At 37.5% G+C, this 72,089-nt stretch overlaps 1 protein-coding gene across 1 annotated transcript; it reads left to right on the top strand.

Annotated features, from left to right (window-relative positions):
- Window positions 1–473: 473 nt before the first annotated feature.
- Window positions 474–44,477, top strand: Adamts5 (ADAM metallopeptidase with thrombospondin type 1 motif 5). The gene is made up of 8 exons (XM_027929276.2): window positions 474–2,354; window positions 13,219–13,351; window positions 23,474–23,641; window positions 31,647–31,930; window positions 33,346–33,529; window positions 33,902–34,077; window positions 36,091–36,266; window positions 41,011–44,477. Exons 1-8 carry the CDS (start codon window positions 1,251–1,253, stop codon window positions 41,576–41,578), a joined length of 2,793 nt encoding a protein of 930 aa, XP_027785077.2. The 5' UTR covers window positions 474–1,250; the 3' UTR covers window positions 41,579–44,477.
- The last annotated feature ends 27,612 nt before the right edge of the window (window positions 44,478–72,089 follow it).

Genomic DNA, 72,089 nt, shown 5'->3' on the forward strand with positions numbered 1-72,089 from the left:
TGGATGGTGTGGTACCGTCTGCAAAGCCGGAGCGCACCGGCCTGCAAAGGGGGAAAACTTGCGGCAGAAACTTCCTACCCAAAGCAAGAAAGGCAAGCGAGAAAGAGGCAGGGAGAGACTTGAAATGTCTCAATAACTTTAAAAACACCCCAAAACATCCCTCCAGAAGATGAGGTAAGCCGAGGCTAACCAACCCCTCTTGGTTGTGAAATACCAGACCGACCCGGAGTCGCTGTGACTTTAAATGAGACCAAGTAAATTTTATGTTTTTCTTCCCAAATACCCCCACCCCCCACCCCGCCCGCCCTTGCTCCCTCCTTTGTCCCTCCTTCCTCTCCTTCAGGTCCCGGTCCCTTCCTCCTTCTTGTCTCCCTTTCCTCGATCACCCTCCCCCGCCCTAGCTCTCTCCCTCCCCCATCTGATTAGGCGCAGACGGGGAAGGGTGGGAGTGGTGGGGGAAGCTCTCCCTTTAAGAGGCAGCGTGCAGTGACGAATTGTTGAAATTGCCATTGCAGGATGGCATGCCGCTATAAATTCATTGTTCCACCTCCTCGCATCTTCACAGCGCTCGCGCTGCTCTCCGCGCTCTCTACGGCCGACTGGGGATGACGGCGGGCAGGAAGACACCGCAGCCAAAGGGACTCGGACGCGCTGCTTCACCGGCTCTCCTCAGTCTGCCCCCCACATTTTTGTTTTGATTTTTATGGCTTTTTTCCGTCTCTTTCTTCCCTTCCTCCCGGTTTCAGCAGAGCCGAGGAAACCCTCAAAATAAGAAAGGAAGTGGCCCCGAAGCTTGGAAACTCCGCAGCCAGCCGGTCCGGAGCAGCCAGGGGGCGGGAGGGGGTGCGCACCAGTTGCCCGCCTGATGCGCGATACCTTTTTTTACTTTTCTTGGTGCAACGACCTTGGCTACATTTGGGTTTTCCTCCCTTCCCCGTATTGGCTGAATCTCCACTACCTAGCTTTTTAATTTTATTTCATTTTTTTTTTCCCTTTCTTTTTCTTTACTCCCCTCTTTCCGGAGCACAAATCCAAACATTTTCCAAACCAACAAAGAAAAGTTAGCACGCTGGCACCGCGGCTCGGACAGGCTGGCGCTGCTTCTGGTCCCCCTGCCTCCGACACTTGACTCAACCTTGCAAGCAAGTGTGTGTGTGTGTCCCCATCCCCCCGCCCCGGTAACTTCCCTGGCGAATAACAAATACCCATAAAGTCCCTGTCGCGCAGCCCCTCCCCGCGGGCAGCGCACTATGCGGCTCGGGTGGGCGTCCCTGCTGCTGTGCGCGTTCCGCCTGTCCCTGGCTGCGGCCAGCCGGGCTGAGGCACCTGCCCAGGATAAAGCCCAGCAGTCTCCGGTTGCTGCAGCGGCAGCCCAGCCCCGCGAGCGGCAGGGGGAGGAGGCGCAGGAGCGGTTCGAGCCTCTGGGCCATCCATACCCCCTGGCGCTGCAGCGCAGGAGCAGCGGGCTTGTGCAGAACATCGACCAACTCTACTCCGGCGGCGGAAAGGTGGGCTACCTCGTTTACGCGGGCGGCCGAAGATTTCTCCTGGACTTGGAGAGGGATGGTTCGGTGGGCACTTCTGGCTTCGTGCCCGCAGGAGGCGGGCTAAGCGCACCTCGGCGCCACCCGAGCCACTGCTTTTACAGGGGCACCGTGGACGGCAGTCCTCGCTCCCTGGCTGTTTTTGACCTGTGTGGGGGTCTTGACGGCTTCTTCGCGGTCAAGCACGCGCGCTACACCTTAAAGCCTCTACTGCGGGGACCATGGCCTGAGGGAGAAACCGGGCGCGTGTACGGGGATGGGTCAGCACGGGTCCTTCACGTCTACACCCGTGAAGGTTTCAGCTTCGAAGCCCTGCCGCCACGCGCCAGCTGTGAGACCCCAGCGTCCCGGCCGGGCGTCCACCAGCGCCTCCAGCTTCATAGTAGTCCAGACCGACATACTGCGCTGGCCTCGAAGCTCAGGGACCAGTCCGCTCTCTTGCCTGTGGGGGACCCAGGACCTCAGACCTGGTGGCGGCGTAGGCGCCGCTCCATCTCCCGGGCCCGCCAGGTGGAGCTGCTCCTGGTGGCGGATGCGTCTATGGCGCGGATGTATGGCCGGGGCCTGCAGCATTACCTGCTGACCCTGGCCTCAATTGCCAACAGACTGTACAGCCATGCCAGCATCGAGAACCACATCCGCCTGGTGGTGGTGAAGGTGGTGGTGCTGGGAGAAAATGACAAGAGCTTGGAAGTGAGCAAGAACGCAGCCACCACACTCAAGAACTTTTGCAAATGGCAGCACCAGCACAACCAGCTGGAAGATGACCACGAGGAGCACTATGATGCGGCCATCCTGTTCACCAGGGAGGTAGGTCCAGCTGGGGTGGGTGCACCTGGCGCTGAGATAAGGAGGTAGGTGGAAGGGACAGTCTTGCTGATGGCTTTGTTTCTCCTACAAACCATCTGACACCATGGACTTGTTTAACCGCATCTTGCAGAAAACCCAGGCTGCGAGCTATGCTCCTGTGTTCAGATTAGCTTCCGCAGCAATTCTTGCCTTAGTGACTAGACCTGCTTAGGCAATCAATAATGCTCTGTGTCATCCAGTCTGAGATATATTAATACAGGGCCACAAACACGGTAAAGAGAACTAGAATGCTTCAGAAACTGTACATAGTTAAATGGGAAAGGGGGAAAAGCAAGATTTCTTTTGGAATCATCAATCTTTTGCTTTCCAGTGAAAGCAAACAAATAACTTTGACTAACCTAATGGAAAGGGCTTGTTAGTTCATCCAGATAGTTCATCTGATACTATTCCTTTGCAAATGTCCCTTACTAGTTGAGCTCCTTGTGCAACACAAGTGAAGGAAAGATTTTCCTAAGGACCCCCTTTCCAATCTGGCTTCCTAATGGAATCCTTACTGTCTTAGTTCCTGGGAAGGAAAAAATGTGGGAGGGCCAAAAGGACACAGAAGCCCAATCAGCTGACAGGACAAACTTGTGAGGTTGCTTAACAAGTTCTTTGCTTAGTAGACCAGTAAATCACAAGCACAGTCCTTGCCAACTCAGCGGCCAAGGAAGGGTCACATCCAATTTGCAGGTTGGGGTTTTGGAAGAATGTTTCTGAAGCTCCAGTGCAAACGATCTAGGCAAAGAGTCAAGGCCTGGGGAAAGAGTATTTTCCCAGGATTTCCCCCATTTTAAGGATGACTTTACAGGAAACAAATGGATCTTTATAAGCCCAGAGGCTCTAGGAGGAACACAATATCTGTTTACATGGTTATTAGACCACCACCTTGGTATGACATTAACAGAAAGTCTGGATTAGATTGGGGTCTGGGCTGCTCATAGTTTTGAGCCTCAGTTTTCACAGTTCTGTTTTGACTGGCAGCTTTCTGGATTCTCAAATAACTGGTAAGAATTGACCTTTAAAGTTCATTCTTGAAGTGTTTGAGACTCACCCAGAATAAATGAAGAATTACAAACTTTGAAGTATTATCTAAAATCACGAAATGGAATAAACAAAGGATAAGAAATTAAATGATGCAGGAGGCTTCAGAATCATGCCTTCACTACCCAATTCTTCTATTTTCACTAAGGCACCCATGGTATGAAGGAAAAGTGTTGATAAATTTGGAGTGGTACATGTGGTTCATGGGTGGACATAATGTAAACCACATGTAAACAAAGACATTGAAGGGCAGCACTTTAGAGAGAAACAGGCAGAGCACCCGTGTGGTGCACAATGGAAAATCTTTCTCCTCATTAAGTGATATTCTGGAATCCATCCTTTAATTCCTGTGCACAACATAGGTCTTTGAAACGGTAGAACATTCATTTTGTAGCCGCCCCTATGAAGTTCTCCTGTAAAACTATCCCTTTCTTATTTAGTTTCCAAGTCCCCCCTCCCAACCTTTTTTTTTTTTTTTCATAAGTAACTTTCCATGTCTGGGTTTCCTTGCTTTGCTACATCACAAGAGACTGCCAAGCAGGAAGCTTGGCTAGTTTATGGAAGGAGGCTCCCTAAAGAAATAGGAAAAAAAAATCTTTTGTAGGCATACTGCTCTGAAGAGTAGGTCATTTTAATAATTCATCTTTACTACTAATGTATATTCTAGAATTCTAATATAAGTCAAAATTGATAGAAGGCCCATCACTCCTTGCCCTCTGACCCATAATTTTCTTAATGTTTCCCAGGGGAAAAAAAACCAAACTAGGCAGTGATTGTATATGATGTCTATCTTGCTTTTTCTGGATTTGTTTTTTTTTTTTTTTTTTTTTTTGCTTGGATAGTTAATTCTGTGAAACGCATCCAAACCTTTTAAATGGATGAAAGCAAGGAAGAAATAAATTGACTAGCTATCTTAATTTTAATAAGTACTGTAATAACATACTGTTTTCAAACTGCTTCACACATGAGAAGTATTTGACATGGGTCCTCCCTGGCCTCTTTGCCAAGCAGAAGCATACTTTAAGGAAAGAAAATCTCACTGAGTTTCCAGTTGGCCTTCTAGTCTACCCATTGGAATTCACAAAAACCAGTAGTTTGAAAAGTCAAGTTACAACTAGGTATTATGAATATATGCAGCTAATTTTAAAAGAGTGTTATTAGGTGGCTGAGACAAGTATTTCAAGACCTCTATGCAGTATTCACTTGCGAATATTCCAAATATAGAGTTGATTTTTGCCTCATTCTTCAGAGAGTAAAAAACAGAAAAGGCTGGAAGAGAGATGATCTTGGTTAATCTATCTCATGGAAATCAGATATCTTAAGGCCTTAAGAAAATCTTTCTCCCCTATATCTATTTCAATGAGAAATACACAGAGTTGGCTGCAGGCTTCTACTTTTACAACTCTGTTTTGAATGTAAGAAGTGTGTTGCTTAGCAGCCAGACGCCAAGCCATCAAATCCGTGTTTTGATGGGCTCTGAGTCCAGCTCAAATTTTGTCTCCAGATGTCTTCTTCTAAATTACTTGTTTTTCAGGCATGAAGCAAATGTGTGAGGATATGTTTTCCACTGTATTTACTAGCTGAGGCCACCTTGAACGTTGTATCTGGAAGTCAGCAGAATAGTGTCCATAATTTATCTATCAAACTAATACATTTGCTATCATATCTATACTCCAGCATTTCAATACTGCTATAATTAGAGAAACTTAGCACCCGCCAATTTTCTGGCACAGAAGCCATTTTCATTGTGGAATGGCACTTATGCTGGATTTCACATTACTTCTGCAGTGGAACAGTTGAAATCCAACCTCCCCAGTCTTTATTTTTGCAAGAATCTTTTCTTGTTCCTAACTTCCTCTTTTATTTTAAAGTAATTTATTTAAATATTTAAAGACAAAGTCTTAAACCCATTTTGTAGACAATCCACTCTTTTCTAGAAACAAAAGTCTCTCCAATTGATGACAAAATTGGCGGTTTTTTAAAATCCCACTGACAATTGTGTACCACCAGTGAAAGCTATACCCTGCCATGATTGAAAATATGGAATTGAAACTAAACCAGCTAAGAGACGTGCCATATAAAAAGTTCATTCACTGTCATTAATTATCAGTGTGCACTTTAATACGCTATTGTCCCTGGCTCAAAACTCTCTTCTCCTATTCTGCTTTAGCTTAGGATGCTGGAACTGGAATTTAGACATGTTTCTCCTTTACCACTTCTCAGGTTCTGACAATAGGGGGTGCTAAAGAGAGACCAGAATCTTGAAAGAGTGAGAGGGATGTTTTTTCTCTTTTCGTCCTGCTGACTAGACCATCTGACTCAGTGTCTTATTTGAATTCAAGTCCATTTAAAGAAAATAAAGGAGTCCTTATCAATAAATCATAGCTTATAGTCAATCTTAACTAATAAAAGGCTAAATAACCCTGAAATGGGCAGACTAGTAGCAGATTAAGCAGCTTTAATTAGTATTATTAATATATGACAAATATTGTGAAAAGTCTAAAGTCTATTAGAGACAAGATCTCACAACACACAGGAGATATTGCCTTTCTGTGTTTCTTACTTTGGCATGTGCCTGTGTGTACCTTCCACGTGTAACACACTCACTAGGCAGTGTGGTAGATGCAGGATAGAAAACACCTGGTCCCTGCCTCCTGGGCTTATAACTAGCTGAGAGGATGCAGGCATGTGCATAAATCAGTTCCGTGTTAGGAAAACTGATAAATGCAGTACTAAGCTAAATGCGAAGTCTATGAGAGAAAAAGTGAGAGCACTGTGAATTCTGCCTGTGGATTTTTATGCAGGTCTTATTGTACATGTAGAATTGAATTGGTTTTCAAAAGATGGATAAACTTGACTTAGATTCAACCACCTGTAATCAAGCCCTTTATAGGTACTACCCAGGGGTATAAGCCACATGATCATTAATCTTTCAGCAATCTACAACCACTGTGTCATTCTTTTGGTTTGACAGATAAGGACACTCATGTACAGAGAAACAGATAATCTTAGAGCAACAGCTGACAAATGACACAGAAAGAAGATAGTGCTCTCTAAACTAAAAATATTATCACTAATTTATTCAAACATTCAATATGTTCTTTCTAGGCAGGGATTCTGAGATTTAAAAAGTGGCCACTTTCTTTAGAATCTATTTCAGGAAACAGTGAAGTGGATAATTTTGGTGGAGCATGATGACTTTTATGGTAGATATGGTTGTAGGACATCGGGAAGTGTTGCCGACCACATTTCAGTTCAGGTTTGAAGAAAAGGTAGGCATTAGCCAGGCTCATAAGGAGGAGTTAGGCATTGAGAACACAGTGGACCTTCATGTTCCATGGCTTAGAAGAATTGTGATAATTCTGCAAAATTCAGGGAGTTATCTGTGATGGGATACGGGATGTGAGGGTGGAAAGGACAACTTAGAGAAGACAGTAAGAACCAGATTACAGATACAGAAGAAATTGTATACTGTGTAATTTCAGTTTGCTTGGGCTACCATAACAAGATACCATAGGATGGGTGGCTTGAACAACAGAAATATATTTTCTCTCAGTTTCAGAAACTAGAAAGTTTAAGACCAAAGTTCTAGCCAGTTTGGTTTTGGGTGAGGCCTCTTTTCCTGGCATGTGCTCAGAAGATGTTTCCTCTTTGAGTGCTCTGGGTGCACAGGAGAGTTTGAGAAAGACTGAGCTCTGGTGTCACTTAATGACACCAATCCTATCTGATCAGAGACCTACCCTTATGACCTCATTTAACCCAATTTACCTTTTTATGGGTCCCATCTCCTGATACAGTGGTGTTAGGGTTTAGGAATTCAATTTAGGAATTTAGGGAGGACACAATTCAGTCCATAGCACCATGGCAAGCAGTATATATTATAAACTAAATGCAATGAGAACCAATGAAAAGAATACTAGTGGGAAAACAGCAATGATCTGAGATGTGTTCTAGAATGAGCCCTCTAGCCTAAGTAGCAGGACTGAATGCACTGGAAGCTAGGCTGTCTCAGTCATCTAAACTGAAGGAGCTCATGATGGTCTAAATTAAAATAATGACATTAGGAATTGAGGGGCACAGATTCAGTTAAGAAATGTTAAGGAGTTAGATGTGGATAAATGACTCTTTTCTAGCAGCAAGAATATTTTGGTCTAAGGTTTGTGGATCAAAATATTCATGAGATATGCAGGAAATAGTGGACAGGACTGAGCATGAAGGGTCACTGGAGACAAACAGGAGGGTTGGGTTTCATTGTGCAGGGGTTTGAATGCCAAGCCAAGGTCAGTGTCCAAGAGTGGAGGACTCTCATTAGATTTGTGCTCTAAGAAGGAAACCCGTCACAGTGCAGAATTGGGAAAGTTACTGAGACTCAGGGCCAGTTAAAAGTCTCAGGTGATAGTCCGAGCAGGAAGGAATAATGGGAAGAATAAGAAATAGAGGGCAGCTGCAGTGACTGCCAGTAGATGTGGCAGGAGAGAGAGACAGAGGTAAGTTAATGACACTATCAGGTTTCTCATCCATCACGTCTGTTTTCTGAAATATCCTTTGCAATGAAATTTGAATATTAAGTTGCCCTCCAAAATGACTGAGCTTTACCAGACATACCATAGAGATGAAGACCCTGCTGTTTTTATTTATTAAATTCTATTTATTTATTTATTTAAATTAAAAAATTAAAAATTGCCAATGTAAATGTAAAAGATAAGTTTAACATCAAGAATAACATGCACTGATATGGCAATGCCTTGGTAAGCTAAGACCAGGAAATAAAATGTTTGGTTACAGGTGTGAATTTGACCTTCCCAGTGATCCAACAAGACTTTGGCCACTTGCTGCTTCTGATCTATAATTTCTTCCTCTATAAGTTGGAACGTGTAGTTGGATCAAGCCCTAGAGAACACCTTATCCAGTCTCCTTATATTAATGATAAAGGGACTTTGTCTCAAAGTCTGTAGACTATTTACACAATACTTCTTTTTTCTTATTTGTTGTTTTAAAATACACATTAAAGTGGGGTGTATTTTGATCCCATTCTTGTGGTTGAACATGATACGGAATTATACTGGTCATGTATTCATATATAAACATAGGGAAGTTATGTTTGATTCATTCTATTGTCTTTCCTATTCCCATTTCCCCTCCCTCCCCTTCACTCTCCCCATACTTCTTACTGATAGAGTTAGAATGAAAAAAGTATCAGCTTTCCATGCACCATCTCTAACAGCTTTGCTTCCATTCTTCAGAATGACTCTTCCAGCATCTCAGCCCTTCAATCTCCAATGTGCTTCTTTCTTTTCCCTTTATTTCTCCATATTTATCAGAGAACATGTCCTGTCTAGGAACTCTGGATCCAGACAGCCTTTCTAGATTACCCTGCTAGTCCACCCCCAAAATACTGAAATCCAGTCATAGCAAACTTTTCATCCTTCCCCAAACAGAGCCTGCCTTTTACCACCCATGATGTTTCCACAGATCCTTCCTTATTACAGTACCTTTCTTCCCAGACTGCAAAACCAGCAAAAGTGTCTCTAGTCCTTTGGAACCTTTACTGATTCTCTCTAGGAGAATTCATCAATTCTTCTCCTGTACTCCTGCAACAGTCTACTCATCTTAGCACAGCCTGCTCCCCGCTTGACATATCTGTTGTGCTCACTGGACTATGAGGTTTCTTAAGGGTCAGGATTAGATCTTATTTTATTTGTTCATTGTAGTATCAGCACTTAATACAGTAGGTGGAGGATTATAGGCATGCAGTAGTTGTTTTATGAATAAATGTACCTGGATTCCTTAACTTCTTATCCAGCTGAGCTCTGAATATTGGATATCACCCAGTTGTATCCAGAGGTATGAGTAGAGATAATATAACATGAGTCATGGTAATGATGGGTCTAAAAGTCCCAATTAATATAGTCTGTGTGGAAGGACAAAATAAAACCCTTGTGATTAGGGATTGCTATACAAGTAGCCAAAAAAGTAAATGACACCTCAAGAATAAGATCCATGTTGAGGGCACAGAAATAAAGAGAAGTTGGATTTGATCTGTGCGTACCATATACACGTGTGGAAATATCACACTGAACCCATTCACATTTACAAGTAGCACATGTTAATCAAAGGTAAATTTTTTTAAAAAAAAATCAGAACAAATACACACTGGTGTGCATGTGTATGTGTAATACTTATGATTAAAATATGTACCATCCTATTAATTCTTGTATCACTATTCACGCCTCAGTAAGAGCTGTGTGGAGAGAGGTATAAACAACTCAAGTGTAGATCAACCCTGTTTCCTGCTCTTCCCTTGAGCACCACCCCTGCCCTTACCAGGAGGTAATATTTACAGAAGCAAGTTGCTTTTAATTCCTGTATAAGGTGTTCTTCCTTAACTTGGACTGCTGCCCCTGCAATTGTGGTGGTGTCTATCCTTATCAGAATTTTTATTTCTTTAGCTTCTTATTGCAGCAGTTGCATGGAGCATGGGAGACCCATCTCTCAATCAAGGCATGAAATACTTCAACTCCTGTGATTTGTTCCACTTTGGATATTCACACTTGTTTGGTTCATTTTTCCCACCTGGCACTGAGCACTGGGATTTTCCAAGCCATACTATTCTTTGGGAATTGGTCTCCTCAAGGCAGCATTATTTGTTCCCTGCCTCCCTCCCATCCCCACAAACTGGTCTTGGGCTTTATTAGTACTTCTAAATTCCATAATAAATCACAAGATTTGCCACATGCCAAATCTTCTAAAAGGCATACCTGGTGAATAGTCATAATGTCTGTGATCTCCCTGTCAAATATCTATTGGTCTTTCAGACCATCTCAGATATATTTTTGAGTTAGACACATGTCTCAGTCTTGTAACCCTGCCAATGCCATACCACAAGACCACAGTTAAATCTCTGCATGCTTTTGCAATGCTTCCATTTTGCTAAATCTTCCATTATTGCGCTTTTTTCCAAACAGTGGTGATAATATATTGATCCTATATAAGAAGAGCCGTCTTTAATACAACAAAGATATTCTTTACCTTCAGATCCACAATGAATAAAGCAAAAAAAAGTGTTTGTCAGTACATTTAATTCATTTACCTCTTCCATGATAATCCACATTTCTACAATGACCTCTGACTCCAAATCTAGATTATATAAAAAGATATATAAACACAGATATAGGCTATTACTGCAATAGTACCTGTACTCCTACTCTGAACTTAAAAAATAAATTGTATAAACAAGAAATAAGGTTTGCATCTGTAAAGTTATAAGCAACCACCAGAAAATAGAAACAAACATGTGTGATATGCTGAATTCTTAATAATTTAATACACAGATTAGTTTTCATACATGTAGTTGAACATTGGTTCACAAGGAAACTCAGATGTTCATTGTAAATCTTGAGTGTAAAACAACAAATATATTGCTAAGGCTTGAAATCATGTGAGTGAAATGGAAAGGTTGCCAGTTTGTGATTATAGCTATGGAAATATAATAGTGTGACTATGTAGTCAAGGGATTTAATCAGGGTGGTTGAAAAAATAACAAGTGCTTCTGTTCATAATTTTGTCACATACACACATTTCCATGGCAAAAGGCCAGATGCATTTATTGCAATTCAGAGATGACAAAGAGAGCTGATGGCCCTTAATGAGCAATTGATTAGCAGTAAACAGAGAGATATTAAGAGTCTAGTTGAAATGCCATTCAGAACAGGAAGGCCATTTCCTTTATGGTGGCTCTTTACCCAACCTTATTAGTGAAGAAGGAGTAAGAAGGGAAAATTTACTTCTTGCATTTTATTATTTGATGATTATGAAGCCTAAATTATGAAGAAAAGCATAAATCTTCATACAAAAATTTACAGTCATGCAGAAATAACCTACAAGTATCTAGTAGCTCTCTTAAATGATGACCTGAGATTTGGTCCTAGAACTACTAAAATGATTGGGGAGGTGAGGATTTTTTAAAAAAAATCTATTTTGCTATATTATTATCTCAGAGACTGATTATTATGCAAAAGCATATTCCAATTTCAATTTTAAAAACTACTAATTTGTTCTCAGCAGCTGTAATTTGGGATCCTATGGGATGACATATGAGGATACACAGGAAACTCTGGAGGGTGTTGTGGGTTTGGTGCCTTGATTCACCAAAGCCACTTGGCTGAGATTGCCAATGTCTGCTGCTAAACTAATATAGTGGCCACAGTGTAATCCATCACAGCTGTGAACTCACAATGTACAGATACAATAATGACTTGAAAACACACTAAAGGGGATAAAATAGGATGTATCTTCACTTTGGTTGGATTTTTAGGCAGCCAAATTGGGAAGAATTAGAAGATTGTGTTGGCCTGGGTAGGTGGCACTGGTTGCATGATAATAACAGCCATCTGTGTTGCTCATGGGTAGGGAGGTCCTACTAACAGGCAGCATAGGAAAGGTGTGTGAAAGTCATGTTGAGTCTGACCCTATGTCACCAATAAACTCAATTAACCAAAAATCTACTGAGTTCCTAGTTATGGCAATTAGGGGAAAGCAAAAATGACCGATACATTGAAATAGTACTTTTTATTCAACTTTGCATATTAATTAATATTTTAAAAAATACTTTCCTTGCAGTTATTAACATATGGCTCACTAGAAATACTATCTTATTTTAGGGGATATAAATGTACAACACTATTCTTCAAATTTTATTGAAAATAATAGGTAATAATAGGCAATTTAATGTCTGTTAATTTTTTTAGTAACATTTAAAGAAAAAGCTTATCTTTACAAATCTTTTACACAAAAATTATGGCTGAGCCAGGCACAGTGACACATTGCTATAATCACAGTGGCTCAGGAGACTAAGGAGGATCACAAGTTCATAGCCAGCCTCAATAACTTAGAAAGACCCTAAACAATAAAGCAAGACCCTGACTTAAAATTTAAAAAAAGGAAAGAATTTAACAAGACCCTGTCTTAAAATAAAAAAATAAAAAGGGCTGGAGATGTAGCTCACTGGTAAATTGACCTTGGGTTCAATCCCCAGATCTTCATCCTTTTCAGTATCTTCTTGAGGTTCCTTTCAGCCAAACTATTAGTGAAGTGTGATATCATTTCCCCTTTTGAATCTCTTAAAAGCTATTCAGTGTCTCACCAAAAAAAAAAAAAATCCACGAACCCATATCCATCCCATACGTGTAAATAATACACCTGCATTGTACATATTTTCTGAGAATTGGTCAGGTTGAGAAACACTTAAATGCTGTAAGTGAGAGTGCATATTTTTCTGAAGAAGAAACCCTTGGAATTACAACTCAGTTTGGAATTTCCCTTTCAAGTTACTGAAAAATTTATCTTGTCGTGAATGTGTGGATGTAGTTTTCCCCTGTGACAGAAAGAAAATTATTAGGACAGTCTTCTGATAAATTTAGCATGTTTGGGGGTCAGAATATTAGGGCTTTCCTATGCACAACCGTATGGAAAAGCCATTGTTGACATATCATATGTGCATTATGACTTTTTAAACTACAGCTGTGATTGTAATGGACAAGGTACAATCCTAAGACATGTTTTTAATGTATTTGAGTGCCTTTGTCCTTCTGTGCTTCTGGTCCCAAAGTAGCTCAGAAGAGTCTCTGCCGGGGGGTTTGTCTTTGGAACCTTTCCAAGAGCTGAGCAGGTGATACCATAAACACATCCTAGTCTTGCCATTTGGGGTGAGCAAGTGGCTGGACATGGTGGCTCTTTCTGGATGTAAATTGATTGTAATGATTTCTTTCTTTCTCCTGGGCAGGATTTATGTGGGCATCATTCATGTGACACCCTGGGAATGGCAGACGTGGGGACCATATGTTCTCCGGAGCGCAGCTGCGCTGTGATCGAAGACGATGGCCTCCACGCAGCTTTCACCGTGGCTCACGAAATTGGTATGCAGTGCCTTTTCTCCTCCCTCGCCAAGTCAAACACTTGTAGCAGCTGCAACAGGAACCGAAATATTTGGCAATTAATTCCAGATTTCTTCTGGTTCAGATGTACCCGTTGGGGATTAAATTTGTTTATATTTGCACTTCTAGGGTTAACTAGTATGTGAGAAGGAAGACAAAGTCAGCAACACGGTGTATGTTTCCTCTGACAGTGTCACTTAAACGTTAAAGAGAAACTTGCTACTGCTACTATCTTCTTCCTGTCCTTTTAAGCTTTGCTAAGTGACTCCTAGACGAAATTTGTCACAGTCGCCTATGGAATGCGGAGATGTCCCTTTTGGAAGTCGTTCAGTATAGAACTGACTCATCCAGGGCTAATCAGTTTGCACAGAGATTTAACATGTTTGGCTCTATTGTTGAGTGAGAATAGCAGACTCCCATCAAAGGTAATCAGTAGCTTGTAGAAGATATTCCTGTGTCCTTCTTAATAGCATAGACAAGGGAAACCAAACTCAACAGGGTTTGCTTTAAGATGTCACTTCCCCAATTCGTTTGTTTTAAGAAACATCCAAACCCTACAACTCTAAATTTAGGACTCAGTTTAACTGTTAAAATATGTATGTGCCATAAGGAATACGTGCTTTCTAATCATTGACCTACACTACTATATGTTTGTGAAATTGGCTTAATACTTTGGACTAGGTGTTTGAATTAGACACTCTGAGTTCACTTCTTGCTAAAGTACCTTCTACCTGGATCACATGGGTCCAATTATTTTAACTCTCTCAAAGCTTTAATTTTTATATGTGAAATAATATGAGATAATAATGTCCATTTCATGGAATTATTTCATGGGTATTCATATCCACATGTACTTCTCTTGTGCCTTTTAGTTAAAGAATTCATTTATTTTCTTAATGTATATATCACCTTTTAGCATCATTGTTTTGGTGGGACAAAATATGGTTTGATAATTATTGTAGCTTTAATTTTTTTCTGTGTTTTTTTTTAAACAGATTTAGTTTCTTTAAAGCTAAAACCATAAATTTTAAATGGAAATTAAAACTTCTATTTCACAATCTTGGCAGGCAGAGAATATCTAGCTGTTATATTTCTTTGAGGAGTCAAAGTAACCTCTAAGTAAAGGTATAATCTCATAAGTCCCAATATTATAGCACTTAAATAGAATTAAGTAGTTATGTTTCACCTCTTATGGAATAATCATGACAGTAATGTTCCTAGCACTCCTGACACTCTTATGATCTCAACTACAACAATAAAACACAAACATAAAGTTTTGATATAAATAACTATACAACAATGTCACGGGTGAGTCCACACTCCTTGAGCATCCTTGGCCTCAGGAACCAGATCTGAATTGGAGTGCCAAGTGCTGTCTGAATGTTCTCCGTGTTATGCAAGTGATTTGGGCATGTTGTACTGGAGGAGCTCATAGGCCTGATGGTGTTTTTAAAACATAAGCCATTTGATCTTCAGGGTAAGGGGCTTGTCTTCACTTGTCTCTCACTTATGCCTATGAAACTAGCTAATAACAACACATTCTGATATAGACCGTTAATCAGTATTTATTCCATTATCGGTGTATGTACATGAGTAAGCAGGAGAATGTAGCAAGGGAGCTGCTCAAGGCAACACCCAGATTCTGTAATGGGAATGAAGAAGAATTCATTCAAGTCTTCCAAAGGATTGTAATTAAATGGAGGAGAATTTAAAAGTACACCATTGTTAATCACCACTATATAAAGTGAGAGAAGTCCCATATGAAAGCATCTAAATCCCTCAACAGCCTGATGTGTCTCAGCAGGGTAGAGAAATGATAGGGAATGGGCAGCCAAGCTGGGTTTTGGTGTCATACACCCACAGGACCCTGAGCTCCAGATCCAGCACTTCACTGGAGAGATCAGGCATTCCTTAAGGAAGGACTGTTTCTTCTCTCTTCTGCTCTCTGTAGTGATCTGCTTTCCCAAGATGGCAGCATCTGGGAGGTCTCCTGTAGGAGAAATGCCCTGGCTGTCAACGCAGCTTCTTCAGGACTGCTTTGACTCCCAAGCCAGTTAGGCTGGAATGAGGAGCCTGGCAGTGTCACCTTCTCCAGTCTTCCTGAATTCCTCAGCCAGTGCCTTGGTTATGCCAGCATGCGCACAGTCTGAGTGGTAGAAAGAAAGTCAGATATGATAAGAACAAATGTTATATTAAAACTATATACACATATGCAATGAGAACTTATCTTAATGACACAGGATTATTGGACATAGTTATAGAACAATGTCAGAGAAATGTAGACTTTCATATGCAAAATCAAACCTCAATCTTTGATGTATGATCACATCCTTTGGTCCCCTTTAACTTCTTGGTTGGATCACCTCTGTTTACCTCTTTAAAATTCTCTGTAAATCATTCTCCAATCAAATAGTGCCTGCTTAATTTCCCTTTTTTGGATTATGAATGGCCTAATTTGAGACATATAAGGTCTAGAAATATGGATTTAATTTCCTTTTCATAAAGAAATCTGGCTTTCATTTGCTTTATTTTCTAATTGCTTTATTATTTAATTTTGCTTTTTGCCTAAGTATTACGAACATATGTTATAAAGTATCAGCCAGAAAATTTTTAGAAAATACACAAAATATACCTGATCTTCTGTGTATTATTAAGAGTCTTATCCCTAAATAAATCTTAAACAATACAGCTCACTGATCTGTTTCCAGTGCTTTTATTTTTGGATCTTTGCTTCAAGTCTTCAGCACAGCTTAAGCTCACCGTGCCCTGGATTCAAATTCTGCTGTATTCTTTCCATGGGATTTCCCTTCTTTCCTTTTATTACGTGTTTGTTGCTTTCCAGATTTAGAAGCTGTGTAGATGGGCTATGTATAGTGACAAAAATGACATTTGGAAACATCAGTTTCCCAGTGTTTTGAATATACTTAAGCCTCATTCCAAACTGTGCAGTTTGCTTCATGCAAACAGATAGTATAAATGTGTTACAGAGCTCAAAACACAAGCTGGGAGAAGATTTTCAGGCTCTTCCTATAATTTTTCTACTTTCTTTTTTCTATAAGCAGTAAAAGGATATGTCTGATTAAGAATAACACTTCCATTAACTGGCTTATAAGTTCTCATGGGAGAGTCCAACTGCTTCCTCTTTTTCTACATAGTGGTTTCAAATTTAAGATCAGATTTATTTTTTGAATGAATAAGTGAATCTAAATTTCCTTTTTTATTCTACCCTCTCTACAAGGAAAAAAAATCTACCTTGAGACTCATAAGATAGAGGAAAAAAATGAAATTTTTGTAAATTGCTTAAAGTTAGAATGCCATGGATGGAATAAACAATTCTGAAAAGATACTCTTTCATATACTACATATTAATTGGATTATTTTTTCCTGCTAATTCTTTTTTTAAGAGAGAGAGATATAATTTTTTTAATATTTATTTTTTAGTTTTCAGTGGACACAACATCTTTATTTTATTTTTATGTGGTGCTGAGGATCGAACCCAGTGCCCCGTGTATGCCAGGTGAGCGCGCTACTGCTTGAGCCATTGAGCCACATCCTCAGCCCCTCTGCTAAATCTTAAAAAAAAAAAAAAGACAAGAAAGCAGCTGAGTTTTGGAGGTGCATAATCTACCAATACCAGGCTTCTGGAAAATAACTATTGATTAGTAGGTTATTGGCACTGGCAGTAATACATAAATTGCCTTAACTTCTTAGAGTATTTCAAAAAGTTACTTCCAACCATCAAAAACACAGTCGCCATCCATGCGCCTTGGGTGGAGGTAGGAATGTGTTTACAGCCATTTTACAATCCAAATGTGAACTGCAGAAAGTTTTCAAGTTGATGTAAGTTTACATTTTGAGTTTATATTTTTAACTTGTCAAACTTTTATTATAGACTTGTTATAATAAAGATTTCACCTGCTGCACACATGGTTGTTAAAAACAATAATTTTATTGATGTCAAGCCAGCTTCTAATACACTAGGGAGAACAATCTGATTTTATTTAGATTAATGAAATCCATAATTTGCAAACATGCCAAAGGTTTGCTTTATAGTAGTTAATTATAAAATGTGTTAAGTGAATCTCTGCACTATGAAAGACTCCAATGTGCTTCCTAAGCTAAAGCCAGGCAATTTTAAAAAGTCAAGGCCAAATATTCAGTGAAGACTTGGGAAATAGCCGAGACACAACAGCAGGGTTGCCTGTGTTTTGCTGCGGTTAGAGGGTGTTCTCTGGTTGTGCTGATCAGCCTGTGACTACTCCCATCGATGATTAGATTAAACAAGGCCATGTTTTGAAAAGCTGTGGCAGCCCTTGACACACCATAGTCCAAAGCTAAGTGCACAGCATCAGATGTCCAAACTGGCTGAGGTGAGAAGGAAGCTGGGATTTAACTTGTTATTTATCCCCAAACCCATCGCTTTAATCAATGTGAACGGAACATTTTTTTTCTATCCAGTTTGGAGCAGTGCCACACTGTCTTTTTTGGCCTCAGATGAAAGGTAGGAATAGGTCTTTGCTATATGTCTAACAGTATTGAGTGATTTAGTGCTTGTTAAGTTTTTAAAACATCAAATCCCAATTCGTGTTTCTCTAGGGGAGGCCTCTTGATTTTCTGCTGCATGTGTGGAAATCAAGTTGCAGTTGGCAGAAAAAGGAAAATTGCACTTACTGTGTAATTTGTTTCTCCTCTAGTAACTAGGAATTTTTCTCTTCCCCTCCCAAATCAAGGTGTTTAACGATATTAAAATCACCAAAGACTAGTATACCCATAGTGAGAGCACAATGATCAATGAGGATCTATTAGCAACCCAGTGCCCCGTGCATGCCAGGTAAGAGCGCTACTGCTTGAGCCATTGAGCCACATCCTCAGCCCCTCTGCTAAATCTTAAAAAAAAAAAAAGACAAGAAAGCAGCTGAGTTTTGGAGGTGCATAATCTACCAATACCAGGCTTCTGGAAAACAACTATTGATTAGTAGGTTATTGGCACTGGCAATAATACATAAATTGCCTTAACTTCTTAGAATATTTCAAAAAGCAACTATTACTGCTAGGATAAGATTCAAACTCAACTCCCCTGGCTCCAGAGCTCCAAATTTTTATACTATCCTAAAATGGATGTTTTCTTAGACAGTATTTAGTTTAAAGGAAATAATCTCAAATTTAGTTCAAAAGGACATTGACACAGGTATAAAATGAAAGGAATTATTTTCTTCCAACCAAATTGTGTAACTGATATCATATTTACCATTTATATTTAATTTTTCAAATGGTCATTTGAGAATTTTATCTCTTCTATATAAGGATCTGTGTTTAAACAGTGATCATCCAATTGTTAGAGCTCATGGATGCTTTCTTCAGTTCTAGATTCTGATCCTGTTTGAACTGTTGACTCACATTTTAATCCCTGGCCAAACCTTCTTGTACCTCCATAATCCCAGCTGGAAAATTAGGTAAAATAAAAACATGACCTCATTAAGAAACAGATGCTTCATCTGAGCACTTCTTTCCCAAGTAAACACATTACAGAGCTTCTGGTAACTTTTTTTAGGATGTGGTTCTGTGTCCCCTTGACCATTGGTCAGTTTAGGATCAGGAGACAGGAGTTTGAAATTTAGTTTAATTCGCAGACCAAAGTTCAGAAAAACAAGCAGTTTCCTTCCTGAGGTTAATAGTGTAAGTCAGCCATAACTGTACAGCAATACCTAAGTTGAATAGGAAGCCTGCCTACCAGTTTCCCTTAATGTGTCCTGTCTCCTCCACTTGTTATCACTGATTTTCCAACAGTGAATTCATTGATAAATTTAAAGAGACGCGATGTTCTTTAAATCTCTCTTGGGAATTCAAAAATGAAATTTATTTAACAAAATACATAACCTATGTACCAGTTTAAAAAGAAGATTGTCACACTGGAAGAATATTCAAATGACCAATTGTTTGCTATTTCTACAAGAACAATATAACTGAGAATTGATACTAGGGGCTTTGCTTTGACATAATGCACCATTAAACTTATTTCATTAGTATAATTCAGGAAAAAAAAACCTCTTTCTTGATCTTATTTTGTGGGGTGGGTACTTATTAGCACGGCTTTTGTATGTATTAAGAAGAGATGGATATTTCCTAACAAATTATACCTTGACTTTTGCTGGTGACTTCAAACATCAAAATTTATTTTGAAGTGTGGGAACACCTCACATTTTTCCCAAAACGTCTCTTGAGTCTCTCAGAAAATACTCATGGATTAGATAGTTGTATTATTCTGGAAATTTCACTCTGGCTTCGATCTGTCACTCCCTCCCCAATTTATTTTGAGACCATTATCAAGTGAATACACTATATTAGACTGTTTAGCCTTTCATTACCTCAGAATATCAGGTGAGAAGTTTCCAATTACATCAAGAATTAAGGATTCTCTACAAAAGATAGCATTGTAAACAGAATTGCCCAAGCAAACTTCTTTTCGATGTTTTGCATGTCTGCTAATTACAAATGGCTCTAAATACAAATACTATTTCTTCCCCAAAACAATACTTTGTGATATTTAGCTGAAGCCCCAACAGTGAATGGCTGCCTCTAAATCTCCCTCCACCTTTACTCTCACTAGTTTTCACTCCTTGTTTTACTGAAAGAGCTTTCTCAAAGATCTTTTTTAGCTCCCAGTTCTCCCCACTCTTCTGTTCCTACTTTGTGACTCTGGAGAAGGAAATAACTTCATCTCTTCAAGGGCATGAATTGCCTTTCTCTGAGTTTCTTGATTCCATTCCTATGTCCCTTCCACCAACCTTGCTGCTGTGTATTTCTCTAAAAGCTCACTGTGAAATACAACGTAATGAAAACAACAAACTCCTTTAGTGTTTTAAACGCTTTCTCCAACACTTCTTCAGATGCTCCAAGAGCTGTTTCAGCCTCTGCGGCATGAATGTCTTAAGTCCCATCTGTGGGTGATGCTGCTGGGGCCTGCCTATTTCAGAAATCCTTCATCTCCAGTCCACACCATTCATTATGAACAATCCCATAAATGATTTATGAGCAAATTTCTCCCTGAAAAGGCAGATGTCTGAGACACTTAAGTCCATCCTGTATGATAAGTCTAAATTTTGATTCACCTTTGCGACTGTTTGAAATACACAGTTGTCAGCTGTGATGTTATATTTTAAATTCCTAGAGTCCAGATTTCCTGTATTAGTAAGCATCAGGGTCATAGTGTGAACTCTCATGTAAGCTTCCTTTTAAAGTATCTTCATGCTAGTATGTGGATCTTGTCATTTCAGGGTTCAAGGATATTGGAAAATTTAAGACTGACATTAGACATCTTAGCAAAACTGATAGAGGACTCATATTTTTAAAATTCTACTCCATTTGCTGTTCACATCCTTTAGTATGTGTGTCACATCTTTCCTGAAGAGCATCCAAGCATTCCTCACATTGATCTTCCTTTTCAATTTCCATCCAGCTCCTGAGGGGAAGTCACATGGGTCTCTCACTGTGACCTGGTTCCAGCCACTCTGGAACTCACTGCCTGTTTCAGGGGTGCTCACATGTTCTTCCCATTGCTTGTGACTCTCCCTGCTCTAGAGAGAGTCTGCCTCTCCCAGCCAGCTCATGGGCTTACCCCATGGAGAGCAGAAGGCTCATTTGCTCTTTCAGTTAACCCCCACGCAGTCCATTTCTGCCTGACTCTGGGGATCTTAGAAAATTCACATCTCTTTTCAGCTTTAGAGGAGTGTGGAGCTAAGATTTGTTCATGATCAGCATGGCAATCTTCTCTGGTACAATTTCTTAGATGTAACTTTAGTGGCAATTGAGTTACTGGGAATTGAAATGGAGAAAACTATGTTATATGCATTCATGAATATGTCAGAATGAACTCCATTCTTATGTATAACTATGATGCCTTAAAATTAATAAATAAAAAGATTCTATGGATTAACTAGTAAATTTGGGTAGCAAAAAGAAAATATCACAATATGATGCCACATAGCATGTCAAATGATCCATTAAATTATGCCATCTTAAAAGTAAGATGCCTTGCTGAAATAGTTAAAATGTTTTACATTTATATGCCTTGCCCCTCTATATGAAAGAAAAAACCAAGGTACTTTCCCAGCCCCTCAAAGTGAATTTGATGTTGGCCATACGGCCTGTATTTTAAATCAGAAATCTAAAATCTATCCTCCAAATGAAGTGAAAATCCCTTGATGCAGTAATAAAACTGCATATGGAAAGTGCTATTTATATCAATTTGAAGGAAAAGGCTGTTACTCCATTTAATGCATATGGATATCTTATGAAATAGAATGCAAAAATCACATTTTTCAAAATAGAAAATCTGGATTCAAATATATATTGTATTACAGAGGTTACTTTGGGCCACTTTTCCTTTTTTCTCTTATGTACCAGATCAAAAAGTTAAATATAAAATTTTTCCACACAACTCCCACAGTGCAAGCTGATAAAGCTTCTACCTTGAAAAAGTTCAGGATCTGTGCAATGGATTCTCAATGAGTGTTTGTTTGACAAAATGACTTCCAGTAATTTTAAGGAAGATTCTGTTTTTCTGTGGTCTGTGATCCTAAAAAATCTTAACACACTACTCAAAAATTAGATGGTCCCTCCTAATCTGCCTTTGCACGTTATCCAGGACATACTTTATAATGTCTGATGCACATTCATGCTTTTGTCCAAACAAACTGAGCATAACAGTGGGAGGGTTTTCCAGAGAGACCTTGCTAGCCTCATAAATACTGTTGAAGTCAATTACCAAATAAATAGCATAAATATGTGGCGACTTGGAAGGTCACCGAGCCCTAGTCACTTAATTTCAGCCACAACAGCAGTCAGCTGCTCAGTGAACAATTTTATTATGAGGTGTCAGTGATTTAACAAGTTGGCCAAAAGTAGTCGGAATGCAGCATGAAAGATTTCCTCTCTGTTGAGTTTGACCGTGCATGCTGGACTCCTGATAGAATGGCCCAAGTTTCTGTACTTGGCACTCAGGAACCAAAGGAAAATGAAGGAATCAATTTGCTCTATTATATTCTACATGCTTTTCAGTGGGTTTTATATGATTCTACAAAGCTTTGCTAAAAATACTGATAGGGTAATTTGTTGCCTACTTTTTAGAGTTTCTGCAAACTGCTAGAACTGCTTACCTGAGGTTTTTTTTTTTTTTTTTTTTTTTTTTTTTTTAAGTAACCTTTTAGATATATTGGGGAATGTCAATTTATCCTTAGACTGCTTGAAAATTGGTTGAGCCTGGTTGGGAGATTTAAGCACAAGTACCACCTGGCTGATCAATCACACCCCAGTATCTATTTGCTTTGCAGTCTCGAACACTCCATCAAGGGCATCTTGATCTTTCAAACATTTCTTAAATGGAGATGAATATACTTTCAAAATAAGCCATTTATTTGTGAGACTAGTAATCAGTCACAGCTCCCTAAATAACAAAAAGAAATGAAGGTATGAAGTAAGCTTACATTTTCATGGAACCTAAAAGCTACTCATTTTCCTTCTCTGTCTTTGCCTCTCTGGTACAACTCACATAAATACTTATGTACTTGACCAAGAAAATAAATCTCTGACATTCAAGAACCATCTCTCAAGGGTCTGCAACTTGCATGGCATTAAATGCAAAGGTTTCAACAGAGAATTGGGGACAGATGCACTTTGATCTCATGGGGCTTAGGGTTGATCAGAGAAGGCAGAAAATTAGACAATCAAAATAATATGTGGTGAGGGCTATGACATAATCCCACAGTTGCCTCGCAAATTCTAGATTCTAAATAAGGCTTTGTTTCTATGTGTCTTTGAGCATATGTGAGCCATATGAATTATGGGAATATCCATTCTCAAATTTTTCAGTTTTCTTCCAAATGTTCACCCCAAGTAATGGTTCCACTAACTATACGCAGCTTTTATTTCTCTAGAGTACAGTCTTTGGGTAAGAAAGAAATTAAAATGAACTAATTTATAATTGGGGAACAAAAAAAATCAAGTGTCAGCATAATTGTCAGGGAGAAATAGAAATGCAAAACCACTCATCATTGGCACTTCCTTTATTCTTTCCCACATTTGTGCCTTCTCTGTTCTCTCCCTTAGGACATCTACTTGGCCTCTCCCATGACGATTCCAAATTCTGTGAAGAGAACTTTGGTTCCACAGAAGATAAGCGCTTAATGTCTTCCATCCTAACCAGCATTGATGCATCCAAGCCCTGGTCCAAATGTACCTCAGCCACCATCACAGAATTCCTGGATGACGGCCATGGTATGTTTCCTTCAGGACAACAGAGGCTCAACGGAAGAAAGCTGGGATTCTTAGGCACTTTACTTTATTGCTTTCCCATAATGTTCATTTTGGTTGTTTAGACAGTGTCAAAATAGGAGCAAGGAAATTGATTGTCTGTTGGTGTGTAATGCCAGCATCCCTGGTGGCTTTATAGCTATGGTATTTTTGCTTTTGAATTGTAAAGTTCAAAAGAGAAAACGTGTGGGAGACCACACAGAATGCCTAGCGGGTGCCCTGAAAGCCTGGCTTTTATTCCCTCTCTCACCACTGGCTTCCTGTGAAAACTTTGGCAGACATCTTGGTTTGCCTGCTATTAATACGACTCTCAGAATTATTTGTTACATGCCTATTACAGGGGTGTGGTTTAGGTGTAGGTGACAGTTCTACCGGATTCTCTTTATGGCAACATAAAACCCGCAAAGGAAGTGCTCTAGATTTTCATTGAATGGAAGAATTTGATTTCATTCTGACAGCAGATTCCCCTGAAAGTAAAATAAAAACTGCAGAACAGAAACAGAAAAGGAATCTAAATCATGGGAAAGCACTTTAAAACTTCAAAAGAAAGTCTTTGACTTTATCCTTTAGAGACAGTTCAAGAACATAGTACACTTTATTAAATCTTTAAGACTAGGATTAGAGCTGTAAATTATATAGAAATAGAGGAAGTTATAATTTTTAGAAATAATAAATCCTAGCCCCGAAATAATCTCTGAAACAAGCTGTTGCAAATTTTCTCACATCCTTTATTACTTAAAATTAATAGGAAATCAGGAGGGTGGACACATGAGCATCAAGGAGAGATCTTCAGATATCATATATTTCACTTCACATCATCTACTAAAAAGGACATATTCTTCATTTTTGCCCTTTTAAAATCCATCTCTTTCTAAAATTGGTGCTTAAATCAAATATCATAATAATTTTTCATAAAGTTACCTTATGGTGTATGGTTCAGCATCTGTGATGATGGCATTTCCCAGATCCACAAAGTTTATAACTTATTATATTTGTAATTTCTTAAGAGTGTTAGGCATCTTGAACTTTGGCCACACAGTGTCAAAATGAGGATAATTAAATTCATTTCAGACAGAAAGAACTTAAGCCACACAGTTCTTTGATATTATGTAGCCAGAATCTGCTCATTTATTCCTTCCTTTTACATCACTGATGAACTCTGAAGCCTTTTGCTACTTGCTGCTATTTACATTATCTATCCCTAAAACTAACCTGAGTCCAGCTTGGTGTAAAATTCCTCTCAATACAAAATAAATGTTGTTTGTTAGTGAAAGGTCAGCCTGATAACTTACAAACTTCAGACTAGACTAGAAAACAATATATTAGGCTTTTCCTTTAGACTGATAATAAAATGAGCATTTATGTTTTACTCATTAACAATGCTGGTTAGATGCTGATAAAGTCCTAAAATAAATGTTTACCTAATTCTTTTATCTACATGGATCAAGTCAATATCTGATAAAGTCTGTCTTCAGTGGAACCTTAACACTTCACCCCTAATATTACTTTTGCTGTTTTATTTTTTTCCTGAGAATGAAATAACATTAATATCTAATTTCAGAATCACACTTTGTACATTCCAAAAGGTTGAGCTAAACCTTGACTCATTAAATGAATGGATTTAGTTGCTAAGGCAGCAAATACTTATGGCTAAAATGGGACCAATTTTTTTTTCCTGAACAAGTATTAGGTCAACTAATTACAATGCTGTGCAGAATTTTGTTCCTTAGTGCCATAATTTTGGAATGATTCGTGTATTTCATATTTTGAAAATCATGATCTTATTTTCTGTGCAGTAAATAGGCTTTCAGCACTGTCTTCAACTTTTAACATTATTTCTGTATTTAAAGAAGTTCATACTCTGAATTTTAACAGTTGTACAACAAATTTACATTTTTTTAATCTCTGCTTCTGTTCAAAAGGACTCTTGATAGAGAATGAGAACATAATTTTAGTAGACATAGATCTTCTTCAATTGTACTGATTAAAATTTCTGAATTTTCCAGATGTATATTAAATAAACATATTCAGTTATTAGAATTCTTTGAGCAGAAAATTCTCAGTTTATGTATTGACTTTTTTCATCAAACATAGATTCTCTTATTTTTGAATACATTGTTTTGGTTAGGCAGTGTTTTATTCTAGCCAAAACAAAGAATTCTATTTTATGAATCACATATAACAATTAAAGTAATTTCAGAACAATGAAAAATAAAAGAGAGTAGTGTGGAACAGTGGCTAAGCTAAATTATGTCTCATTTCTTCTAAAAATAGCATACACATAATTGAAGCTCGTACACTATAGTACTGTTATTTAATTGTGAATTCAGATTAGTTTAATTAACTTTTTAATTGGGACTCTCTAAACTGATTTAAATCATTTGAAGTGCAAAAGCAGCCACAGGAATTAAGAAACTCAATTTCTAGATGATTGAGGTTCTGACATTTGAACTAAGGCACTTAGGAGCAAACCAAGGAGAATGTCAAAGCTCAAGGAAGGAAGAAAAATGAACTTATATTTTGTCTAAAGATCAAAGACTTTAGGATCCTTGTCACAAAACCTTTCACTTTACTCCTAGGAAGCTATGCAGGCTTCCAGTCAGATGCCTGTTATTCATATTTTACACTTTTACTGTTTTTCTGCTCTAATTTTCTAGGACATTAACAATGTTAAGCAATAAAATAGTTGTGGGGGATGGGGAAGAGTTCAGATAGGTAAACTGAGGGCAAGAAGTAGCACTGTTTAACAATAAAAAAGAAACAAAAACTGTAAAATATAGCCCAAAACCATAAAATGTCCAGTGGTCTGACACCATTTTCCAAAAGGTCAAAAGTGCTACCACATTAGAATTATCCCTAAAGTTACCTCTATATTTTGGCATGATGCAATAAATTCAGAAAAAGAATGATTTTTCAGTTATTGAGGAAGGCTAAATGGTAAAACTAGTATAAAGACTGAAAAGCAATTGTTAATTTTTAAGTAGGTAATTCTCAATTATACAAAATGTGTGTAATTGTGTCTGTGTGTATGTGTGTTGCTGAGGATTGAACCAAGGACCTCATATATGTGAGGTTAAAACTTTATCACTGAGCCACATCTCCAGACCCAAAATGTGCATAATTTTTGATGGTATCTTGGTATCTAAAGATTACTTTATCTGGAACAACCATCCTATATAATATCTTATCCTTCCCTTCCCACCTCCAAAAGAGCTGGAGACATGAGAAACTAAATTCGAAGCACGTGATTTATTTTACAGTTATTAGCTATAAGTGGCTGGACATTTGTAGCACTCAACCACTGCCAAACTTAAATTCATTAGCACTGAGTGTTTCCTGATTTAGATCCAACAAGAAATATGCAGCAATTAATTTATGGTTGAGAAGCCAATGTGCACACTCAAAAGTAGCTGTCTCTGGAGATTGGTGATTCAGAAAGGAGTAGCCATGTCCTCTGGTACTCCTCTATGCCTGGCCAAGAGACTTGCAGAAGTCCTGAGTGTTTATACCCATTAGTTCTAGGCAAGCTGGCCGGGAGTGTGCTCTTCTAAAATAAAGGTAAGCACTGCCAGAGAAATTGTGCAGTGAAAGCAGGTTATTGAATTTCCTCTCTCCAATGCTTAATAACCTTGAGGCCAAAAAAGATAGCTGTGTTTGCTGTATCCCCGAGTCCACAGTGCCGGATGATGAGAAAGGCCACCACCCAGGTAGGGACAGCTCAAGATCACCCGCAACACAGGCTGCTAAGAAGAATCTGCAGACATACTTAAAATATTAACATGTAGCTTATTTTAAGAGCAAAGTTTATAGTCCCTCACTGAACATTGAACTTTAGATAGAAAAAATGGTTTTGGAAAACCAGGTCTCTGAATCCTTTGCCAATTTTACAGCTTATCTGATTATATAATTTAGCATAAGAGCTCAACATTCAGTTTTTAAGGTAGTCTTAGTAAAATTCAAAGTCACTATGGTTGTACCTTGATTTTTCACAATAAATGTTCTTTAAAAGGAAATGCAAATAAGACATCTAAGGCAATGGTGACCTATATTTTTCAAAAGCTTTGCTTCCCCCTTTTGATTGGGGAGTTTTCAATCTTATTTCCTTGCCATTCCATCTGCTGAGTGTGCACCTTATGCCTCTAACAGCTTCTCAAACAGACTTTAGAGTTACTTTAGGTCAGTGCCCTTTGTTCTTTTCTCAATGCCCTTGTTCCGTTATCTGCCTCTATCTCCCAAATGACTCATGGAATAGCAGGCAAATGCACCCATTTCTCTTTTAATGTCACACATTTCAGCTAAGACCTGAAAGAAAAAGCACAAAGACATAGAGATGAAGTAGGAAGCAATGAGACAGCATATGAAGTCCTGTTGGGCCTCTTTGGATGCTTCAGTGGGGACAATGATTTCTTCTATGCCATGGCTATTTGGGGGTTAATTCTTAATTTTATGCCTGAGTATTGAAAGGATGGAAAGATTGAAATAACTAAAGTGCTAGAATTACAGAAGGAAAGTGAAAATATAAAGAACAGCAACGTTCATCTGATAATTCCCATGCAACATTTATATGAAAAATGAATAGTGCTAGAGGTTAGGTATGTAAAACCAGAGATCACCTGGAGGGAAGGACTATCTTCCACCCCATTGGTGGACCTCAGTGGCCAGATGGAAACAACCACATTCTTTCTGTGTCTATCTCAAATCACCTTATTTCACTTTTTTTTTATCTTTTGCCTTATTTTAAACATTTAATTCACCATGGACAGTAAAAATTTATGAAATAGGCACATATCAACTTCTATCAACTTTGTTTTATAAACTATCCATTTTACATACACAATATGTTAAAGCTAAGAAAAGAATGGAAGAAGAGAGGGAGGCAGGGACAAAGAAGCAACTTGGCAGTTTGTGGGACAAACAACAACAACAACAACAATATCATCAACAACAACAACAAAAACAGTAACTGTTGGTAGCAAAGCCCAGATAGAATTTCAGACTAGGATAAATTTATGAAATAGATATGAAAAAGTGACTGAGAATAAAAGATTAAGAGGAAGTCAGCAGTAGATAGGGTGCCTATAGAAGTCAATGAAATGATACTGAAAAATTGATCAGTTTCCTTTTCCCCTCAACTATGCATTTTGAAAAGTGAAAAATGTGTATCTAATCCATTATTAATTAAATTTTAAACATTTTATACCATGAGATTAAGAATCAGGCTGTATAATGACTTTGTTGTTGTTCCCTGGAATGGGTCTGCCATTTAGTAGAGATGTCCATACTATTTTATTGCAGAAGGACATACATCAACTTTTAAAAAGGACATCTATAGACTGTATGACTCAGAGTATGCAGAAATGGTACAGTAACATATTCTAAGACAGAGAACATGGTGGTAATAAGTTAGCTATGTCGATCACTTGATAAAAAGAAATTTTTTTTATTTTCAAAGGTTATCTCCACACAACCTCTAAGGAAAACGATATACCTATTTCTTAATAGCAAAGCAAATGTGTTCTTGCTTTTCAAATTTTATAATTTCTGAATTAAGTGTCATGAAGAGAACACACATCTTGAAGTCTCCTTGTTGTTGGCTGATTTCAAATAGTTTTCCCTCTATCCGTCTCTTCACTCATTATCAGCTGATGAGGTAGAGTCAGTGTCAGTGACTTTGCAACCATAGTTGAGTTTGCGACTCATTTTGCCTCCAGATAAGTAAAGTAGACCCGTGCCACATGCATTCACACCTGGTAAAGACTTCCCAGATAATATTTAGTTACCCAGTCCCAAGATCTGTGCTTTTGAGTAAAAATTTTTAAAAGTTTCTTAAGACAGCACTTTTGAGGAATTGGAAAGCGTTCTTGCTGATTCAGATTTGTTGACAGTCTTCTAACATCAGCAGTCTGCTAAGCCATTCTGGTTTCCACAGCGTGCTTTTTCCATCTAGCAATGAAGATAACGCTCTCCGTGGAGTTCTGAAGTGCCTCATCTTGGTCCTGTAAACAGAGCTTAATGAGGTTTTCCTGTCATTCTTTCCTATTGACTTGATGTGGATGTTTTCCTTTCAACTTGATGTTTTTCCCACACATTCTCTTTGGCAGGCCTTTTAATTTTAATGCTTTTTCTGGGTTCCCTTCAGAAGCTTTACCTCTTCAAACACCCTGGCTCAGAAGTTAAATGGGAACTTCGCTCTTTATTCATTTTCATATAATGCCTCCATCACAGATGGACAAATTCTAAGGTATTCACTTTGAAGAAACCTGAGTGTCGCTGTAAAAACATTTGCAGAACACTTAAGAGGGGTTACTTCTCAATAAAAAATAAGGATTTGAATTTGTTGAATCAAAAGAATAACACATCTAAAAGGTTGACAGATACGTTGGACAGAGAACTATCTATCTTTGTTTCCTATTTTTCTGGTCTACCTTTGTATCTGTGTTTGCCAATTTTACCTTTAGACTGTTACAGTGAGGAGAGACACATTTTTTCATAGTGAATTAGGGAGAGGTTAACTTGCCTTGGCCAACAGTACTCACCTTGTTAGTGTTTCACCAGCCTTAGAGGGTAGACCAGGTGTTTGTCCCGTTAGCTTAGCTGCCCTTCAGTAGCAACATTAGACAGCTCTCCACATGCTTGCAGAAGACAAAGTGGCATGCGATGAGAAGGGCAGATTCTAGGCATAAGACCCTAATTTAAGTTTTGTGGCCTTGGGTAAATTATCTGCCTCTTATGATCCTCAGTTCTCTTGTCTATAAAGTAAGCAAAATAAATGAAACTGCCTCATAGGGTTCTTGTGAGGATTAAATAAGTTATTACATGTAGATAACTGAGAACAGTGTGTGGAACAAATGTTCGTTATTGTTTTTATTGCCTTTATCATCAGTGTATAAATCTAAAATTAAGTAAAAAAAAGAATATAGAAATAGATGGGCAGTATGCATGCATGTATGACAAAAGAAGATAAATAGAGTAAAGCTCACTGGGCAGGGATTCTCAGGGAAGCATTTTGGGGGGAGAAAGCACTGTTTCACCTGTGGATCTGCTTCATCTGTGTCCCACCTTCTGTAGACTCTCACCTCACCCCTGTTTGCCTGTGGCCACCCTGATCCCTAATATTTGCAGTAAGACACTAGTGTGGTTTCGACAGATATACTCCAAACACCCAACAGATACCTGTTCTCAAAAGAGTAGATACCAAAGAAAGAAAAAGAAGAGTCAGAAGGCTGGCCTAGTCCTAAATTGTCAAAAATTGTTTCTTTTCTTCTCTCATCACTCCTTTATTCTATGAATCTTGAAAGAATTTCATTCAAATTTCATCAGTCTGAAAGGAACACTACTTTTTTAGTCTCTTTCATTTTATTGGGAGAACTTAAGGGGTAGATGTGGGTCATTTTTTTTCCATATTCTTGATTGTAAGTATGCTTTCTAGAACATTCTAGGTACTAAGCAAATGCTTGTTCAGTGAGTGCTACAATAAATGAGGTACGAACTTGACTATAATGGAACTAGTGGAAAGGAGGCATGGGATAAACACATAGGGATAAGGTAAGTGAGAAATAGATATGGGATGTAAATAGAATGCCAAGGATGAATTCTGTTTCTCCGAGTTGTGGAGGATTTATTGTTGCTATTAAGTATGCTATCAGATTTCCTCGAGGTCCATCCTAATTTTCTCTTCTTTTGGTGTTTCAGCACAACGGATATTTTCAAACTATTTCAAATAATTTCGTGTACTTATATGCTGCCAGCCCCACCTCCAATACAGGCATTCCATTACATGCATCACCCACGAAGGGTGATAGAGGGCACTGCTGAGTCCCACCCTTGCGGCTTCCAGAGTCCCTTTTCCATGGAGATTGTGGGTGCACAGTGCTTTGGCCTTATCTGGAGCCTTTAATTGTTAGATCTCCCCTTTTAGCGATGTGAAACCTAAACTTATTACGGAGGTCAATTTCCGTCGTTCTTTTAGGTAACTGTTTGCTAGACATACCACGCAAGCAAATCCAGGGCCCTGAGGAACTCCCAGGACAGACCTACGATGCCACCCAGCAGTGCAACCTGACATTCGGCCCCGAGTACTCAGTGTGTCCTGGCATGGACGTCTGTGCCCGCCTGTGGTGTGCCGTGGTGCGCCAGGGCCAGATGGTGTGTCTGACCAAGAAGCTGCCAGCTGTGGAAGGGACACCCTGTGGGAAGGGGAGAATCTGCCTGCAGGGCAAGTGTGTGGACAAAACCAAGAAAAAATACTATTCAGTAAGTGGCCACCCAAATCCCTGAGACCTCGCATGAGATGTGTGTGGGTACTGTCATAGAGGGCTTCTTGGTTAAAAGATTCTTCCTTTCTGATCTATATAAGTTTCATTTTTTGCCTCATTAATCAAACACTGGAGAATATCTGACAATAGGTATTTCTTTAGGAATTTTAGCCATTCACATGTAAATAAATGACCAAGTATCTGTCAAATTGAGACACCAAGTAGGGCCCCAGAACTCATCTTTTGGAAGCTCACTTTTAAACTCCTCTTGCTAAGATTCCAGATACATTTATTTAAATTTAGTAAGTAAATAGTAGCAGAGTCAATGCCATGGTCCTTATACGTATTTGGCAAGCTCCAAACGGTCATTTTTCTTCCGTTGATAGCAAGTTCATCTAACTTTAGGGATTGCGGTAACCTCTGGCTGCTCTGGGGAAATAGGTTTGCACTAAATGCACAGTCCCAGCTTCAGGTCACAAACTGCCTCCTTAATCTTCAAGGCCAGATCATGCTGAGTGTTCACTCTCACTTGGAAGATTTTGCCAAGTCCCAGAAGAATGCTGCTTTGTATTTATCACCTGTGTTTCTACAGGCTGTCACATAGAAAACATTTGTAGAATGGGTTCCTAGTCTTTAACACTGTCAGATACCCCAACACAGGCAGCCAGAGGTAGTTCTGCGCACATTCCCTGGACAAAATAATGTGAAATATTTTTCCTTTCTGAATCTTTCAGCTTCATCCCACAATGTTTCCAGGGGACTGGACCTAGGTTGTCATTACAGAGCTCTTCCTTCCCTATGGGTACATGCAAGTAGGGTACAGGTGTCCTTCAGTTTCTGTCACATCTAATTAGGAATCATCGAAGCCACTGAAATACATTTATGTATGGATCAGAGTCTGTCACAGACAGAATGCATGATATCATCAGAGGAACCCTAGAACTTCAGAGCTAAAGAGGGAGAAAGACACGGACTTGCAATCACAATTGAACAATGCCGGGCCTCCTGCAAAGCTATCAACATTGTGCACTTTATCAAAGACCGGAGATCAACATGTACAGAAAGAGAACATGGTCCAGTGGTTACCAACAGAGTTGTACAATATCAGAAAGCATAATTTAAAATGTCTCATAGAAAATAGAAGACGCTCTTTGTGGTATCTTAGTATTTAGTAGGATGCATTAGATCCTCTGGCACTGGATGTAAAGGCTGGGAAAGATGAATTGCTTAGAATTGGAAATGTGTTGCAATTCCAGAGCACGATCATGTTCAATTTGATGAAAATGTAACTGTCATGAGGTTTCCACTTTCTCATTATATGCAAGTGATTTCTAAAGTACCTTTTGAATGTTTTCCTCCTGAGTTTAAAAAAAAAAAAAGAAAAGAAAGAAAAGCTTCTCTTTTTTATTTCAGACATCAAGCCATGGCAACTGGGGGTCCTGGGGACCCTGGGGCCAGTGTTCTCGCTCATGTGGGGGAGGAGTACAGTTTGCCTATCGCCACTGCAACAATCCTGCACCCAGAAACAGTGGCCGCTACTGCACAGGGAAGAGAGCCATCTACCGCTCCTGCAGTGTGATGCCCTGCCCACCTAATGGTATGTTACTCTGCGTCAGTAACTACCCTGTGCCACAAGTGTTTGAACTCTAACAGAAATAAACAGGAGAAACTAGGGAAATAACGTTTATTTTAGGCTGCACAGTTCCACTAGTATGCAAATCAATAACAAATATGTGAGTGATTTAAAATTATTTTTATAAACAAGTTAGTGTATTCAGGGAACTGGAAGATAATGATCCTACAGACAGAAGTGGAAGACAATGATATAAAATCTTTCAGAGTGGATGCATAAAGAAGCTCTGTGATAAAGTTAGCATCATCTCCTTAAAATTAATTATTTAAATGCACAAGATTAATATGTAAGACTCAGAACAGGTCAAGTGTTAAAGTAACATGTTTTGTTTCCTAGGTAAATCTTTTCGTCATGAGCAATGTGAGGCCAAAAACGGCTACCAGTCTGATGCAAAAGGAGTCAAAACATTTGTAGAATGGGTTCCCAAATATGCAGGCGTCCTGCCAGCAGACGTGTGCAAACTGACCTGCAGAGCCAAGGGCACTGGCTACTACGTGGTCTTTTCTCCAAAGGTAACTACACACTGGCTGTGCAGATGCAGGAGGTGTGCTTGGTGCAGATTGTTTGGTAGAATGAAGGCTGCAGGTGCCAAATGTAAATAGTCATTATTTTGGGGGTGGTTTGAATTTTGGAGATTTTTATTTTCACCTCTATAATTTTTATATTTTCAAACTTTATACAATGAATAAAAACTATTTTTCAACAGAATAAGTAAATGTTTTAAAAGCAATTTTTGGAAATTATAAATCACTGTCAGGGCAAGCTAAGTATGACCTTAACTTCAAAGTAGCCATGAAAACAACTAGTATTTCTTAGGCACATTTGCAAAAGAGAATATAAAGCAAGCAACTTTTCTATTTTTCTGTCATTTACTTAAAAATTCTTCTGCTGAGTCAGGAAGATAGGCATCAACATCATTGTCTCTGACCCAAGGTTTTGACTAAGTCTTGGATCCTTAATGTGAATCAAGCGTCCTTCAAGTTATATATAAGTTAAGTTTGTGGACATCTCTTATTTTTCCAAGATGAACATATCTGCTTAGGAAATATACTTCAGGCTTTTCTTTTTTTTTCACTATTATGCAGCAACTATTAAATATTGTTTATCTATTTTGCAAAGAGGTGCTACATTTAATAATACTTCTGAAACTGGCCTTCAGAAATGTACATTATTGAAAACTAAGCTAATGTTCAATTCATGTGGCTTCTTTGAAAAATATATTTCATTTAATATGAAATAATACATTTCATTTAAAAAATAATATAGAGTTAGGTGGGGTGACACACACCTGTAATCCCAGTTACTTGGCAGGCTGAGGCAAGAGGACTCCAAGTTTGAGACCAGCCTCAGCAATTTAACAAGTCCCTAAGCAATTTAGCAAGACCCTGTCTCAAAATAAAAAAATAAAAAGGGCAGGGAATGTTGCTCAGTAGTAAAACACCCCTCCATTCAAACCCAAGTACCAATAAATAATTAGCACAGAGAAATAAAAACAAAAACATAACCTTGAAATAGCACTATATAGAGAACCATTGATCTATAGAAGTATATTCTACTTCAATTTACGTTCATGCACACCTTCACTCACATTCAGACATAAATATGAAAAGAGTTTTGTCTATACACAAACAATAAATGCAAGTTTATATATGAGCATATATAGATGTTTCTGGTATTATATATACTCACATACATAAGCCACAGTTTATATGCATATGGTTTTTTAACTAGCTTTTTAATGGCAGTTTATACTAACTCCTTTATTCAAAATAAAAATAAACTTCTTATTGAAGGTCCCAATAACCTTTGTACAACTGGAGTTGTCTCCTCCGCACACCCCGCACAGCACCCAGCTACCATGATATTGTGCAGATCTGTTACCCTAAAACATAGTTGATGAAAGGATGCCTGGTTTCTATTTTAACTAATTTTCTTTTTAACAAAGCAGTTTATTCAAAAATATATTCATTCTCTTTCAGTAGTATTTTTGTGACTTCCTCATATTTTATTTTCCACATTAACGTATTTATCTTTACTTCAATGCACAATGGGGAATGCTTTTCAGCCAATCACATGGGTTTGAATAAGTTTAGATTTTCAAATGTGCTACCCTAAGAATAGTTATGCAATAAAGAAGAATCTCTGTGTCCTTAAGGCTGCTCATATTCAGTTCTCTACAGGCATGATAGTTCCAAACAATAGATGAAAAAAAAAAGTTTCAATCAATATAAAAACCAGATGATACTGTAGGAACATGTTATTCATACCAAAATAGAGATAAGTACCTAGGATGGCCTAGCACATTAAGTTGAGAAAAGGTGTCAGATCTTCTTACTGCTAACATAGCAAGGATGTTTCAGTCATAAATCCCTGAAAACTAAGTGGTTGTTTGATTTTTGATTGCTGGTTTATTTTTCAATATATGACTTATTCCAATCAAACGTAAATGAGAACTTGCTAGTTTACCAAAGGAATCAAATAGCAATGCACCCATGTTCCCACTCTTGCTGTGTCTGTCTTTTCAGGTGACCGATGGGACTGAGTGCAGGCCCTACAGCAATTCCGTCTGTGTGCGCGGGAAGTGTGTGCGCACGGGCTGTGACGGCATCATTGGCTCAAAACTGCAGTATGACAAGTGCGGGGTGTGCGGAGGAGACAACTCCAGTTGTACAAAGGTTATTGGGACCTTCAATAAGAAAAGGTAATACGATAGAATGCTTGCCCTTACGTGAGTTGAACAAAGCTTTAGACACTTGCAAAATTGATACAGGGGACTCACATTACTTCATAAGCTGTTTTTAGGGGAAGTCTGACATGGCTGTAGGAACACATTACGAATGTGAGAAGGGAAGGAGAGGAGATGAATAAAGCCCTGATAACTCAGGAGAAACTCCCCGTGCCTCTGGAAAAAGATGGATGGCCACAGCTGTAGGGGTCAAGAGGACAGCACCCAGCTACCGTGATATTGTGCAGATCTGTTACCCTAAAACATAGTTGATGAAAGGATGCCTGGTTTCTATTTTAACTAATTTTTTTTTAACAAAGCAGTTTTTACTAGCCTGAGTTTTTGTTGAGAAAGCATGTCTTCTTGCAAACTGTAAGTTAATGGAAGCGGTGTGGATACCAATCCTGGTTTATAATGAATATTCTGGTTTATATCTATTCTAAAGAAAATTCATAAAACAATGTCTCCTGCATCTTTAATTGCACTTTAAATATGTAAGTGTATAAATTACCTATTTCTGGCATCAAATGTTATGCTAACAGACAGGATGGCTAACTCTAATGGAATACAGGATTATTTTTCTTCTTTGCAAAACCACTTTTTGCTGAGTGTTATTAGCTGAGTGGACCTATATTCTTGATGTAGGTGCTGTGTTATCTTTAGAGAGTGAAGCACAAACCAAACTAACTATAAGAGTTTAATTAAAAGATTAAGCATCATGTCAATATAAACACTGGAAATTATCTTTGACAAGATAAAAAAAAATGTATGGCTAAAAATTTATTCTGGGTTAAAATATGTACCACCAATCTTACTTGATAATGAAATAATAATTAATTACCCAACTGTGTTGAACCATCTGTGTTGATAAATCCTGCACCTCCAATTATATCCTGCATTTTTATACATCTCAAAGACATGTTATAGATGATGAATTTAGCCATTTGTTTAACAAATGAGGAGACTGGCGCTATGAAAGTTTAATATGTACAGACTTCTATGTGGCTAATGGGTGTTAAGCTGAGCAGAGGCTATAACTTAAGTACAGGCCATTTTGTAATTTTAAAAATAATAATAAAGGAAGGCAGGAATGCAAAGAGGAAGAAAAGAAGGAAGGTAAGGGAAAGAGGAAAGAAAGATTTATAAACTAGATGGGGAATAAAGTTAATTTTAATAATATTTATCATAGACATATATCCTGTGTATTCTTCTACATAAAGTTTAAACTCCCTTTTAAAATGCTAAATATAGGGCGAGAGCTGTAGCTCAATGGTAGAGTGCCTGCCTCGAATGTATGAGGCACTGGGTTAGATCCTCAGCACTACATAAAAATAAATAAAGATATTATGTCCACCTACAACTAAAAGAAGAAAGAAAGAAATTAAAATTTAAAAAAGATTTAAAATGCTAAATATAACATTTTAAGTTCTTTATAGTGACAACTAATATCTTCACATTAGATGTCACATGAAAAGATGAAGAAATTCATGATAAAGACAGATGATGTGCAGTACAACCACTTGTAAACTCGTTTGACCAAGACTACATTATATGATACAAATAATCTGTTTGAATATTCCAAATAAATTACCTAGGAGTAACATTAATCTTGGAGCTAAAATATTTGCAATTAAGCTCTAGTTCAAAACAGTAATTCACTAGCCATGTAATCTTTGAACAGTCACTTAAATTTTTTTATCATGATATTTCTCAAAAGTAGAATGGAAATAAGAGCAATCATCTTGCAATTAATGAAAGCATAGGTGAGGGTTAAATGAGGCAATACAAACTAAAATACTTCAGGTTCACACCTGTTCACAAACATGACCCCTCCTCCCTTAGCTCAGTAAATGGTGATTCAGTTACTTAAGCCTACACTTTCAAGTTGGCTATCACTTCTCATTCTCTCTCACACCCCGTATTGATCTACCCGTGAATCCTTTTGGCTTGCTTCCCACCATTTATCCAGATGTGTTGCCCTTTACCATGATTTCCTCCCCAATCACCAAGTTTTTTGTTTTGTTTTGTTTTGTTTTTTGTTTGTTTGTTTGTGATGCTGGGGATTGAAACCAGGGTCTGTGCATGCCAGGAAAGCTCTCTTCCAAGTGAGCTGTATCCCCAGCCCTCCCAGTCACCATGTCTTGCATGGCTGACCAGCAGTCTTCTCACTGATCACTCTGGCCCTGGCCCCTCACAGCCTCTTCTTCCTCCCGAGAGAAGAGTGACTGCTTTGTTACCTAATCAGATCCTGGGGTTCCTTGGTCAGTACTCTCTGATGGCCCCATGTCACTTAGTGTCCAAGACTGCATTGTCCCCTAGCCTGCTGGGTGGTGCCTCATTGACACTGGTCCTCTCGCTCTGCTCCTGATTCCTTTCAAGCAAACAACTTTCATGTATGGGCCATTTCCTCTGCCTGGCACACTTTCCCCAATTAATAAGCTGTGGTCTCTGTAGGCCTCTGTCAAATATCACCTTCCCAGATAATGGCTACACTAATGAGCAGGAAGACCATTCCCCAATCCCGCCATTACTCTGTCTTCTGACCTTGCTGAGTTTCTTTGCAGAAAATATAAGTTTTATTTAGGGGAAGGGTGAGGGGGTATGACTGCCCCCTAAAATGTCATTTCCATGACCGCATGCTAAGTATGTGAATGAATTTACTCCTTCATGACAGGCAGACACTGCTCTTGGTACTGTGCAGATAGCCCTGCACAAAACCAACTTCTCTTGCTCTGCCAGTCAGACTTTATAATTGTTAAGTGAAAACAACCTCATTTATTTATGGTAGTCAGGGAACCTGGTTGCTCTCCAGAATTTAAATGATACCCAACAGGATGTAGAGACACTGAAATATTAATCACAAGATAATGGAACCCATCTTTTAATTAGTGCCTATGAAATCGGGGCACTAATCCTCAGCCTTACCAGTGCCTTGTAAAACTCAGCTTGAAAACCTGTTATGGTGCTGACCTCACTGATTCTCAGCAAAATGAGACAGGCTCTGAGGAGCAAGATAAAAACAAAAAGCTCTCCTGCTAATTTTCTTAGCATTCAATTTTTCTTTTTCTTATATCTGGCTTAGTATCATTATAACAAGAACTTAGTTTCAGTTAACTGTTATAAAATATGGATAAGGACTTCAGGCAAGGGGACATGGTGAAAAGAACTCAAATTGGGATTCAAGAGACATGACTTCTAAGCCAAACACTGCCACTAATGAATTAGAGTGAATTTGTTTAAATACTTGAAAATATCCCTTTTTCTTAGCTTCGAATTAAAGATGACACTCCCCAACATTCTCCCTGCTGTTGTTTGAAGCCACCATGGGTTTGCATATCATTGATTGGTATTAGACACTACAAAAACAAAAAAGGTCTGGAAGAAAGGATTATGCATAATATATTTGAAAATTGAAATGATGAATCAAGCTGGAATAAGCAATATCCTCAGCCTGCATCTTCTTTCTTCAACACTGTCAGAAACTCTGATACCTACTTGGCAATTACTGTGGAACAGATGCCCAATAAACAGGGCACTTCCTTAGGATGAGCTTCCCCTTCCATCCAGATGAAATTCTGGAGCAGGGGAAAGACTTGGATTTTTAGTGTTTGGGTAGTGACCCCATAGCTTCTAACCATGAGTACGAAATAGACAACTCAATTTCATACAACTCAGTCAAACTGCACAAGGAATTTCTATTTAACTGCACCAGGAGTTTCTATTTAAATAAGTGGAAAATTATTTAAAGTAAGTAGTGGGACTACTGGTGTAGTCCCTTGGTGCTTAATTAGCATTTGTTTCCTAGCATTTGCACAGGTTTATGAGTATTAGAGATATCTGTGACTTTTTTCCCTTCTCCTAAGCAGATGGCCTAGGGACCTATCTTATTTATCACCCACTGTAACATTCTATTTGGTTTGTCATAATATCTCCATGAATACTAATTTCAGGGAGTTTTGATAAGGTGTTAATTTTTTTTTCTTTTATTTTCATGCTGGTAGTGAGTTTTCATTACTCACTAGAATTTTAACTTCCATTTAGTGTCCTATCACTTAACATTAAATAACTTAATAGTTGTAGTAGAAATGGAAACAGAGCTTTTGTTCTGACCTCAGACCAGCAAAGTACTAAATCTGTGCCCTTGAACCAGTCCACATTGAAGCAGTGTTGGGAACCCTGAGAGCGCTGCTCTCGGTACCCCACTCTACATGATGGCCATTCAATTGGCCTGGAGTATGGCATAAGCTTTGGAACTTCTGAAAGATCTTCAGGATATTCCAATATGCAAATAAGTTTGAGAAACAGTAAAATTTGCTATGAGATTGAATGAGGGCAAATGTTTCTTATTATCTTGTGTTTACATATGTCACATTTATATAGAAAAGAATGTAAAGTGACATTGTAAAGATGATAGAGTAGGAAAAGGATGGCAATGGTTGAATGAATTTTTAAATGAAGTTGGTATAAATTTTTTAATCAAGGTAGGTTGTTGACTTCATCCTAATTTTGAACATCTCAATACAAATGCAGATGGTCACTTTTAATGTGTCATTAGAAAATGCCTTTCTAAAGTCAATCTAAATTAATCTTTTAAAAATATTGAAACTTCTTGGGAAGATGTTTAGTGAGTTTCTTTTTGTTCATCCATTTGCTGAGAGTTTACCTGTTTTTTTTTTTTTTTCTCTTTGCCCCCCTCCTCTGTGGAAATTCCTCTCTCCAGTAAAGGCTACACTGACGTTGTGCGGATCCCTGAAGGGGCAACCCACATAAAAGTCCGACAATTCAAAGCCAAAGACCAGACTAGATTCACTGCCTACTTAGCTCTGAAGAAGAAAAATGGCGAGTACCTAATCAATGGAAAGTACATGATCTCCACTTCCGAGACAATCATCGACATCAATGGAACAGTCATGAACTACAGTGGTTGGAGCCAGAGGGATGATTTCTTGCATGGTATGGGCTACTCAGCCACAAAGGAGATCCTAATAGTGCAGATTCTTGCAACAGACCCAACAAAAGCTTTAGATGTCCGCTATAGTTTTTTTGTTCCCAAGAAGCCTACTCAAAAAGTAAACTCTGTCACTAGCCACGGCAGCAATAAAGTGGGATCACACCTTCCACAGCTACAGTGGGTGACAGGCCCCTGGCTTGCCTGCTCTAGGACCTGTGACACGGGCTGGCACACCAGGACTGTGCAGTGCCAGGATGGAAACCGGAAGTTAGCCAAGGGATGTCTTCTCTCTCAGAGGCCTTCTGCATTTAAGCAATGTCTGCTGAAGAAATGTTAGCCTGTGGTATGCTCTTAGGCACAAAGATGACTGTAGGATCCATCACTGTGGTGAACATGAGGTCTACCCAACGCACAGAAAGTCATGCTTCAATGTCATTGTCACCAGGAGTTGAATTATGGGCAGAATCTGCTCTCTGTGACCAAAAGAAGATATGCACTGCTTCATGTGACAATGGTAACCTTGGAATATAGGAAAAGTTTTTAGTTCTTGAACATCCCCTGGACCTACAAGAATGGAAAACACACTGATGAATGTAGAATCAGGGGACGTTTGAAGATGGCAGAACAGTCTCCCCCTTGTCACCTACCTCTTACAGAATGTCTTCAAAGACATCGTAATCATTTTCACCCATGATGCACAGTAGCTTATTTTTACTGTTTGTAAATACCTTCTTCCTTGGTATGTCACTTTATATCACTTGGTTCTATTAAAATATATATACATATATAAATATATAAATATATATATGTATGTATATATATATACATATATATATACATACATATATATATATATATATTTCTATAAAATATTGTTTGACCAAAGTAGGTCTGCAGCTATTTCAACTCTTTCCAGTTTCCAGAAAGAGCTGTGGATGTTTTACTGGAAATTAAGAACTTGCTGCTGTTTTAACAAGATTTAGTATGTTTTCTGAACACAGGAGATAAAACATATTCAAAAAACATTTTAACAGCAAGCATCTCTTGAGCAATTCTGAAAAGGAAAAGGATCTCATTGTATCTAGTGATTTAAATACACACATGAGTCCATTTACTTAAATCATTGAATGCCTGTATTTTTTTCAGGCAGCCAGCCAAATTTAATATATGATTAGGATGTAGAAGTAGTGTGTGTGTGTGTGTATGTGGTCAGCATTCAGGAGTCTAAAAATCAATTTTCCTCGTGTTGGAATTTAAAGGATAAAAACACATGTCATCCAGTTTTCAATTTAGATTTTCACAACTTCTTTCTCTTTCTACGAATCTTATTTGATATCTCACAATGTGTAATGTACATGCAGAAACCACATCCCACACCCTCAACACTGGTATACCTCTTACCAGCAAGCCTTTAAAATGTGTTTGTTTTTGCTTGTTTGTTTGTTTTCTTGATGGGTTCCAAAACACCTGCAATGTTTTGTACTTCTTGTCAACCTGGTTTAATAGGAATATTAAAAATCACTTGGAAATTAGTCATATCTAGAAGAGATCATTATCATTAATGTGGTCAATGCAAAAAAAAATAGTGTTTAACATGAATAAGGCTGTTTCCACACCATAGGCAATAATTTCTTAATATTTTAATATATTTCTACTTTACTAAAGATTTTTCCCAACTGGAAAGTATTTGGTTGTATCAGTAAGTGTTTGAGTGACAAAAATATCATGATTTCCAGGAAGTTTGTTGCTTTTAGTTCCATAGCCTGTGTAGGTAGGTTATAAGTTTGAACAGTTAGACATTGAAAATATTTTACAATCATGCATATAAAAGTCTTTTTTTAAATAAATACTGTAAACTGCATTCTCCCATTTCATAACTCAGAAAATCAAAGGTATTTATTTCACTGGTATTTCTTTCTTCTTTGTGAGATATCACAAAGTTAATTAATTGTTTTATATAAAATTTTATAATAATCGAACCAAATGTGCCTATTGTTAAAAAATTTGCATATAAGAATTTTAGGGAATTGTTGTTGGAGTTTCATTAAACTTTTGAGAGTTTATTTTTATTATAATATTTTATAACATAAAAGAATTACCCAGTTGATCTGGCTTTATCACATCTGTTTCAGTGGATCAGGAATATGGATATCTCATTCTTTGAAGTATTGTCTTTGGAAATTCCTTTTGTAAAACAGATAATGTTTTACAAAACAAATGACTATTCAGATTTTCACAGACTGAGTTTGCTTTAGAAATCGTAGTTTTATCTTAATAAATTATCATTTTAAAAAAATGGAGTCTATATAAGACTGATACATACATTTGATGGTGAGCACCAAATACAAGGGCAGGGACAAAAGCCAGTCAAATGGGTAAGAAAAAAATTTAAAATCTCATTAATTCAAAGATACTTTATAGTTTTAATATTTTTCCTAATTTAAAAAATAATTTTAATCAACTAACTCAAATATCACAAGATTCATTTTTATATTTTGTGATTCTATTTCCAACAACATTAAAAAAAATTAAAGAGTACACAAGGCTGTCTCCTACTCTTCTTTACTGTATTCATAGATTTTTAATAGGATTTATCCATGATTCATTCTTCCCCCAAATAATGAAGTTTTACACTTCTCTTTGAAAAAATCTTAATAGGGTTAAAACAAATAAACCACTATTCCATGTTTATAAGGAGCTTCTTTATTTTTTTTTAAAAAAAATAAGTTTTAATAGATTGACTGAGGAATGTATGTCTAAACTCCTGAGAAACATGATACAGACTGGAACCTGAAATTCATATGTGGAGTGTTCAGACTAATGAACAAAGGAAAAAGTACTTTTCAACTCCATCTAATTCAGTCCAGTTTGATATTGTACTGTCTTACCTTTCCATTGTTGCATCTTGAATTTTTTTTAAAAAGTATAGGATTCAGGATGTTAAAAAAGAAGAAGAAGAAAATGTATAGTTTGTTTGAAAAATGCTCAGGTTTATAAGAATCTAATCTCACTTATATCACTAAATGCTTCAGCATAAGTTTCATTAGATACAAAGGGAGCCCAGAAGAAAATAACATATATTTGTTCTAGATCATAAAAGATCTAATTAATCCTTGACTTTTTGTTTTGAAGTATAACATTGGTATAATTTATTTGACAAATTCAACTCCCTTTGCCTTCCTGTGGAAACAGTTTTATCCCATAAAGTAAGAATTAAGGGATGAATCACAAATTTTTTTAAAAAAAGTTGCAGCACTGAAAAATAAGTAATTTATTGTTTTTGCAACTGGTATGTGAATTTGTGTGATAAAATTATTTATTCTTATTTAACAAAAGTATGTGCAAATTCTTCTATATTTAAAATGTTTTGCTGTTGTCCTGCTTTTTAATTTATGCTTCTTGTTTGTGTATAAAGTACACTTTGTGAGTTTACATGATATACAGCACTGGTTGCTTTTGTATTTTTTTTTTTACAGAAAGCTTTCTGCATGAAATAGACTTATGTGTATGTGTATATATTCTTTATTCACCCTTACTTTGACACTATCACTTTTCATTGTAAGGAAAATTTTAATCTTTCATGACTAGAGGTGTTCATTACCTGTAGCTTTGTTCATAAGTCTTTCATATCCCATAAAACTCTTTTTTTCCAAGTCACAGACAAGAAAAATGCTTATTCAGTCAAATAAGGTGCAAGTTCCAAACTCGAATACAATACATAGCTGGGAGCTTCCCATAGAAACTATGACAACAACAAGACAGACTCGTTCACATCACTGATGAACATGGATGAGGAGTTATTGGTGCATGATCTGAAAGTTGCGCATGCACACCTCTGAGAGACATGAAAAAATGATAATGAAACCAGAAATCATCTTTTGATGATTTAGATTTTTGATGTTAGAGATATTTCCCAAAATCAGTGAGTTAATATCCAGTGTCTGTAGGATTCCATACATGAACACGAATTGGATTTGTGTGGTTTAGATGCTGGTAGTCCTGTTTCTTCAAATGGGGCTATCCATTGACTGAATGTGAGTGACATTTTGTGATTACCATTCAGTCACAGAGCATGGTGATTGTACCTGGGATAGGCAGACACCATTGCTGAGACCAGCTTGTCCCTGACTGTGACTTCAGTCCGATCCCAGGAATAAGGCAAAGCACCGTTACACTCACTGACCATATCCGGGGTCAATCTCTGGTTCTGATGCTTCCCTGCAAACTCCTTCCTTGCAAACAAGGTCTCTGTAACAGTGTAGGTGAGGACATCAACTAGATTCAGGAGTCTATGACTTAGAGGTCACTATTTATAAAATAAGATCGAATTTAATAATAGATGAATTTTACTAGGAGTCAGGTTGAATGTGAAATCTCATTGCATGATGGGTAACAGTACTGATTCCTTTATAACTAAACTTGAGGTCACACAAATGCCCTACATTTTTAACATTTCAAAGCACAAAATAAATGAAATAACCCTGAGGAAAGAAGTGGACATCTAGAGCTATAAAAGAACCAAATCCAAGGTGCTTTATCACTTAGGTACACCAAAAAGGAACTTGTATGTTTTCTCTATTATTTGTTTTTTCATTTGTCAGAAACATATAGTTTTAGATCAATTTATAAAACTAAAATTGTTCCCAATAGCCCTCTGTTAGCATGAATTATAGAAAGAACATATTGAATTATATCACCATGAAACACATACTTTCTATTCAATTAAATATAGGAACATATTGAAACATGAAACCACGCACTAGTCAACCAAAAAATGGGAATACAGATGGTGTTTGGATCAGCAAAGCATTTAATCAAGCAAATGTCTGGTGACTTGGTATGATTTTAGTGCAGGTTTTGTGGGGAAAATAAAGGAATATGTTGTTAAATGTTGTTGATTTTGTAAGAGAGTAAGATTTTAGCATACACAGTAGCTGTCTCAGTTAATTGCACCTTACCAATATACTAGCACTTTAGCAATAATTTTGCTGTCTCTAATCCTTATTCTGTGGCTCCATTAACTACTTGTGAGCTGTGTAGGTCAAATGAAAAGATAAATAAAAATCCATGTTCTAAGGCACTGCCACATTAGCAACCCATGGTACAACACTGTGAGGAAAAACTCATTTATAAATAAAACAGGGAATTGTTTTTCTTAAATTTTTCTTTGGCACATCTAATGAAGAATTTTAACTCTTTTTGAGGTGCTAACATTTTCCCTAATCAGCTATCAAATGTGCTATATCGTTTTGAAAAATTTTTTATTGGTGCATTATAATTATACATAGTGTAATTCATTGTTACGTATACTTATATTCACACCACAGAATCTGGTCAGTTTCATTCCCTACAACCCTCCTTGTGCCTCTCTTCATCAATCCCCCTATTCCCCTTCTTCTATTCTCCTGGTTTCCTTTCTATTTCTAAGTTATTATTTTTTTCTAACATGAGTCTATAATTTCCAAGAAAGGCCTCCAAGCTTTTTTGTCAAGTTTGAGCATCATTTAATACTGAACGTTAAATAAATAAGCACATTCAATGGTTATTTTTTGACCAACCATGGTCAATAGCATAGACCCTCTGTACCTCTGAGGATGTTTAAATTCAAAACTTGAAGAATGTCAGGCCAGATTCATGAGTAGATGAATCATGTTTTACACATTCCATACAAATTTCCATGTATATTTGGCCTAACATTTTTTAAACTTCTCAATATTTTATGACCACACTAAATATTTAGTGACCATATCTTAGCCTTTTAACAACTCAATCTACTAGAAGCATTGCTACCTAAACTGATGGTATGTTTAAAATAGAAGTTTATACTCTGTGTAACCTTGTAAGGCTAAACTTTTGATTAAGAAATATTGAAATAGTATGCACATTATGCACTCAGGCATGACATTATTGGTGCGTCTCACTACAATTAGCAGTTGACAAACTCTGCTTACATTTTATCAATGATTTATCAGTCAGTGAAAATCATGCACATGCTTTGTGAATAGAAACTGCAGATAACTAAGTAGATTGCATAAATATGTTACATTTGATGTAAGCAGTGGCACAGGCACAGATTTTTGAATTCTGAATTAGTGTCTGTGAGTAAATTCAAGTAGTAAATCTACGTAGGTTTCATTTTGAAACATACTTTCATGGTAAACAATAATAATGAAGATTTACATAACTAAATATTAAATATAAAATGTAAGCTCTTAGTATCCTCAGTATTCCAGAAGGGATGGTGTATAATGCAATCAGAAGACCAAAAATTGTTGAAAACTAAGACCATCATGTTTTAAATGTCTCTTCAGCTTTGGTAAACTACAAATTGGAATCAATACTCTAAGCATTACTGTGTCTTGTACCCTGCATTACATAATTGCTCTGTTATTCAGGTAAACCGCTTGAACTGAGCCTCCAGGGACTTATTCTGTAATATTTTTCATTGAGGAACAATATCCTACTTTGTAAAATACTTCCCTGTGTGTGACTTAACAACTGTAAAATTAAGCACTGGTCTTGTGGTTTCAGTGGACATAATAAATACAAATTGTAAACTAGGTTAAAGTATGTACTGAATGTTTTGGAGGTGAAAACTATTGTCCATATATTTTTAATTTTCCCATAACCTTGGTAGCACATAGACAGGTCTCGAGGAAGTCCTAGGTGATCTGTAATTCTATCATCTTTCAACCACTTTGCATAGACAGTATTTTTTCTTAGTTAAATTACTATAGAACTATTGCTTCAAGCTCTTCTTACCAGACTATCACTCTCTAAAGTCTTCTTAGTATTAAGATTAAACAGCAAACAAATGTGGCTTCATTTTAATTTTTTGTACATAAACTTATTCCAGAAAGAGTTGAGATATGAATACAAGCATAGAATATTTTTTTAGTTTGAAATTCATTAGAAAACTCTATATTTGCTAACAAATTTATAGCATTAAGTTACCTAAGGATATTAATTTCTTTTAAATCCTGAAATCATATACTTTAGTGTATGTTGCAAACACTGAATTTCCCTCTCATCTCAAACTGTAGTTTAGAATAATGATACTTTAAATTTTACCCATAGTAGGACATATATATTTCAAAGAAATCATTAAAAAATCCTATACTTTTAAAAAGATGATATATAAACTTGGTCATCACAATATGGCTAATATTTGTTAAGCATCTCATTGGGTCAGACACTGTAGTAAACATCTCACAAACCATCTCTGTGGTCTTGTGAGGTTGGTCTTAAGATTCCAGTATTACAGATGACTGTCATGATATGATTACCATCAGTGGTTATCTAGCATTCACCCAAGTGCCAGGCATAATTGAGAGTACCTTAAATATTTATTATCAATCACTAACAGCTTTAATCACTGAGAATCTTAAATCTTTATGGACTGTGTGTCTGAGGGAGGGATTACTGAGTGAATGGAGAACTGTGAGAGATTGGGGAAGTGCAGAAGTATGTACTGAATTTACTGTTTAAAGGCCCAAATTTGGACCCCAACAGTAAATCAAGAACAGTCTTAAAATTCCAATAAAAATGCAAGAAAACGACAGAGTATAAGGCAAGCAGTATGGATAAAATCAGAAGCCAAAGTGGAACAAAAGATTATTGTTTAAGGAGAAAGGAGAGAGAATTTGACTTGGAAAACTAGTAAATTACTGGCAAGTGTAAAGAGGTATAAATTGGTGTGAGGGGTAGCTTTTAAATTAGAGAATGAACAAAGAAATGGTTAAAAAATGAAACTGGAGATGTTTGTGAAGTCCAAATTATTCTTAATGCTTTTAATTCTGTTGTGTCTTTCTAGATATATCATTGAGTGTTTTCTCTGCTCAATCAAACTCATGTTTATACAACAGAACCAATGATCATAGTCTGTCCCTTGTATCCACAGATTCTCCATCCTTAGATTTTGACATCTGTGAAGGGTCCTGGAACCAATTGACTCTGCATGTTTTTATATAGACACAAGTGAGGAGTTATAGTAGAAAGTTCTAGCTTTCTTAGTTCCGTCCATGTCTATCACATGAGTAAACATGGACTCCAGGATGACTGACTATCTGGGGTAGTTCCCAGGAATGGAGGAAAGCAAACTAACTCAGGACCCCACTTAATGCCTATCTAGGAAATGACCCATAAGAAGATGTCTCTTTCTTCTAGATACCAAAAGTGTCTCCCTGTTTCCTCCTAACTCATGATTTGTCTTCAACTGGAATCACAGACCTTCTGTTGCTGCTGTTATTATTTATGACTGCATCTAAATCTTGGAAAGCTAAAAAGTGTATTTCTTAATTATTTTTAAGGACACTCATTCTAAAAACAGTAACTGAACTCATTTTAGGTTAAAAAGAGTTGTTTCATCTATAAAAGTGTCTAGAGTCATTAACCTTTTCATCTTCCAAACATATCTGGTACCTAATAGACATTGTGAAGAATTTGCCTGGATCGCTTCTTCAGCTCAAGTTTCTTTACTATCCTTCTGCCTACTCAAAGATGTTTTCTATTGCCCCTTAGATATCCCTAGAATGTTTTTAGGCAGTTTCCAGGAAACACAGAATTGGACAGGATCAGGCATAAGATACAAAAGACACAGAGCTTTTGTAGGGAGAACCCTATAGAAGTTTCTGAAGGTATGACCAGCTCTGAGTTGATCAGACAGGACATTCATCTATGAGAACAAGCAATAGATGCTCCTTCCTTTAAGGTTATGCTAAAACCAACCAGATATTGGCCTCTCCACTGCTATCACCCGAGTCATGCTACCAATACTTTCTACCCTGAACAACTGCAAATACCTCCTGGTGGGGCTTCCTGCTTTCATCAACAGCAGGACTGGTCATGAAAATCTGTAAATCAGATCATTTAACTCCTCTGCTAAAAACACTCCAGGACCTTTCTGCTTTTCTCAATATAAAGAACAAGGTCCTTTCCAGGATCTGAAGAGCTCCACAAAATTCGGTCCAAGCTACCTCTCTGATGGTCCCTCCTGTTTCCTACCCCTTGCTTCACTGCTCCAGCTGCTTTGCCTCCCTGTTATTCTTCACTGCATTAAAAATGAGCCATGTCTAGAAACCTATGCCTAGAACACTCTTCTCCAGATATGTACTAGCTCCACCCCATTCCATTAAGCCTCTGCTTAAATGCAATCTCTCAACTCCAACCACGAATAGATACATTCCTCCATTTTTCTTCATGGAATTTATCATCACTTGAAACATCATTATATATCCATTTATACAAATTTATCAACACTGTAATGTACTCAGATCTACACATCAACACTGTAATATACTCAGATCTGCAAGTGTTCATATTTTGAGCACTTAATCTTTATTTTTCACTGCTATATCACCAGCTCCCAGGAATGCAATGCATGTAAGTGCTTAAGAAGTATTTTTGAATACATGAGTGAGTGAGTGAATGAATTGATGGCACTCTAAGCAGGTAGTCAGCATTAAAGGCTTCAAGGAATAGTCAATGCTCTCCCAACAGGTAGGCAAATGTGACAATGGAAATATTTTTAACAAGCAACACTGTTTAAAAAAAAAAAAAAAGTCAAGTCAGGACTAGGCTAAGGAATCAAGGGATTCAGAATAGTTGCAAACACTCAGCTATTTGACTCCAGGATTTGACTCCAGGATTGACTCTGTTCCAGTTTTGATGCTTTTCTAGAAAGCAGACTTCTACAGATATCCACAATTTCCATCCCTTTATTATTAAATCAAACACTAACCTAAGTATTGCTGTGAAAGTATTGTGCCACTCAATTGTTACTACTTAACAATTGGAAGATTATCTCAAGTTAACTGGGAAGACCCAGTGTAATCTCACAAAGTCTAAAAAGCAAAAGAGAAAAGAAAAAGGAGGAAGTCAGAGAATTCCAAGCCTGAGAAGGATTCCATGGTTCCATTGCTGACTTAGAAGATGGAGTAAAGGAGCCACACGTTATGGAATCTAGGTGCATCTAGAAGCTGAGAACCACTGTGACCCACAGCCAGCAGGAAACAGGGACTTGAGTTTCACAACTGCAAGAAACGGGATGTGTACTCCAAAATTCATGTATTACAGACTCAATACCCAGTGCAACAGTGTTGAGAGGTGATACATTTAAGAGGGGATTAGGTCATGAGGGCTCTGACCTCATGTATGGATCAATGCCATTGCTCTAGGAGGACATTAGTTATCTCTAGATTGGTTCCTTATAAAAATATGACTTCAACCCCCGGGGTTCTCTCTCACCATTGCATCTTCTGCCATGTTATGATGCAGCAAGAAGGCCCTCATCAGATGCTAACTTCTCAACCTTGGACTTCCAAATCTTCCAGAATTGTGAGAAATTAATTTCTTTTCTTTATAAATATCCTATTCTGTAGTATTCTAATATAGCAGCAGAAAACTGACTAAGCCAAACATGGAATCAGATTCACGTTTGGAGGGATCAGAAGAACACAGCCTTACAAATATCTTAACACCAGCCTTGTAAAACCCAGAGCAGAGACTTGGCTGAGACACTCTGAGCCTCCAGAACCCTGAGATAATGAAGGAGTGCTGTCAACAGGTGCTGAATGCTTGACTTTGGTTTTGGTACTAATAGAAAGTGATTACATAGATGAAAGCAGGTAAAGATCACAAGTTAGAGTGGAACAAAAGGAAGGCTGCCACGTTAGAAACCTGAGCAGATATTGGGGCTAAACTACGAGGGAGGAGCATAAGAAAAACAAAGTATCACAGATACTAGATTTGGCACAAAATCTTGGAGTAAGACCACCCACCATGCAATCTAATGTTTGTATAGAGTCACTCACTCAAGGGGTCCAGATATACCCTCTGACTCAAAGACAGGTTTATCTAAAATCTTGGTGTGGAGCAAGACTTTGTAGCCACAGTGGGGATAAGCAAAAATGTTGCTGAAAGGTTGGTCACATAATTTAAAAGTTAATGAAGATTTTTGTTCATAAAGTGCTGTTAGCCAACCATCCCCAAATTTAGTGATTTCATGAGTCAGAGCTCCACCCAGTGATATGACTGCTGCACACATCACATGACTGTAATGTCCAAGCCAGGCTCTATCACACACCTGGTGTTGATGCAGGGACAGCCAGGAGGTCAGTCCCAGCTGGGTCCCTCTGTCTTTATGTAATCTTTCCAAGTAGGGTCCTCTCCAGCAGGGTTCTCAATCTTCTTACACAGCATGTTATATTTCCAAGAGCAGGTATTTCCAGAGAATCAAGAGTAATCTACCAGGCTTTTTCTATCCCATCCTTTCAAGTTCCATCTCTTAATCACACTAAGTAAAAATTTTCCATTATGTGAATCAACAGCTCTCAAAGATCCCTCCTTGATTCTTCCAGAAGTTGAAAAATTATAAAATATGCCACCCTTTGTTCTTTGGTTACCAACTTCTTCATTTTTCTTTGCTAACATATCATTTTACACACACACACAAAAGAAGAAGAGACTTTCATTTCAGAAACAACCATGTTTAGAATTGCAAAAGCATAATAGTCAACAATTAAATGGAAAGCATTACATTTTTGTATTCATTTGAGTACAAAACAAGCTAGCTGAAGACAGTAAATCACACAGGCTTGTAATTAACTTGGTGCACCAACCCAGAGTAGGGAATCTTCCTGGTTGGGTGGGAAGGTTTTTTTGTTTTTTCCTTGTTGTTTTAATTTTGATATTTTTTTCTTTTGTTTTACCAATCTGCATGTCTTTCTGGGGGTCTGGGAGTGGGAGAGGAATTAACATTGCTAAAGGATTTTGTAAATCTGTAGACCAGGAATGTCTGAGGTTCCAGATTTAAGATTGCAAATGAAGCTGTTATCAATTTGATGTTATTCAACACAAAGTTAAATGTGTTAAGCTACACATCATCATTCCCCTAGATATGCTAGGCCAGATGTACAGAGTGGTACACAGAAATCTTCAGACATCTGCTAGATCATTTCAAGAGCAATTGAAACCTCTTTAATTAGAAGGATGAAAACAGGAAATACATGATTTAGGAAATGTCTATAGCACTTTAATCTGGAACAATTTGATGAAAAAAAATCAAGTTCCAACTCCTCTAAACTGACAAACTTTACTCCTAAATACTGTCAGTTTCTCTGCTCTTGGTCCTACTGGGGTCAGAGATTATGAATGATGTGAACTATCAGGCTGATTTTCAAAAGCATTTACAGCTGAACAGAAGACCTTTGAAAGGACAGCTTCTCTATTGCATCCATTTCATATTGAGAAAATGAAACTAAACTTTGGTAGAATGTTTCTAGAGCCCATTGTTGCTATTCCTGTAATCTACTAGAGATAGACTCCCAAATCCTTTCAGGAATTTTGGCACTGACCTCAGTAACAGAATCAGAACTGTCATGGTAAATACATTTTTTAAAACACTTTGGATTCATCAGAAGAAGCAGAAATTACAGCACAATTGGCCCTAGAGGGATATGTTATTTTACTGAAAATAAGTCTTCTCTCAAGGCTCTTTACCTCTGATCTTTCACTTATATTTTTCTGAAAAATTCTTATTGAAGAGGAACTTAAAATTTGAGAGACTGAATACTTCTTTAACCTGATTAAAGTTGGGCACCATGGCTCATGCCTATAATGACAGTGGCTCAGGAGGCTGAGACAGAAGGATCCTGAGTTCAAAGCCAGCCTCAGCAAAAGCAAGTCAATAAGCAACTCAGTGAGACCCTGTCTCTAAATACAAATAAAATAAGGCTGAGGATGTGGCTTAGTGATTGAGTGCCCCTGAGTTCAATTATAAAGAAAAATAAGAACCTGATTAAATTAAAACTATGTTTTTTTTTACTTAATAAAAAATGAACATATACACAAAATATTGCACACAATTTCTAAAGAATTCATAAACCTCTAAAAGATAAATAGGGAAATTCAATGTAACAGAAAAAAGAGATATGTTGTAAAAAATTTTTTTTCTAGTAAATATCTCCTTATGAATGAAAAAATTGCTGGTAAGATTAGAACATATTTTGCAGACATTGGTAATCTTTTAAAAAGATGTTTCCTGAGTACCTTGTAATATGGTCTCTGATAATATTGGGATGCAATAGCATATAAGACACAGTTCCAGCATCAACAGTGGGGTAATGTTCATATAAGTGCTAAGAAAATTACATTACAAGGTAATTTCTTCTATGATATTAGTAAAATGCAGTTATCAACTATGTAATATGGTTGCCGTAGAAGCAATTTAGCTTTTAAAGCACATTTATACAATTATGGATTGATGTTCTTCCTGTTCTGCTTCACAAAATATATAACAGACTCCAATTTTCTCATTCATTCCACTTGCCTTCCCTGATTCATACTAACCATAGTAGGGCAGGTGCCCAGCAAGACTAGGTCTTTGAGCTGTTAAAAGCCAACTATAAACTGCCTTTGGATTCCTTGTTATTAAAAAAAAACATTTTTTTTTGAGATTTAGATAACTAGTGGATGTTCTGCATCTTTCTGACACATGTATTTTTGGTTCATCTTCTCATGAGAATTGAATTTCTCAATCCTGGATATAAAAAATTTAGTAATAATATAAACAGAAGGAAGGCACACTAGGGAAAAGAGACTGGAAAGATAAAGAAAACTATGTTCTATTTTGTATGGGGAAAAAAGTTAGAATATTAAAATGATACAGATTGTGTTTTCGAATAGTTGCAAACACATAATGTCTTAGCTCTATTTCTGTGACAAAATACCTGAGAAAAACAGCCTAAAGGAGAAAATATTTATTCTGGCTCATGGTTTCAGAGGTTTCAGTCCATAGTTTATTCGCTCCATGTTTAGGCCTATGTGAGGTAGAGTGTGGTGATAGGGAGGGTATGGACTCACCTCATAGCAGCTAGCAAGTGAAGAGAAAGAAGGAAAGAGTGAGAAAGAAAGAAACAGACGGAGATGGTGGGCAGGGACATGGTATGATTAACCCCTCAAGCACAAGTTCCCGATGACCTATGCACTTCCTCCAACTAGACTCTGCCTCCTAATGTTTCCACCACCTCCCAATAGATCATTCAGCTATGAATCCACCAATGGAAACGTGGATGTGTAACCGATGTGATTCTGCAATCTGTATTTGGGGTAAAAATGGGAGTTCATAACCCACTTGAATCAAATGTATGAAATATGATATGTCAAGAGCTTTGTAATGTTTTGAACAACCAATAAAAAAACTTACATATATATATATATATATATATATATATATATATATATATATATATATATATATAAAGAATCCACCAGTGGATTAATCCATGGATGACTCTATTGTCCTCATCACCCAATCACCTCTGAACCCTGTTTCATTAGGGACCAAACCTGCAACATGTAAGTCTTTGGGAGATACTTTATCTCCAAACCATAACAAAAGAGGAAGGAAAGCCAATTGTTTGGGGTTTTTTTTTTTGTTTGGATAACCAAAAAGAAAGGATAGAATGAAAAAACAGTGAGTTGGTCAAAGTAAGAAACAATGGAGAAGAACACTTCTACCATTCTCATGTTCTCAAAGTTCTTCCAATCACACATGCTTCAGAAGTAGTGTAACAGTAGAGGTTCAATTTCAACTATACCTCTCCCTAATAAAAAGTTTCCCCAATGTATCAGTGTATCCTTTGTATTTATATACATTACTTTTAAGTATGATTAACAATATTTTCTTTCATCTTGTAGACTGCTCTATACTTCATACACTAGTACATGATGTTGACCTATTAAAATTTATAGTTTTAATTATCCCTTATGTATATAAGTTTTCATCACCATAAATATACCTGTGGCATCTAACTTTATATAGATAAAAGGTATATATAGTACTGCAGGTTTAGAGGCATGGCATCAATGTCATTTAAATTCTGTTGAGACTCTCATGGCAAATGACAGATGGCAACTACAGGAGCAACAAGATACGATGCAGACATTGCTATCAGTAACTTCCATTCCACTTGCCTGAACAAGTAACCACACTGACACATCTTCAGCCAGGAACAGAGAACTGGGCAAAGTCAAACTCTGGCTTCTAGAACCACCATCTGTGGAGAACTACCAAAGCAGTCACCAAAAATGTATTGAGGGTTCATACAAGGAACACTCCATGCCCAATTGTAGAAGGACTTCCCACCAGGTCCCATCTACCAAAGGTTCTACCAATCCTCAACAGCATCATGCTGGGGACCCAGTATTGAAACACAATGGAGCCTTGGGGACACAAACCATATTCAAATCATACCACCTAGGTATAGTTTATCTCATTCGAGAAATTTTGCCCCCTTGGGTGATATTTAATACAGTATAGAGATAGTTTTGATTGTCACAATAGTGGGAGCAATGGTACTATACCTAGTGGGCAAAATCCAGAGAAGCTGCAATATACAGAACAGCCTTCCACAATTAAGAATTATCCCATCCAGAGTATCAATAATACTGAGGATGAGAAGCTTTTCCTGAATACATCACTCCTGTCCTGGTCTGCCTGTATGGTAAACATTCTCAGGGGAGTACCTCTTACCTTCTAAGTAGATGTAAATCAACATGCCTATGGACTCTTCTTTTTTAATATTTATTTTTTAGTTTTAGGTGGACACAATATCTTTATTTTATTTGTATATTGCTGAGAATCGAAACCAGTGCCTCACGCATGCTACCACTTGAGCCACATCCCCAGCCCCCTATGACTCTTCTTGCTGCCATAGAAGATGGAGCAGCAAATTTGGTTGGGAGCTGATTCTAGGAACACAGCACTTTGTTTTTCCTTTCCTTTTTTTTTTCTATTTTTCTTTTTTGGTGTGTATTTCCTGAGAACCAAATAAACTCAGGCAGATTATGGACCCTGGGCATTATTGGGATACTTGATGAATTATGCAGGTGAGCATGGCATAGACTGATGACAGGCCATTGCCATAAATCACTGTAAGTCCAATTTCCAACCACATGCAATTGATTGCGAGAAATCTACGGAAACCGGCTCTGGCCCATCCATTTTAGAAAATTAGTGTTGTCCCCAAAGCCAGGCTTGCACATTTTCTGAATGAGCTAGGTAGAATATTTTCCATAGAGCTAAATGAAAAGAATTGAGAAAAATGAAAGTTTTGTTCCTTCAAAATCTTACTTTAGGTGCAAATAGCATGTAGTTTTAAATAGTAATTGCTGTGCATGAGTATGTTCCAGTTTCTGGGGAATTCAAGGAAGTCCAAAAACTCGCCACCACAAACAATAATCCCAATTCAGTTTCCAATGCAGTTTCACTCACTGTTAGATATTGGTTCTTTCAAATAAAAAGCTTTTGTTTAAGGATTCTTAAAGTTTTGTTAAACAATAAGAGTTGTGAAGAAGGAGGAGGAGGAGGAGGAGGAGGGAGAGGAAGAGGAGGAGGAGGAGGAAGAGGAGGAGGAGGAGAAGAAGAAGAAGTTGCTTTTATGTGAAGATTTATGCTAAAATATACACTCCTAAACTTGGCCACTTAGAATACTCCTAATGCTATTCTAATTGACCTGAGAGTGGAAAAATGAGGGAAGCTGTTTTTTTTTTCCTTTTCTTTTTTCCAACACATTTTCTTATTTTTTGGTCAATCCCCCAAAAGAAATAACAATAAACAGATCTTAGATATTAAGAGAAATGAGTGACAGAGAGATGGACTGAGAGAGGGAGAGAGAGAGAGAGAGAGAGAGGAGAGAGAGAGAGAGAGAGCCGCAAAAGGAGAGACAGAGGGTAAGAAAGAAGCCACAAGCATGACAGCTACAGCAGGTAAGACCAGGAAAGGGCACACTATGAAACTCTGCTTACATTTTCTTGAAGTTATTATTTATTTTTAGATATATACAGTGTTCTTGCCACTAGATTCCATCATGCCAAGCCAAAAGGATTCCTGAGGTTCTAGTTTATTTCTTCTGTCTGAAGCCATTACCTTCCACCTCCTAAAAGACTCAACACCACAGCTTTCAAGTCAACGCCAAAGACACTATGTCTCTAAAAGCAAGTGTACAATTTGAAAAAAAAAAAAAATTATTGCACTTTGATGTGCTTTGTTTTTCTCTCACAAAAAAATGATTCTCCATCATAAGAATCAATCTTGGCTCAATTTTGAAAACCTGAAGCAGTGACTGACCCATGAAAGCAAGGGGGGCCATCTGTACCACTGTCCAACCTGGGTTCTGATTCACTGTGACTATGAATCACATGAGGAGTGAATAATCCCTTTTGCCAGTTCAAAGCTAAGGTCTGGAGGCAGCATGTTTTCCTGACTGTTCAACCAAATCTTCTTGGGTGAGTTTACTAGATCAGAGCTACAAACTTCCAAAACACCATTACATTTAGAAGCACAGTGGGTTCTCCTTTGTGGAAATTCCAAACCTTAAAGAATATTTGCAGCTCCATTTTTTGTTGTTGTTGTTGTTTGTTTGTTTGTTTTTTTGTCCCAGATTGTGCCTGACTCTGAAATCCAGACAATGATGAATACTGAGAGCATTCAGATTCCAACCAACTTGTCCGGCCACACGTCCACCAATTATACCTGATTATATATTTATGGCTCTGCCACAAAGGCCACCTTCTCTCCTGGATTTCCTCTACGTGCCAAGTCTCTGTGTCTTTGAAGCATTATCCAATTATCAATTGAAGTTGCCTTTCAATTATCCCTAGCAAAACTATGCAATTAAAATTCATGTTGTCCATGAAGATTGTCCTCCCGTGTTGCTGCTACACACACACTAGCATACACATTCCTCATTCCTAGTCAACATCAGTTGCTCCAACTTCTGAATAGCCACTATGGGTGCCTACAGCATTATATACTTCTACTTTTGCCTTGTCTTAATATTAGTTGCATAAGTCTGCTTCTTTCTCTTCCTCAACTACTTCTCCACCCCATGTTATAAACACTTTTGAAGGTAAAACTCAGGTTTCAAACTCTTATTTATTGCACGAGTGATTGATAACACAAGACTACATTGCAATATTACCTTAGGAAAAAAAATTCATGATCATCAATTCATAATACCAAGCAAATGTAGTGTTTTAAATGAAATCTATTTTTATTCAGACTGTGTTATTTGTTATGCATTTTTGCATTAATTTTGATTTTTAAAAAATATACTAAGACATTATTTTTCTTGATAACTGAGCTTTATGAAGTCTCCCCTTCTGCTCGTAAACTGGATGCTGGGGACAAGTTCTTCACCCACCTTATCTTAAAGTCAGTACTGGAATACCCATCAAATCTAAAGGAGCTGATGAGAGGTTAATAGAACATGTTTTCTTTTTTTTTTTTAATTTGTTGCCACCGGTGCTAATGGAACTGTGCTATTAAAGGTTAATAACATACTGTGAAGATTCAAGAAATATAGAGGCTAAGAAATCATATCATCCACTGTCTTCATTTTAAAGATGAAGCAAGCACATGAAAGTCACAGAGTTTAGGAGAACATAGTTCACAAGCACTTTTTTACTTCTTTTTTCCTTCATCAGGTAGAGGTTTGGGGTCTGTGGCCAGAACACTACCCAATGAACTTTCCCATGTATGGGCATCAGTTCAAGGTCCTTGGCTTCATCAGTACTCTTCTGTACAGTTTGATCTCAACTATCTTAGATGAAAATACATTTATTTATTTATTTATTTATTTGTTTGTTTGTTTGTTTTTGTGGTACTGAACATTGAACCCAGGAACATTTTGCCACTGTGCTAGATTGCCAGCTGTCTTTATTTATTTTATTTTTTTTTTTTTTTTTAAATTTTGAAACAGGGTCACACTAAGACCCTTAGGGTCTCCTAATTTTCTGAGCAATGGCCTCAAACTTTCAATCCTCATCCCTTAGCCTCCCATGTTTATAGGATTACATGCATATGCCGCAGCACCCCATCAGCAATACATTCTAAAATAAAGAAGACAAAGAAGTAATCTGAGATTACAGGTAATTTCATTTTATTTCTGTGCTCTTTGACATTTAAAATAGATTTGTGTTTCCTTGAAAGATTATGTAATAGAAACATTATAGAAAAGTAAAAGTATTTCAAAGAAAGTAGAAGAGAAACAATGGTTCATTGTATCTACCAAAGAAGGAAATTTAGACTAAGTGAGAAGAAAGTTGCTGAGTGCTATTTTCACTTGGAATTGGTAGTTCTCAATCTTCATTGTATTAGTCACCTGGGGAACTTTAAATATATATATATTGGAACAACAAGAAAACTCTCTCATTTGCAATGGATATGCAAAAAGTAGAGTTACTTTGGAGTCAGTTTGGCAGATTCTTATAAAATGAATCATACCTTCTCATAAGACCTAGCAATCACACTCCTTGGTGTTTACTCAAAAGCTTTGAAATTCTGTATCCACACAAGGACCTTCAGAGTGGCTTTCTTCATAACTGTTAAAACCTGGAAGCAACCTAAATGTCAATGAATAGAAAAAGTCTGGCACATCCAGATAATAGAGCATCATTCAGTACTCAGGGATATAGAGTCTAGAAAAGCCATAGAGGAAAATTAAATGTACATTACTGAGTGAAAGAAACCAATATGAAAAAGCTACATACTATGTAATTCCAACAACTACATGATATTCTGGGAATGCCAAAACTATGGAGACAGTAAAAGATCTGTGTTGGCCAGAATATGTGAATAGGGAAGAATGAATAGGTGAAGCGCAGAGGATTTTTCAGTGCAATAAAAATACTCTGTATGAAATATAATGGTGGAAGAATGTCATGATACATGTATGTTATTATCCATACATTATACAGGTGTATTGTTTTAGTAAGTTTTTGCATTGCTATGACCTGAGAAGAACAACTTTAAGGAAGAAAGGTTTATTTGGGGATCACAGCTTCAGAAGTCTTAGTCCATAGATGGTGGACTTCATTGATATGAGTCCAAGGTGAATGTAGCACATCAAAGGGGAATGATCCAGGAGAGGAAAGCAACTTACCTCTGGGGGTTAGGAAGCAGAGAGACACGCACAGAGAGAGAGAGAGAGAGAGAGAGAGAGAGAGAGAGAGAGAGAGGAAAAGAGGCCACGGGGCAGACACATTCATCCAGGGGATGCCCCCAGTGGCCTACCTCCTCTAGCCATGCCCCATCTGCTTTCAGTTACCACCCAGTTCATTCATTCAAACTAGGATGGACTAATTAGGTTATAACTCTCAAAAATATAATCATTTTACCTCTGAATATCTTTGCATTAACAGGAATTTTGGGGTCACATGTCATATCTAAACCACAACACTTGTCATTACTCATACTCTTGCCATAGTTCCAGCAATCAAGACTGAACCCTAATGTAATCCATAGATCTCAGGTGATGATGCATCAGTGAAGACACTTCAGTTGTAACAAAGATACCACTCTGGAGGGGATGTTGATGACTGGGGAGGTAGTGCATGTGTTAGGCCAGAGAAATCATTGTACCATCCTCTCTATTTTGCTTTTACTTTTCAATTTTGAACTTAAAACTGATTTAAAACAAATCCATTGAAAGAAAAAAATGCCCAGGTCTTAACTCTAGAACAATTAAATCTAAAGCTCTGGGGTTATTTTGTTGTTGTTTTAAATCTCAGGAGACTTCAACATGTAGCCAAATAAGCAAAGTATTTCTGCATGTTTTTTTTGTTTGTTTGTTTTTTTTTTAGCAAAGGCCTTCATTTTTTATTCTATGTGTTTTTTCCATAGATTACATATGTTGTTGGTTTGGTTCTTAGTTGTTCATCTTTGAATGAGAAAATTTCTAACTGGATATGATTTTTGCAACAAAGAGTGTGACTTGCCCCCTTCAAGAGCCATTTTAATTAGGGGCAGGGAATTAGCTCTAAAACACACACAAAGAATTGTATATTCCCTTTCTCTTCTTGCAGAACATGGCAGAAATTTATCTGGAGGGCCCCTGGTGAACTAAGCTTAGGTCTTTTCCACAATAACAGCAGGGTGTTATGCAAATGCTAGAATTAAATGACTTCAAAGTTCTTTGGATCTTCAGTATGCTACTAAAAGCATTTTCCCATCTCTACTAGTTTCTAGCTCCCTTTATTTTCTGATCTTTTTCATGTTGAGACTTGTAATCTCTGAAAGAACGTCAAGAAAGTAAAAGACTATTGATTTAAATAGTTCTGATTTTAGTAAATGTACAGAAGTAGATATGTCTCAGAAGTAGATGCCTATGTTCAGAGGAGATCAACTCCTTAAAAATAATATTCAGAACTATCATGGAGAGTCTGCGTCCTTGCATTAATGGTTTCTTTGTTTTCTGAGTTCAGAACTTGAATCCTAGTTTAGAGTCCAAGAATATGCTTTTCAAAGGTCACACCAGAGATGCAATTAGCTCTCCTCTCATGTTTAACATACCATGTTATTGCATCATTATAACTATTTTAATGGGAAGTTAAGAGGAGGTAAAGTATTAAGTTTGCCTAGTGTGCTAATTCAGGAATCCTATATACTTTTATAATTAAATACTAATAAAACTCAATTTCTGGTGTGTGCCCTATGTTCTTCCACAGTAGACATGGTCTATAAGTGCCTCTGGGTGAAACCAGAAGCCCCGTCTAGTGTCCCTGCACCCAATCTCTATGCTTAGGCCAGATCTTCCATCTTGAAGCATCTCTTGCATCCTTTTGCTCTCTAAGCTAATACTTCATTCAGTCAATAAACCAGGACCCAAGTGCTCAACCTATAGATAAAAAATTTTCAACATCTCTGAGCATTAGTCTCATTATCTGCTGATGAGGAATGTAGCATGCCTACACTACATGAACAGAGGGCAAAGTTTCATCATTGCTCTTGCCTATCTTGATCATTCTCTGGCTGGAGTTCCACTCAAGCAGTCCCTATCTAACCAAGTTCCAATTATTGATTTAAAACTCAGTCCTGGCACTCTAGGCTGAGTCCAAGCCTATCTTCTCTGCTCTCCCTGATCTTGCCTGTGTCCTGTGCCACAAGGTCACCCTCTCATCCAGCTGGACTTGGCTCTCATCCACATCCTTAACTTGGGAAGATCCCCTTCCCTCTGTGAGGGGACTCTCCCTTGTCTTTGTGTTGTCACAATCCTGTCCTTTCTCCAAGGGCTGATTAAATTGCCACTTCCTTCAGGAAGTTAGGACAGCCTCACTCCAAAGATATTCTTCCAAATTAGAGACTGAAATTCATCCCCTGCTTTTTAAAATCAAAAGTCAAATAAACCAAGAACACACCAAGAATTTTTAAAATTCATGGTGAAGTCAACAAACGGAAGAAACTAAATACTCCTGGAAAAAAAAATGAAACATTCCGAAACATGTTCTAAATTAAAATAATAATAATAATAATAATAATAATAATATTCATTCGTATATTTTTTTCTGCTTTTAAAAAAGTAGATAAGTCAAATGTCATTTGTTTCATTTTAGCTTATCCTTTTTTCACTTTAAAAAAGGGCCTGTGTTTACATTAATTCTTTATGCAATGACATTCTTAGATCTGGAGGAGTATGGAACACATCCTGTTTGCATACTAAGATCTCTTTGTGAATGAAGAATAAGATGTGTGTACACGTAGGCGCGAGGCAGAAACCTCCATTTGGGGCATCACTATTTATTTCCGTCTTTCCAATTGGCATCTGAACTGTCCACTTTACAAAGTACAAAGCTTCTCATAGTTCCTGTAACCTGCTTTCCTAATGTACTCCAATCAACTGGATGCCAGGGAGAGTCTGTTGTGTTTATTACATTTTGTCTTCTGTCCGCCCCTAGAGGCCCCCACTCTCAAATCCCATGTTGTGAGCAAGCCTCTGAGTAACCAAAAGTTTGTTAGCAAATTTTCCAGCAAACAGATTTTTTTTTTAATTCTTTCCACCTTTGGTTAATGGGCTTCCCTGAAGTAAACCAGCCATGTTTGTGCTAAACATCTAATGGAACTTCACTTCCACTCACACTGAATAAGTGAATGACAAACTGAATACACTAACAAACCAGATCATGAATAAAAATAGAGAGAGACATAGACACGCTGAGTAAAATAAAAAGAATGTGAGACGGAAACTTTGAGGGAGAGAATGAATGTTTATTCCTGTGGCTTCTGTGACAAAATCTTAATGAGTGTGTTTTTCCTTAAACTAAGTATAAATATCTTAACATCTGAGAGAATTAATTTAAGAAGTTCAAACCTCGTTTTATTTGCGTTGGATTTATCCCATAATTATTGCCTCTCTTTACTAGCATCAAAGTGTCAATAAATCTATTGTTAAGATTAAAAGTTTCAAAGTAAGCATGAGATCACAATGAATGGAATTCAAGTGCTAACTAGGCCTGTCTAGATGAATGGTCCACAGACACAAAGCCTTAGCCAAAAGGTCAAGCCATATGAGAGCTAGACCTCCTTACTCTTAGACCACCTCTCTTCCCCTTCTCTCCTTCCCTCCCTTCCTTCTTTACCCGACTCCTCTCTCTCCTCTAATTTAATTTCTCTATATCTTTTGCCAAAGTGTCACCTTTGAACTAAGATGAATAGCTTACTAGCAACAGGGAAATGAGAGGGGAAAAAAAAACAACCAAACAGAAAATTAATGTCTTCAAAGTAGAAACACTTTTAAAATGGTCAAACTTCTAAAACCTCAAGTCACCAGACAAATAATAATCAAAAAAAATATTATGTATCTTTTTATAAGTGTTTTCAAGTGCTACATCATTTTTTGTTTAACTATTCCAAAGTAGATGCTGATTCAATGCTTACTTAGTAGTATAAAAATATATTGAAATCATGTGAGAAACTCCCACGTATAGTATGGACCTAGAAAATGAGCAGTCAATTGAAGTGTTGGTTGAAGTGTTTGGTTTGTATGCAGTCCAATCAGAGCTCAAGGCAAAGTTCAATGAATTGACACACAAGAGAACAGTTTATTTATCTGTGGGAGAAAACACATTCCCAGAGAGATCGCCAGGAGCCTATGGTGCCAAAACTAATTAGAAAATCTGTGGTCACCATTCCTTTTGTATTTTTATAGGAAAAGATCAATAATTCGTGACTACAAGTCAGACTGCCTGCCGATGCTATTTGCAGCACCCTTTCATCTGTTGTTCCAAGGGGCCGAGTCCACATTCACCTTCTCAGAACACTTCACATTTCCAAGTCACGCTTCCGCACACTCTTCCGCGGCCAGCAAGGGTACCACGATCAGCCTTTCTTGTTGCTTCTACTCCCGCCACAGATGCTGACTAAAACCAATATTTCTTCATACTGCAGGATCCAGCATCCTCACCAGGTAAGCTGGGCCCATGCCCACCCACAAATCCCTGTGCTGCCTTTGTGATACACAGTCTGATTGAAGGTAAAAGCAAACAGGATAAAAGATTGAGTGAGCAGAGAAGGGGATCCAAGTGAGGTTGTGACCAGAGTTAAATATTGATTATGCATCACTGTAAATAGAAAGGGAACAGTCCTGTCTGGGGCAAACCCTGTGTAAGGCTTCCAAGGGGAAACACTGAAACTTGCCCCTATAAGCCCAGGAGACACTGAGGTTTAGTTTTCATTTTATGTATGCTTATTTGCATAATAAAATAATTCAGGAAGAAATCACTTAGATTCACTGAAAATTTTTTTTCTGATGCTCTCATATTTTTTCTCAATTTTTTTGCAAGAATTTTATCTATCCTCGCATATAAAATAAAAGTGGAGTAGAACACTCACCACTACAAATTCATTGGAAAGAATATAAATTTTACTCTCGAAAATATGGATAAAAAATTAAAATTAAATACATTTTACTGTTAAGAAGTATGAAACATTTGTGGGAATTTATACATTAAATATTTTATTGTTTGATGTCACCCACAAAACCGTGTCCACAATTAGACAGTCAGTGGTATAAAAGGATTCCAAAAATAAAAACTTCTACTATGAATTCTTAAACTAGCATATATTATGACGATGTGAATTTTTAAAGTATGCTAACATAAATTATTATTTTGACACAGATATAAGTTTCAAAATAGAGACTAAAAAAAATCAAAATCTTGCTATTTCTACTTTGAAACATTCGCAGGAACGGGACTTGAATTTACACTAACAACTAGAAATTGGCCAGATAAATGAAAAAACTCTTTCCAGGAATTAGACAACTGGCAGTACCAAACTGTGATGCCTGAAAGAAGGGATACAAAGGGGTCAACTGTAAGACCAGGCAACTTTCTTCCCAGAAGCACTCTAAATTCCATAGCAGAGAAGGAGAGCCCAAGCCAAGCATGACAGACCTGCTGAGTTGACAGGACAGGAATAAAGAGTCAGAGAGGCTGACAATTCAAGCTGGACTACAAGGCAAAACATGAAAGATGAGGGAGATACCAAGGAAGTAGCCCTAAACTATGCATGGGGCCCTACCTTGGCTGACCACTAGGTCATATATGCATGGAATAAAACTAAGCATTGCATAGGGTAAAACTCGATGAGGCTCTGCAAATATAAAATTTTAAAAAGCCACTGGGGAGCTGTAAACTAAACAATCCCCATTGCTTACTCAGGGATGAAACAAACTTGTATTGAGTAGGTAAACTGGACAGACCTTGTTGGGTGACTGAGGCATTCAGTAGAGATCCTAGAAGGAGACTTCATGATAGGGCTGCTCTATGTCTCCCTTTAAAAGCTGAAAGATAAGGCTTAAAATAATCCACAAGTCATGAAGTTGCCTGCCAAATGACACCTTCATGATCTTTAAATGATGGGCCTTGGATGTAGCTCAGTGGTAGAGCATTTGCCTAGCATGTGCTTTAATTCCCAGCACCACAAACAAATAATAAAATGAAATCTTTTCAATAAAGACCACAAGGGGCTGGGGCTGTAGCTCAGTGGCAGAGTGCTTGCCTAGCATGCGTGAGGCACTGGGTTTGATCCTCAGCACCACATAAAAATAAACAAATAAAGTAAAGGCATTCTGTCCATTTACAGCTACAAAAAAAGATTTTAAAAAGACCACAAGTTCTACATACATATCACCAAAAATTCACAATATCCAACATCATATGAAAAGTTATCAAACCTTCAGAAGGAGGAAATGTGTCTCATAATCATGGTAAAGCTGGTCAACAGAAACAAACTGAGAAATGTCAGATGATGGAATTATCAGGCAAATACATTAAATATTCTCAAGGAATTAAATGAAAAGAAAGCCATGATACAAGAGAAACAGAGATATTTAAAAAGAAATGTAGCTTACAGACTTAAGAGGTTAATATTAAAAATAAATTATAATTCTACATATTAGTGATAAACAATGAAATGTAAAGGACTATATAAAGCTCATAAATTAAAGGCATAATGTTAAAATGTTAAACATCATTGATGTATTGATAATTTCAATCAAAATTTAAGAAGATTTTTTAATTAGCAAGCAATTTAAAAAATCTTAGAATTTAAATGATCAGAACAGAGAGGAAGAAAGAAAGAAGTCAGAAAAAAAAATTACTAACTCAAGACTCGCTAGAAAGCTGTATAATGAAGATGAGTTGTGATTTTAAAATATATGAAGACATTATTCAAGGAAAAAGAAAAAAAAATTAAATATATCTACATGTAAATGTTCATTTGATTTTTAATAAATGTGCTACAGAAATATAATGGAGAAAGGAAAGGGATTTCTTCTTTTCTCGTCCTCCTCCTACTCTTCCTCCTCCTCCTACTCTTCCTCCTCCTCCTCCTCTTCTTCTTCCTCCTCCTCTTCTTCCTCCTCCTCCTCTTCTTCCTCCTCCTTCCTCTCCTCCTCCTTCTTCTTCTCTTACCTAATCTTGGTATAACAACCAGATTTTCATGTGGAAAAATAGAATAAACTTCAACACTTGCTTTCTACCATGCAGAAAATTTTCTCAAAGTGAATCATAAATCTAATTGAGAAAGCTAAAACTATAAAGCTCCCAAAACTAAACAGGAAAAATCCCTTGAAAACACAAGGGAAGAATATTTGATGTCTATCTTGTTGTATGCCCTTAAAATGAAACATGAGTTAACAGTGGAAAGAAATTAACTTGCACAATACACACAACTTGGAGAAATCATGAAAATTTTACCCTACGAATCATAGGTGCATGCTATACTCATTTCTCTGTCACAGGACTGTGGACACAGGACCTAGGTTTGTCCAATCAGAAGAATCCACCAATCTTCAAATCTGATGCTTATAGGAAACAGACTGGAAGGAACAGGCTGTAATTCCCGCGGCAGCCACACTCATTTTTCCAGTACTTGGGTAGCAGAAAGGAACCTCCAGGAATCACATCTAGAAGGAGGGGTCCTGTAAGCTGAGACACTCAGGTGTGGTGGGAGAAGTAGCAGAGTCCTCTCTGGACAGGCCCTGTGGCATTGTTATCACCTGTGCTAATTCCCAGTTCTCTGTGTTCCCAACATTAACCTGAGCCTAGATTGCAACCTTCCTGGGAATTCTTTGAGCTATTCAACATCTATTCAATATTCTTTTCTTCTTGAAATGGTCACCCATAGATACTAACTAAACATCTGGAAAACAGAATTCAGATCTTCCTCCTTGTGGACTATTAATTGGTTAACTTAAACATAGTATTTTTTTTCTATCATACATCAACTAAGGAGCAACCATACATCTCCCTGAATACAATAATAATGAAATCTCATAAGTTTTGTGTAATTCACACATTCCCCTTTCACTTGCATCTATTTAAATTTGCCATAGGTGATATATACTTAGCAGGCCATAGGGTACCACCCCTTGCTCCATTTACCAAGTAAGAGTTACCATCTGACTGTTGAGTAATTTGATTCCTGAATCTTATCTTGAGAGTTGGCTTCCCAGAACTAATTCCAGAACCAATTCCAGCCTAAGGTTATTGACATAGTGCTACTAACTGCAAGCTTATAATGAGATTAAGATAGTTTTGTTGTTGTTGTTTTGTTTGTTTGTTTTTTGTTTTTGGTACCAGGGATTGAACTCCAGGGCATTTTATTTACAGACAGGGTCTCACTGAGTTGCTTAGCACCTCACTTTTGCTGAAGCTTTGAACTCACAATCCTCCTGTCTCAGCCTCCTGAGCCGCTGGGATTACAGGTGTGCACCGCCACACCCTGCGAGATGAATATTTTTGATAAAGTGAAGTATTTGAAGTCTTCCTATAACATAAATAAAGGAGTAAGGATATAAGACAAGGAAAGGAAGAAGGCCGAGGAAGCCTACAGTGGCAAGCAAAGCCCAACAGGGTGCAACTTATGCTCAACGATTCAGAGAGGTGCTTTGCTTTCCACAGAGTTCTCATCCCAGAGGTGTCCTGATCCACAGATGGAGTGTTTCTAATCCCCCACACCTCAGGCATTGACTGAGAACTGTTTCCAGGGAGAACTAAATTCCCAGACACTTTCCCCTCCATATTTAAAGGAATGAGAGTCCCCAGAAGCATGAAAAAGAAATGCATTTACTTAGTGCCTTCTGCAGTATACTGTGGTCCTATGATCCTAGGACCATATCATATCCTGTGGTTTGGATGAGTGTTCCCCAAAGGTGCCTAAGTAAGTCTTAGGTGGCGGTACTGCAGATGCTGTGGACCTTTAAGAGGTAAGGCATTATGAAAGGACCTTAGGTCATTGGGGTGTGTTCTCAAAAGGGGTTGGCGGACACTGAGCATCCTCTCCCCCACCCCCTCTCTGTCTCTCTTTTTCTCTCCCATTCCTGGTTTAATGTGCCACCGTTTGCTTGTATATACACCCCTACTATGATGTGCTACCTTCACCAGAGGCCCTCCGATCTTGAACATGACCTCTGTGAACTAAAGTAAACCAATACATAAGCTGGACTGAAGCAAACATAGTGAAGAGATACTGAAACCAATTTATAAGTTTTTAAAAAAATTAAAAAGAGATCTTGGAGGCATTACTCAATTAAAAACACAAGCAAAAAAAATTCTAATATCATACATATGGGCTATTGACATGGGTTGGCCAAGAAAATTAAAGTTAACATGTAAGGCAGAGCTGGTCTGTTCAATAGAAATATAATATAAGCCACACATGTAATTTTAAGTGTTGTGGTAGTCACATTAACAAAATATTGCAAAGTAATAGGTTAATTATTAATATTAGTACATATTAACCAGACATATTTAAAGTATTACCATATTAACATATTATCCACATGAAATATTGAGACATTTTACATTCAGTAATTTTAAATTCAAATGAATTAAAATTTTAAGAAGTTGAAAATTCAGTTTCTCAGTCTTACTAGTTGCATTTTGGTTGGTCTGTATTTTTGTATGTAGTGCCACATGGGACAGTATAGGGCTTTCTGGAAAATTTCTGAATTGAGGGAACATCAAACTTTCATACTCACAGTCAATGAAATGCTTAGTCCTCTTTCAAAGGGTAAATTTTATAAAATTTTATTTGTTGAAAACTTCCTCATAGTAGATTGTCAATAAGGCTACTGCAGAAGTCACAACAATCACCCCTCACTGAAGAGCATTCTGCATTAAAATGTTTCTATTTAGAATGTTGGCTGGCATTTCACCCCTGCAATGATCTATGACTTCAGCCTGACTTTGCCACTCTGTTTCCAGATGTGCCACCATATGTTAATGATGTTCTCACTGTGGCATAGATAGATGATGAACCTGTAAGAAGAATTTATAGAATCCTAAACAGCTTAGATGTTTGTATGAGAATGAAAATTTCAATGTAAATCGCTTAGATTCCAAATAGTGACACTGGTACTATTCTACCCAAATCAAGATATGGTGGCACAGGAACTGTAAATTCTAAAGATAATTTTAAAGCTTTCTGTTTTCTACAATTACAATTACTCATCGCAATTCTCTCTTCCACATCTCCTCCTGTGCCTGCAAAAATAAATAAAAATAAATAAAATAAAAAACAACCAAAGTTAACTAATTGCAAACAGAAATTAGACTGATAAAATTTTGTAGTTACAAATTTTTTCTTCTGTTATAAGATCAGGGCACCTACTTTTCATGTGAATGCATCAGGAAATATAATCAAGAATTCAGTATAATTCTGTAAGTATTTCTCGGAATTTTTTGAGCTTAGTAGATACTAAAAAAAGTGGCCTCAGGCTCAATAACTCTTATTTCAAATCTCTTTAGAACTAATCTCCAAAATACACAGAGTCACATGGTCTTGTCAATAATAGTCTGAATTAATTTAGTTCAAGGTGTTTCTCCAAGTTATCAAAGACATGTTCCATCACACTGAACACACACATGACAGGCTGGGGGGGGGGGGGGAAGGTAGAGATGAATAAGAAAATGCTAAAATAAATTCTTGTAAAACTTTTACAGGGAAGAATTACCAAGTATTCATCACCAACATGGAATTCCATATTCCATCTGAGAAGTTAGTCTTGATTACCACATATCGGGCAATATTTCAAAACTCACCTCAATCACATCCTCCCACCAAGATTGAAAAGGGGACTTACAAGATAGCAGTCTATCATGGATTTGGTTCAGTTACCACTTAACTAATCATCTCATCTTTAACATAGACACACACACACACACACACACACACACACAATATGCTAGACAAAAGAGAGCAAAATAGTTCAGTGATGATATAACTGTGTGTGAAATGGGGTCAGATAGCAGCTTTATGATCCTCAGCTGAGGTTTCACTATTCAGAGAGCTTGGTAGTGTCAAGATTATCAACTCAGTGTTCATTGAGTTGATAAAAAACTCTTTGTTTGTGATACACATAAAATACAGTAAATATATACACACATGTACTTCCATATCTGTGTATGTATATATGTATGTTTGCCTAACACATGTGAACTCACACTTTTCTAACTCTTTCCAGAACCATCAAGTGAAAAAGAAACTGATGAAGTGAAATGTGCAG

Source organism: Marmota flaviventris, chromosome 8, assembly GCF_047511675.1.
Source record: "Marmota flaviventris isolate mMarFla1 chromosome 8, mMarFla1.hap1, whole genome shotgun sequence".
Lineage (NCBI taxonomy): Eukaryota > Metazoa > Chordata > Mammalia > Rodentia > Sciuridae > Marmota > Marmota flaviventris.

Bases quoted from the DNA above. Each gene is read 5' to 3' on its own strand.
- Adamts5 (XM_027929276.2), top strand. From the start codon at position 1,251: ATGCGGCTCGGGTGGGCGTCCCTGCTGCTGTGCGCGTTCCGCCTGTCC. The intron at 13,352-23,473 runs GTATGCAGTGCC...TCTCTCCCTTAG, and splicing joins CACCGTGGCTCACGAAATTG to GACATCTACTTGGCCTCTCC. The intron at 36,267-41,010 runs GTAATACGATAG...TCCTCTCTCCAG, and splicing joins GGGACCTTCAATAAGAAAAG to TAAAGGCTACACTGACGTTG.